A 72089-nucleotide genomic window follows, 5' to 3' on the forward strand; every position below is an offset into this window, starting at 1 on the left:
AACAAGTAGTTCATGAATACAATATATACTGATCCATGTCACCCCTTCTTTATGATGATTAAAAATAACTCCCAAATGGAAAAGGATCATGGTACTTTCTGAGGAGTATGACAAGGAAAAAGAAAAGAAATTCTAACTCAATGATCTCTAAATGTGCTTTGACACTTAGTATGGGATTGGCCAAGCACATACAGAAAAATGAATTTAAAAAGGTGGGGGGGGGGTCCCAGATGTCAAGCAACACCAATGTATCCTAATTTCTTCAAAAATCTTCCACAAGAAAGACATAACCACACATACCCTGGAACAGCATTACCTCTGGAACAGCAGTGAGAGAAAATAAGAGTACACAAGAAAATAGCTCTTTGAGTTTTTCTCTTCTTTCAACCAATGGCTTCAACTTTCCCAGAAAGATGAAATCTTAGTTGCCATGAATTTCCTTAGTCAACCAATAGTGTCCACCATCTTCCCCAAATGAAGCAGAATCACTGGATGAAGGTTTCTCCTCACGCCCCGTCCATGCCCTGTTTTCTCTGTGTTCACACTTGCCCTGTGTTCTCTTTGCTTTAGTTGTACCAGGGAGGGTTCATCCGAATATGCCCGAAGCACAGGTGATGCTTCTGGACCTCGGTCTCCCCCTCCATTGCTCTCCTTCTCCTGTCAATCTTGTTCATTTCACATGTGAGCATCAAGCATTTTGACCCTACTCACCCTCTTTCACTTCCTCATACTCATTTTTGTTAAAGTGAATACTAATTGTTAGAAGGGGCCTCACCCCAATATCTCTGAGTCACATGCTGTACTTTAATATATATTATATAATACAGAAAATAAATAACATATAAAGATACCAATGTATAATATATATATATATTAAAGTATATATCCTTTGGTTCTCTTTTCAGAACTATTCTCTTATTTTAAAAAGTGTTTTCTTTACTTGAGTACTTTTGGCTTTATCCTTTTCCAAGAATGCTTTTTCAGGGGAATTTATGACATAATAGTCCCCTAATGAATACATTCTTTCACTGAGATTACCATGAACTACTACTGTTTGTGATTTGCTGAATATGTCTAGCATCTCTGGATGCTAGACCATATGAGAGAAAATATGTGACCTTTTGCCCTTTGAACATGGCTGCCTTTACCCAAAATGATAGTCCATGGATCCTTCCATTTCTTTACAGATGAAAAAAAATCATCCTTGGTTGTAATTGAATAAAATTTCATTTTATGTTGTACACATACACATATATCACATGTCACATCATATATCACATTTTTCTTACTGTGCTCACCTGGGCTGTTTTCATAGCTTGGCTAAGAGCTGTTGATAAACAGTGAACACAGGTGTGTGGGGCCTTTACTGTATCCTGGCTTCCTATCGTTTGGATAAATGACCTATGTTTCATCAACTGTAAAAGCTACAGAACTGTTCTCACCTAAAAAATACACTTTTCTCCACTTGACTATTTCTGGCTTTATCTTTTTCCATCTGCTTTTTCAGGGAAAATTCACAACATACTTCTTTATGTTCCCTCAGTCAATACATTCTTTCACTAGGTTTACTATGAGTTACTACTGTCTGTGATTTACTGAACATGTCCTTTCATTTTATGCTCTTCCAAAACAAATTATTTGAAAGTATATTTTTTAATTTTTTGCATATCTATGTTATCTTTAAGTAATTATACAATGGAGTTGCCACTCACCAAAGCACTTTATGAATATAGTATGTCTTGATCAATGCCCCTCCTTTCAACACTCTCACCCACCTTTCTCAACCCACCCCTTCCCTCACTTTTCTTAAATTTTAGGTTATGTATTGAATTTTTGCCACCTAACAAAGCAGTTTGTACATACAACATGACCTAGGTCATCCTTCAACATTGTTAACCCCCTTGAGCCCTTCCCTTCCCTTATTTTCTCAATTTTATGGTATTTATAATGATTCTTGCCTGCATTCTCCCCGCTTCCCCTCTTTATTTTCCTACCCTTTTCCCTACCCTCCCTTCTTGCCAGTACCCATTTCCTGGTACTTATTTTGTTAGGCTTTGAATTAGTCTTTCTAGAGAATTCTACTATTTGAGTCTCTATATATTCAAGTCTATATATAATAATACATATAAATAAAATATATAATAATGAAAATGCAGGTTTTCAACATGATTAAAGACATTTCACCAACTAGTCCAGTAAAAGGTAAGAGATGATGACATCATCAGAATCAGGAAGGCAATATCATCTGCTCGTTAAGAAACCTTGTACAAAGATTCAGAAGGTAAAAAGGAAGTTGAACTCAGAGCCTTACACTTACTAAGCTGGGGCTGTACCATTTGAGCTACATCTCTAGTCCTTTTTTCTGGCTAATTTTAGAAACTTCTGTTTTTCAGTCAGCCTACAATGTTCCAGATTCAGCATCTTCTCTAGGAATCTTAACTTCATCTCATTCAGATTTACATAGCTGCAGTGGCTAGTGACTACTCCTGGACATCGATATTCTGAACATTTTCTATTCCCCTACCCTTGTTACCCAATGTGTACTTTGTCTATGTTCTTCTAAGTGGTACCAAGTATTTCAGTGAATGACTGCACCCCTCAAAATTTGTGCCTTTTTAAGGCCTATTTAGAAATAGAATCACTGATGGTATAATTATATATATATATAAAACATTATTTTATATTATATATAATTATGTGACTATACGTGTGTGTGTATATATATTCTCATTTATCTAGAGGGCTGGAGATTGATACCAGGACTTGAACTATACAAGTATTCTATCCTGGCACCTAAAGATGTAATTTATTAAGACAGGCTGTACTAGAGTAGACTGAGCCCTCATTCTGATATAAGCTGTGTCATAAGAAGAGGAACCAAACAGAGAAAATGCCCTATGGTAACAAACACTAAAATTGAATTGATGCATCTACAAGCCAAGGAGCACCTAGGATTGTGTGGCATACTCTTACCTAAGAAACATACATAAGGTATATTCTCCCCTGGAGTTTTTAGAGAGACTGTGGACAATGCCTTGATTTCGGACCTCCAGCCCCCAGAGCTAAGAAAGAATACATTTCTGTTGTTTTAAGTTGCCCCAGGCATGGTAGTTTGTTAAGGCAGTCCTAGGAAATTAATACAGGTCCTTAGGTTGGTTTCACCAATGGTATTTTAATAAGGATTTTATAGTCTTAAATTTATTCTTGCAATTAATAATGGTGAAAAGTAAACTTTACCCATAGTAGAGTAACTTACAGTAAAGTCATTTAAGAAGAGTAAAGAATAGATGGACTTCAAATTTTTTCCCATCTAAATTTCCTTCTTAGACAAATTTTACCCCAGAAGCCTGCTTGGTAAATTCTGAGACCTGTTTCTAAGTCAAAGATATGACCTACGTCTTAGAAGTACATAAGCTTGTATGAGGGAGGAGGTAACAAACAGTACAAGAAATGTATCCAATGCCTAACGTATGAAACTGTAACCTCTCTGTACATCAGTTTGATAATAAAAATTTGAAAAAAAAAAAGAAGTACATAGCTTTGCTTCTGTCTGAAGTCCATAATGGCTCTAAATCTGTTATGATCACATAAAGGAAATCAATCATTATTCATCCTGAGAAAAGGCATGACAAGTTAAGATGTCCCCTTCCTAAGATGGAACATTTCTAGCATAGCACCTTCCACCTACAAATACCTAAAGTTTATGGAAATCCATGTATACATATATTGTGGGTAGTACATGTACAGAGACAAGCATTCTTGAACTTATGAATGTGAATAGGAATGAACAGACAATTAATTGTGTGCTGTGACACTGTGGTTTGGTCAGTGATGAGCCACACACACAATGGTGATTCCATAACTCTATCACCTATGACATAGCAATGGTCTTAGTTCATTTAAGTATACTCTATGACATTCAAACACAATGAGTCTATCACCTAAGCACACTGTTCTAAGTTCATGTCCTTGTATCTCTATATCGTATGAGTCCATTATGGAAGTGACATCTATTTTCCCCAAGTGACTGAGACTTCTTTTCAGAGAGGCTGGAACCCCAGCAACGGCTTTCTCCAGGTGAGCTGCAGTGTGCACCCTGAGAGCAAAAGTGGCATAATAAAAGCTTCACTGAGTGGGACATTTCTAGTGACAGAAAAGCCCTTATTAAACAGTAATTGATGGGATCCAAGAAAGGTTGAAGAGAATGCCACTGAATCTCCGCGGGTTTTGTGGCATTCCCATAAATTTCTCTGATGACATTGATCCCAGGCCTAGGGTGAGCATTTGCAGAGGCTGCATGGCTAGGCTTCAGTGGATTCCTGTTCCTTTCCAGAAGGCTATCTATCACCTATAAATTGTTATTGATAAATGTTGGAGTGAGTTCTGGTGTGTTTAGCGCTTCTGTGGCCTGAAAATACCCATGTGCGGCACAGACTGGGAAAGGACTGTTGTACTGAGGAGTTTGTTCACACCTACTGGCAGCTTGATGAGCAGGAGATCATTTTAACCCCACCGAAGAGGAGAGGCCATTCGCTCAGCTGGCTTTCCCTCTACTGTCACTGTCATGATCAGAGCAAGGGCTCTGTGGATTGGCTGCTTTGGAGAAGATTGGTGTGGGAGGACACCAGAACCCAGTCTCCTTGTTCTTATCAGAGTCCCATTGTTGATCTGATTCTGCCCAGAAAATGAGATATTTTTTCAAAATAACTGCACTGGCTCTCTTTCTCTTTTCTCCTTCTTCTTTTCTCTCTTCTTCCGTTCTTCTTCCTGGTCCATCTTGTGCAGGCCAGCAGTTTGCTCTCCCCCCAATAAACTTTTTTCTGTCTGAATCATGTGGTGGTTTCCTTGTGGCCAACCTTACAGCTGGTGCAGAAGACCTGGGAGGACACAGAGTTGCTGGACCCCCTCCTCCCTCTTCCCTTTCTAAGGGTTAATTTGTTCCCTTAACTGCCCTTCCTCAGATCAAACTGCTGGGAGCTGGAGGAAGCCTACCTTGGATTTCTCACCTTTATCATTGCTAGCTGCACATCTAGCACACTGTCTTTTCCCTACATCTACCTGACTGTGGATGGAGTCACAGTTATTCTCTCTTGAGGCAATTCTAAGGTTACCTGACTCTACAAGCCAAAGGAAAAAGCTGGTAGTTTTAACAGCCCCTGACTTGTAAGATTTCTTTCCCATTTTACCCAAGGATACAAATACATGTTTACTACCAAAGAAGAGTTGCTGCTTTCTGCCTTCTTCCTAGACCAGACAACAACTCTGCCTTCTACCCCTAATGTTGATGCCCCTGGCCAGTAGGAAGTAGCCAAAGAGGATCATCACCCATTTATAACTATCGAAAGCCTGGAATGTTAGGTCTGCTGGGGACAACAGCCCCCTCCCCGCTTCTTCACCTGCCTGAAACCAGTGATCACCTGACTGTCAGTCACCTGACTGTGAGTCAGCAAAGGACCCCAGACTTTGAGGTCACTTCCTCATCCACTAAGATCATACCCTGTACCACCCTGGTCATGCCTTCCTCAGACAGTGAGAGGTTCCCCAGGCTCTGAGATCACTTCCACATCTGCTGTGGTCCTGCCTCCCACCTTTCCCTATGTAATCTGGCTCAACTCCTGTCCCCACTTCTTTTTCTCTTCTTCCTTCCCCTCTGTCTCCCGCATGCCTCCATCTTGTGTCAGCCAGCAGTTTGTTCTCCCCCAATAAACTCTTTACTGCCTGAAAAAAAAGAACTGTACTGTAGATTGAAAAATGTTTGCTGTGATAGTTAGGACTTTAAGGATTTGATGAAGGAAAATATAAACGAAAGAACATTGTATAGAAAATTCTATTTCTTAACTGTAACCCCTTTAGCAATAAAGTTAAATTTAAAAAAAGAAAATTCTATTTCATAAAAGATCCTGATTTTTTTTTATTCAGAAGACATCTACTGGCCCTGTATAAAGTCAGGACAAGCTTTCATGTATTGTATGTGACTAAATTGCAAAAAACTCCTTTAAGGCATATTTTATTTGAATGGGTCCTACAGTTTGAACTAGGGACCTTGTGCATGAAAGGCAGATGCTTTTGCATTGAACCATCCCTTTGGTCTTGTATGGACCAGTTTTGAGATAAGGTCTCATTTCCTGCCTGGGTGTGTGTCTGCTTGTGATCTGCCTGTGTTGTCAGTATAACAGATGAAAGCCACTTTATCCAGTTATCCGCTGAGATGGGATTTCATAAACTTCTCTTCCCAGCACTTGCCTTAAACCTTGATCCTCCCAATCTCAGTCTCTCAAGTAACTAGAATTGTAATCAGAAGACACAGGCACCAGCGTAATGCATATTCTGAAACGATGATTGCACAGTTCGAAGAAGAACTTGTTATTCCCAGATTTCAGGGTCCCCAAAGACCACCAAGGAGCTGAAAGCCAATGTAATCACTCGAGAGTCTTTATTTCAGCTCAAGCCTGGACTCAGGATCATCACCGAAGCAGCGGGTCTGAATCGAGAGCCCCAACCCTCCATTCAGCAGGGTTATTATAGGATTTGGGGGAACATTCATCACACAGCAAATCATGTCACACCCCAGGAAAATCATAAAACAGCATAGCAATTCGCAGCAAATCATTTCATATCACAGGAAAGTTATAACATAATTCTTAAGAATGATTGGCCTAATCAATGGCGGGAACAGGCCTGGTGAAGGTGATTGGCTAGCTTATGGGGTTCGAAATGATTGGCTTAGACAAATGATCTGGGTCGTGAGGGTGTCGACCGAGTCATCCTTAACTTGAGAGGACATCTGGAACTTCAGGTATTTCCTGTTACTTCCTGATTACTGGTCTTTATGAGAGTTTCACTGCCCAAAGGGGTTATTGACGCTTCTCCTGGAATCTCTGCACTTCTGTACTTTGTCACAGGGGCAGTTTATGGTCTTAAGCACAGATCTGCTGGGAGTGGGCCTTATTTCTCAGAAGTGGCTACTCTCATTTATGAGGGACACAACACATTAACCATGTTCAGGAACCCAAAACACACTGGCCACACTTCAATACATTTCCTTTGTGTCACAATGGCTAAAGCATTCTAACTTTAACTTGACCTCTGGTCAAATGAAGTCTCTCTGGCTACCTTCATTATTTTAGACTGCATTTTGTTCAGGCTCTTCACATTGACATGTTCTACAGTTATTCCAGGAAGCTTCAGGGCCCATTCAGGCCCAAGCTACAATATGGAGGGGCAATGGATGCTCAGGTTCTTCAAACTGACATGCAGGTGGAAGTCAGTGTCTACCAAGGGAGGAAGAAAATCAGCACAGATAAGAGGCAAGTATTTGGCATAATTGCACTAAATATTTCCTTTCCTTGGTTAGCTTAGTCTACCTACTGCGTCTTCAAATGTGAATCAAGCATCTGGACCATTATTATATGGACATATATTCTATTTTCTATCAAATACACCTTTTGTTTCTCAAAGCCACATATGGGGAATAGTTTTTTAAAGTGGGTAAATTCAGAAACTCCTTATTTCCTTTAATTCAATTTGCCAAAGTATCAGTTTTCTCTAAAACATTTTAACTTCTGCTATTGAAAATTTAAATCAGGCAAGATGCCAGTGGCTCACTCCTATAATCCTAGCTACTCGGGAGGCTGAGATCTAAGGATCAAGCTTCAAAGGCAGCCCAGGGAAAAAAGTCTGTGAGATTCTTATCTCCAATTAACCACCAAAAAGCCAGAAATGGAGCTGTGATTCAAGTGGTGGGATGCCAGCCTTGAGTGTAAAAGGGATAGTGTCCAGGCCCTGAGTTAAAACTCCAGAACTGGCACACACACACACACACACACACAGAGAGAGAGAGAGAGAGAGAGAGAGAGAGAGAGAGAGAGAGAGAGAGAATCTGAATCAAGGATTACAAAATGATGGAACTGTGTCATATAGTCATAGCTCTACCTCTGGTTCTCTGTTTTAATGTTGAGAATGAAATATGGTGTATGGCACTCTATTTCAACGTATATCGAAGGATATTTGCTTATACACTTAGCACTAGCTTTACTATTGAATAAAACCTTACATATGGTACAATATCTAACAATGGAAGGAAAGACTTGGTAAGAAAATACTTGCTAAGAAAAATGCTTGTAGTCACTCATTTTGTTTCTTAAAAAATGTAATTTGTTTTGAATTTGGAATTTGACTTTCATAACATCTTACTATATCACATAATATTCGTTTACTTTTAGCTTAGCTTGGCATTCAAAAAGTAATAGAGTATCTGAGATTGTCCTAATAAGCCTCTCATTTATTAAGATTAATGGAAAGACATGCACAGCTTTACAATTACTTATTACACCTAAATTTATAGTTGTAACAAATCTGAAGGCAGAATAATCACAAGTCAAGCACCACAATTTAAGAGCATAGAGAATAATGCATTCATGGTTGATTATACAAGAGGAGGTTCAGATCAAGAATCTCATCCTTACAGATACCTGGATTCAAACCCCTATTCTGCCACCTAGTGCCTGCGTAAGCTAAAGCTTCAGTTTTCTACTCCATAAAATGGGAATAATAACCTGCCTCCAGGAACATTGAAGGAATCAAATAAAATACCTCACTTGATATGCATATAGTAGCATACATCATATCGTAAATACTTAGTATTTGATGCCTGTAAAGTTTTGATGCTATTCATGATTTTAAAACATAACGTATGAAGAGTATCTCTGAGCACACAGATTGGAAACAACTTCAAGGACAGATAGGAGACAAAACATCTTGCCCTCATTAGAGAAAGACACAGAGAAAGGAGAAACTTCTGCTCATCGACACCCTTTGATTTTAGGGGAAAGCTAAGCATTTTCAAAACCCCAACATTTTCCTTACAATTGCCAAAATAAACTATGCCCTTTGCCATAACATTACCACTTGAGCCATGTCATGACTTGTTGCTGGTTATTCAGAGATAAGGCTCTCCCAGATTTGTCCTCCCAGGCTAACTCTGAACTGTGATTCTCAGATTTCACCCTCCTGAGTCGCTAGGATTATCTTTCTTAAATCTTAATAGACAAAAATGTAGCTTGACTGTCTATCCCTAAAAAAGTACATTAACTTTGGAGGATGCTGAAAAACATAGTTAGGGAAGAAATAGCTTGGTTAAAAATGTTGGCTCGAAATCAAATAGGAGTTACCTTTCCAAGAACAGTCACCTTCTAGCTTGCATCTGAAGTAAGCTTACACCTTCCCACACTGTTCCTGTGAAGGTTACCAGTTACTCACTGCCCCCTGTGTCACCGGGGCTTCACTCGTGGACTCAACCAACCGCAGATAGAAAATACTTGAAGAACTGCATCTCTGCTGAACAGTTACAGCCTTTGCTCTTGCCGTTATCCTCTAAACAATGCTGAGTGACAACTATTCATGTTTCTCAATAATCTAAAGATGGTTTATGATCCTCCACAGATGGAGAATGTGCATATAGCATAGGCTATAATGCAAATAATGTCACTTTACATGAGGGACTTGAGCACAAACTGATTCTGATATCTGAGGAGTTTTCCAAAACCAACCCATCATAGATCTGGAGTGGTAAGTGTACCTCCTAAGGTCAGTCAGTGATTCACCTCAATTCTCTGTAGCATTAATTGTACACTGTTTCTCTAACACCACTAATCATTCTGCTTTCTCCAGCTTTAGTAATTGCTATGTCACCACTAGGGCTGTTTCCTCTTGGTTTTGTCTCTGTCTACTCCATCCCTTTTCATTTATATCTATACCCTGAGGAAACTCAAATAGGAAATTATCTCTCTTGATTTCTAAATTCCTTGGACTTCTGTATGCGACATGATGACATTATCTGAGAGAAGAATTTAGGATGAGTTTATTTTTAATGTATAGCTATAAAATATTCCTGAAGAATCAATAATCATTGTCCCAACTAACTTTCAGCTATACATGAGGCAAATCTCTCAGCTAAAAATGCCTTAGCTGAAGAGAAAGATTCAAGTTGAAGGTTTTAAATTTTTGAAAATTAAATTTGAAAACTAAAACTTGAAATACTACAAAAAGAACAATATTGTCAGACACTCGTGGCTCATGCCTGTAACCTAGATACTCAGAAGGCTGAGGTCTGAAGATCAATGTTTGAAGTCAGCCCAGGAAGGAAAATCCATGAGACTCTTGTCTTCAATTAACCAGAAAAGGCCAGAAGTAGGATTTTAGTTCAACTGGTATTTTGTTAGCTTTGAGCAAAAAGCTTGGAGACAATACTTAGGCCCTGAATTCAAGCTTCAGAACTGGTACAAAAAATATTGTCAAAGATCAGTCCTTGGGTAGTAGAAATTACTAGACGTCTAGCAGGTAAAGATAATAACTAGAGGGCTGGGAATATGGCCTAGTGGCAAGAGTGCATGCCTCATATACATGAAGCCCTGGGTTCAATTTCCCAGCACCACATATATAGAAAAGGCCAGAGGTGGCGCTGTGGCTCAAGTAACAGAGCAAAGCCTTGAGCAAAAAGAAGCCCAGAAAAGTGCTCAGGCCCTGAGTCCAAGCCTCAGGACTGGCCAAAAAAAAAAAAAGAAAGATAATAGCTAGAAAAGGATATGTTGGGAAATTTCTGAGTGAAGTTCTCCCTACCTTTTATAAGTACAGGTGTTTGTCATAAAAGACAAGATATAAAGTAGGCAAAATTTAAGACAGGAAAAAATAGCTCTGAAAGGATCAAAATCCATTTGCTTAAATGGTAACTTCTACTCTCTTTATCCCCCTCTTTATGTCTTTAGTTGCTAGTAATCTTAGTTTGAAAATCAAGACTACTTCATCTTGTTTGTTCATAAGTAGTACATTATTAAGGCCTTGTGTGCCAGGGCAGAGATGTTCAATACAAGAGGACCTCAGATTAGGTCCAAAGGAAAGTCTGCACCATGAGAATCCTCTTATATGGCTCTAAGCTAAGAAAGGCCCATTTCACTAACAGCCACACTGTGCCTAAAATTCTTCTTCTGGTTCATAAATCTGCTAAAGCCATCATGGGTCCTGAGTTTGGGTTTTACCAAGAAGTCTATTACTCTGCATCTTAATTGTAACAAATTCAAAAGGAAACTTATTTATTGCTTCCCATTGCTAATTCCCACCTTGAAATCTGTGTTTCATGTTTCTGGTAATAATGTTAAGTGGTCTTTCTGAATTTGTTTCTCCATTTGTAAAATTGCAATGTCAATCATTGACCCAACTACTGCCCAGGATTTATCGTATGCAACTTGAGCCTTGATCTACCCTCTTTTAACCATATCAGTGTTTTAAAAGCAACAATGTATTTTAAGTACATGTTGGAGTTTTCAAGGTCCTTAAAGATATTCATGCTCCAACTGTCCATGGACTTTTAGCATTTTGAAGCATTGAGTGTCTTGTTATGTTTATTTCCTTTGTACACATTCTGTCACATTGGTTTTGTCTCCAACTGTCATAAATTCTTACAATTGAAAAACATGTATTTTATTTTCAAGTATAATTGTTAGCTTGATTGATCTTAATAAATCAGTGTTGGTAGGCTCTACCTGCCTTCTTTTGAAATCCTTAATTATAAAGTTTAATTATGTTATAAGTTTCATTATAAAGCTTAATCATAAAGTTTTAATGACACAGCGCATCTTCTCTGCATCACCACATATCCCTTGTTCACCCAAAATAAACAAAAGTTCATATCTCTATGTTTATGCCTTTGTGAATCACATAGCTCTTGTTCTCTAATAAAGTTTTAAGAGAGTTAGCTAGAATCATTTCCTGGCCTCTAAAGGAGGGAAGATCGTCTTAAAGTGTTAAATACTAGAGAATATTGTTTGTGTCTGGATTATGATTAGTCTGTGTCACATACATCACGTGAAACATACAAATAAAGAAAGGCAGCTCCCTTGCATGAGCAAATGATATAATCTGATATATTATTTTTAAAAACACAGCAAGTAGAGGAAGTTCCTTTGTCCCTTCAGAACCTTTAAACCTACACTATGCTCAGGGTATTCAGACATACAGACAGTATTGATTTCCAGAATTTCTCTATGGAATGCCAAAAATAATAAACAAAAAATAAATCAAAAGCAACAGGCTCCTTCCATTATGTATTAAATATCCTCTCCATGAAGTTAGGACAAATAGAGATGTATATAGAGAGCAATGGAAACATAAATCTCATGTCGTGGTAATCGATTTCTGCCTTGTTCCTTTATTTCTAGTAAATAATGATCTCCAGATATTTCATGGTGGCACTATAGCAAAAGTCAGAGCACAGAGCCCTGGGAGTGTTTTGCCTTGACAGAGCCAACTGTGCAGCCTCCTCTCCCAAACCATTGCACTCATTCCTTTCTTGTTGTGGAGTGAAAACGATATTTAATAGAATCAGGACATTTACAAAAGCTATTTGCTTCAAGAGCCTTCTTTGCAGTCATGTTTATGATCGGTAAAACAGCTTATATTGTTCTGCATCAAAACAAAATGATTTCTCTAGCAAATGTGGTCTTTCCTTGCTTATTACTATTAGGTAACTAAAAATGAAAATTAAACATTAATACTCATACTAGAAAAACAATGGAAAGTCTTAAGGATAAGCTATACTGGATTATATTTGCTGACAATCCTCAGTTTATGAGATTAAAAGAGAAAGAATCTGACTTGCTTAGATATGTGAATTTAATAAGCAAAGTCCACCACTGCAATTCCACACTGACCTCCATGTTTATTCTCACTGCTCATTTCTCGGGAAAGTTCATCAGATGATTCACGATCAAGTCAAATCATTAGATTTTAGAGCACATAGAAAGATGTCAATATATTTACAAGATAAACAATTGAGATTGAATTCTGAGTCTGGCAGCTAATTATCTATATGCCTTGAAAAAAAATTATGTAACCTTTCTCTCTAATGAGTTAGCATGGAGGTAGATATGAAAAGCAATGAATAACTGTCAATCATCTATTTAAAGCATGTGAGTTTTATGTCTTATTTTGCAACAAAGATGTTTTCTGGTATTTGGGGGAAAGGATGCCAAGAGAGACTGAAGAAAAGAAGCATGAAACAATAGTTAAGAACCAATCTAAAGGAAAGTACAAAACTAAGTGCAATGTGAGCCTCTTTTTTCCTTCATGGATATTTTTAGTAGTACTGTTGGTTGTTTTGTTGTTATTGCTGTTGTTGTTGCCGTTGTTCCCAAAGGTCTCTCATGATGAAACATCTATGTCTTCAGTGACAGAGCCACCAAAACTCACACACATCACAAAATTCGGGTACCCCAGTGAAACATTCTAAGCAGGATTCATGCTTCAAAGTAAGCCCCTTTTTATAAAGATCTATGTTTCTCTTACACCGAAATGTAGGGACTGGGTTTCTGTCGGCCTCTGTAGGTATATGTCAAAAATAAAATAAATGCTGACTGAGTCTCATAGAGAAATCAATTGTGTCAACGACAGATTATCTGGGTCAGTGGGTTGCATGTAATAGAAGTAGTGACAGGTGCCTAGGATGATGACTCTTGTAGTCACCAACCAAGCCAATCAAAATCACAGTATTGAAAAGAAACTGACACCCTCCAATCAAACACTAGAGAAGAAACTACACTTTATGCGACAGAATCAATCTGTGATACCATTAGGGGAGAATCTTTCACATTCCTCCTTCCTTGTAAAATGTCACCCATCACTTTGGGTAACTAAACTATATGCTATAAATACCCTATGGCCTTAACAATGTATCAATACAACCTGACAATTCTTAGAATGTAGACTTCTTTTTTATAAGACCTCAGTAAACATGTTCCACACCCCATTTGGACATCCCCATCCCTTTGAAAGAGGTGTCTTAGTGACAATTCCATTTGCTTTTTGAAGAATGTGTAAACCCAGCAAAGTCAGTGGGGACTGGTGTGCATTCTTCATGCAGCTTTTACATTAAGAAGATGTGAGCTCTATTGGATTAGTATCATAGAGGCAAGAACAGGAAGAACGAAAAATGACATGTTAGCTAATCATTACTTTGACAATAATTGTCACGAACAGAATTTCTTTATAGATTTTGGATATAGCCTCTGAAGCAAAAAAAAAAAAAAAGAAGAAGAAGAAGGTTCAGATGCTGTGTCGGCTTGAGCTAAAAGGATTTAAAAAAATTTAATCTTTAAGAGACACTCCTGAGATACAGGCTAAAAGAGTTTATAAAGGTCATAAAAAAATTAACTTATCTTGCTGACTGAAGCTTTTTTAATGCACTCTAAGTTACAAAGAAATCGCATCTGGAGCCTTTAGGCCAATGGTCTACTATATTTTTCTCTCATTAGTAAAGACAGCAAAAATCTGCATTTGGATTTTTACCACTATAATCATCTCTGATTCATTAGTCTTTGTGATTGAATAGGCGGAAAGCATAGAGCCAGGGGTGTGGGAATATTCTGTACTGCTCTCCTGGCTGACACTGCAGTCCAGGAGGCTAAGGGAGAGCTCCAGGAGCTCCTGCTACTGGGGCTTCAAGGGGCCAAGGAAGACTCAAACTGAGTTCTGTAAGATTCATTGGGAAGAAAAACATATATAGATTTTTAGAGGCAAGGATGGTTACTCAGGCAAAGCAAAATTCAGACTTGTCTTAGTATGTAGCATCAGAAGCAAAATAGGGAAGGGTTCTACAGACATCACAGAGATGCGCTAAAGCTTACTCTAGGAGAGTGAGCACTAGAAAAAAATGAGTCATTAATAAATGTGAGCAAGCAACAAACCCTCATAGCCTCACCAAATTGTAAGGCCCTATAAAATGATATTTTATTATGATAAAATTCCAAACAAATCACAGGCATTGTTAGGAACGTGTTGACCATCATGTGCTTAGAAGACAGGCAATTTCAAGCAATAGTTCTGAAAGACAATATTCCTACAAACTATCAAGAAAGTAACTTGTAAATTTTGACCGAGGACCTTCCAAAGGAGGAGCACTGTCTCTGATTTGGAGATTTTATTACTAGAAATTACTCTGAAAACACTAAGAACTGAGTGAAGACATCTATACACAAGGTGTTTGTAAAAGTGAGCATGGTCAAAACAATTTAAGTGTTCATCAGAAAAGAATTCAGAAGATGAAGTGTAGTTAAATCAAACACTAAGAACTGGGCATGGTAGGACATGCCTGCAGTCTCAACAATTGGGAGGTTGAGACAGGAGCCTCATGAGTTCAAGGCCATGCAGACAACATAGGGAGATGCCATCTCCAAGAAGCCAAAAATACTATTCAGAATTATGACTGATTCTCTAGTACATTTTGAAGTTGGTACATACATAAATTTCATCTGGTATTGTTACTAGGTGTACTGAATCACCAAGAATAGTGCCATCTCAGATGGGGTAAAACCTTGAAGGTAATTAAAGATACACAAAAATGACTGTCATGAATGAGGATTATGAAACATTTTACTTTTTCATGTTATTATATATTGCCTTCTTTTTTCCTTTATAACTACATACAAAATAAAAGTTACTTCCACTTTGGGAAAACAACAACCTGGTCTCAAACATTCCTGTCATGAAAATCCAATAGCGTGATTGGCTAGCATATTTAAAACATGGAGACCATTGGGAACATGGTTATAAACATATTTGTGTCTTCCTCCAAGTGAATCCAGATGCCACAAAAGATTTTCTAAACTCAGGGAACATGTCTTATCCTTTGGGTCTTTCGCATCAACAATGCCAGCATGTGGCAGATGCTTGATACATTATTTGGAATAAATGGATAATAAACATTTGATAAACAATCATTTCAAGACTGTCAAACTTTTAAAAAGACTCTGCCAAAATAAAATGAAATTCAATTTTTAAAAAAATCTATCTACATTAATTACATTTAGGAAGAGATTATAGCACTACAGATGACAGAACAGGAACAAGAGTAACACTGCCTGAATTTATATTACCCAACCTTCTTCCTCTCTTTTAAAACAGAAATGAGCACAGTATCTGCCCCAGTTGTTGCAAGTTAAAAGCAAAAGACAGAATCCATGTAGAATGTTTCACATATACTTAGGTCGCAGTAATTATTCTTTTGTCTGAGACCAGAACTTGAACTTGGTCTTAGAGAATTGCACTCATTGGCTGGCCCCTCTACCATCTGAGCCACGCCTCCAACCCCATGGTAGATTTTTTAATAAAAGTGGTTATCAGTGGTTTTACTGAGATTGCTTTCCTTAGTGGTGATGTTCAATTAACTCATTCAATTAATACATGGGCATCAGTAGAGGGAATAAGTCAACTAAATTGGTTGCTTGAAATTCTGCGTGTGTGTGTACGCGTATGCACGCATGCATGTGCCTGTGTGCTTGGCTTTTACTTGGCTTCTGTCTAAGCCTGGCATTCTACCACTTGAGCCAGAGCTCTCTTTCTGGCTTTTTTCTGGCTTATTGGAAAGAAGAGTATCACCAACTTTTCTGCCAGGGACTGGCTTCAAACTTTGATCTTCCAATCTCAGCCTCCTGAGTCGTTAGAATTATAGGCATGAGCCACTCAGTGTATGCTGTCATTCTTTAAGGCTCTCAAGATGAAAAAAATGAATTGCTGTCACCTGGCCCATCATGAGCACTGACAGGTCGAGAGCCAATGAACCTGGGGGAGGCCTCCTGTTATCTATGTGCTTATGAGACTGGTTAGCCCAGCTTTTACTTACTGGTTTCTCCTTATACCAAAGTCATTATGGCTGAAGTTTGATTGGACTGCCTCCCTTAACCTGAATTATTTTTCAAATTAAAAACCCTCCAATAAGCCAACCTTAACAGGGAGGTCAGATGGAGTGCGTCTCTGAAGTCAATTGCATTCCTCCTATTTGTATTCAGAACTAGATCTTCTAACAATAGCTGGACATCAGAAAGTCATTTTTATTAATGAGATAATCAGCATCATTTTCTTAGCAACACTTTTTGGTTAAAGATCTTGATCAGGTTTTTTTTCTCACTTTGGCTACATTTTTGTGATTGGAGAAGAGGTCCATAGCCTCCTCCTTACTTCTTATATCTAGTTCCACACAAGGGTCACTCTCTCCTTCCTAATCTACCCTTTCTAATCATGATGATGACAGGTAAGAATTGACACCATGCACAACAGAAGGTCATCAAACACATGTCAAATACTTTAATCAGGCTTAAATAGCTCAAGACTCACAGCTGTTGATTGCAGGTCAGAGGCAAATTTCTGGAGATGGCAAGCAGAGATGTAAGGACATTGATTTAGTATGGCTTGCCCAAGTGACATCACCTAACTTGATCAAATGGCTGCTGAGTTTTATCTGATACTCTGATACTTTTATAGTAACAATACTTTGGATCAAATAACCTGGGCAGAGACACTAAGATTAATAACCATGTTCATAAAGTTTTGTTGGCTTAATTTACAAATGCAAAAATCTGGCAAATTCATTCTTATAACTGACAGAAATCTTAGGAAACAATAGGTTTGTACCATTGTTTAATGATAAGTATATTCTGCATTTGTCACATCCATGTTTCTTCTTTCCCTGATTTTTAAGAACAGGGGAAAGATTTTTAAAATGGAGTCTTCATTCCTCCTGTAGCTGCTGTCTCCCTAGGATCTCCCAAAGCAGATTCATACTCTTGAAAGCTGATAATTGTCAATTTCTACACAAAGGGACCCTAAGGGTCACTATAGGGTCACACGTGTGTGTGTGTGTGTGTGTGTGTGTGTGTGTGTGTGTGTGCCTGTTCATGGGCTTGAACTCAGTCAGGGCCTAGGCACAGTCCGTTAGCTTTTTTTGCTCAAGGCTAGTGCTCTACCACTAGAGCCACACCCTCCACTTCTGGCTTTTTTTGAGTAGTTCATCAGAGCTAAGTCTCAAGGACTTTCCCGCCTTTGCTGGATTCAAACTGTGATCCTCAGATCTCAGCCTCATGAGGACCTAGCATTACAGGTGTGGGACACTTCTTACAGGTTTAGGGTCACTTTTTGTTGCTCATTATAGTAAGTTCCAAACTCAGAAGACAGTGATAAAGGCACATTCCACATTGCCTGGAAGGTTTTCAAAACTACAGGGGTCCCTGATGCTCTAATGCACAAAGCAAATTCTTTAGGTCTGCTTCAAGCTTGCCACAGTGGGAAGACATTTATTTCCAAAGCAAGAAACCAGTGGCAACACTCAATCGTGGGAACTTCACATTTATTATGCTAAATGATGGATGCACACTTAATCACTTGGCCTGGGAGAGGCACAGGGATGTTCAGGATTTCTCAGTATAGATATTGACAGGCTGGCTTAGAGATCTGCCTGCTTGGTGTTTCAGTCAATTAGAAAGCACCTTATCCATGAAGTGGACTGACTGTACTTTCAAAATAAACTTGGATTGGACTAGAGGCTCTTCTGTTCCAATACGAATCTTTAAATCATGATCAACCAAGTCAATGTATGTGAAATTAGCCATTTACTCTATTTAGGACTTACTAACTTCTGGCTCTCTGTAATGATTTCTAAAAACAGAAGGTGGCATAATCAGAATAATAAAGCCCATGAACTTCAATGGTGATTTTATAACGACCACAAACATTTAGAAATATTTGTTTCTCCTCTTTCTCCCAGTTCCAAATAAGTCACACAACTGAACTCAAATTACCATGTGAAATAAGGATCTATGGATAGCAAATGTCTTTAAGTTTCTTTTCGAGCTCAACTAAAAGATATTAAGCAACTGCTTTCCATTCTGTTTTATAATAGCAGCAATCTTTTTAAAATAAAAGAAGAATTATCCAGGCGCTTGTGGCTCACATCTGTATTTCTAGCTACATAAGAGGCTGACATATTAGAATGATGGTTCAAAGCCAGCCCAGACAGGAGAGTCCATGTGACTCTCTCATCTCCCATTAACTACCAGAAGACTGGAAGTAGAGCTATAGCTCAAAGAGATACAGTGCTGGCCTTGAGCAAAGGTGCTCAGAGACAGAACCCAGGCCCTGAGTTTAAGTCCTATGACCAACAAAAAAAGAAAGGAAAAAGACTAAAGTTTTTTGTGGGTTCTTGTTTTTATGTTTTGTTTCAGCGATGCTGGTTTTGAATGTAGGGATTTACATTTGTTCAGCAGATTCTTACCATTCGAGCCACACTCTAGCCCTTTTTGCTCTGGTTATTTTTGAGACAGGATCTCACTTTTGGCCCAACTCAGCCTGGACTAAGATCTTCCAATTTTAATTTCCAGCAATAGCTTAGATGATAGGTGTATGTCACCATGCCTGGATTTTTCTGATGAGATAAGGTCTTGTAACATTTTTCTTGGACTGGCCCAAGACTCATGATCCCACAGGTCTCTGCCTCCCAAGTGGCTAAGAGCCACCCACCTGGCCTAGAAACATTTTTGAACATCTCTTTTTTTTCCCCCCGAATCAGTTGCCAAGTCTGTGGATTCTCCTTGCATAATGTTCCCATTGCTATTCTTCTACTTATTATGGTTGTTGCTTTTTCCTCTAGAGCTAACTAGTCTCCTTTGTATCAGTCCCTAGTTCATACTCTATTTTAAATACTATAAACATATTACTATTCCAAAAGAAACAACCCTGTAGATTAAAACAGGTCATTTCCTTGTTCCCCAACACTTAATAATTCTACATTGCTTAATTTTCATGATCTACATTTCCTGATCCAGTATTCAGTCGCATCCCCCATCCCATACTCCTTTCAAACTCATCTCTCTCCCCTTGCTTTCTTTCATTCATTGAGCATGTAGACTTAGTCCCTATTCATCATTCACAATTTGTGTGAAATTTCCATGCCCAAGTGTTTTCCTGAGCCATTATCCTGGTCTCCACTTGACTTGGATCCCTCCTGCCCCCTTTGTTTCTTCTGACTTCTCCCAATTAGAAACAATGTGTCCTTCTAACTCCTCATTCCTTAGGACATTTTCATCTTGTACAATAATGATTTCTATTTCATATACCTTAAATTTTTTAACAATTCCTTGCAAGCAGAATCTAAGTCTGATTTCTAATTCCTAGCATGGTGCTTGATATACTAGGTCCCTCGAATCCCTAATTACAGACACATTCCATTCACAAAGGAATGAATGAACCCTAATTTACTAGCCTGAAAACATCATCCATTTATTTTCTCAGACACTTATTTTTACCTACTCAGATCTTGACGCATTCCAAATTCTAACAGATGTTCGTGGACAGCTGGGAGAAATTACACTACAGATACCAAATCATCAACCCAGCTCTAGGATCACATCTTCACCTGGTTATGTGTGTTGGACAGCTGTGCCTTCTTCGAAATGCACTTGGCTTCAGAAACCATCTCTGTTTGTAATACTTCCACAGCCTTCCAGAATAAACACGACAGGCCTTGATGTGGGATAGAATATGGACATGATCTATTTATGTTCTGAAAGGATTTATGGCAGACTGTTTTTACATTTGTAAAAAAGATTTCTTATCTCAAGGCCTCAATTTCAGATCTCAGTGGTTTTAGTCTTAGTTTAGAAAAATGTTCAGCTACTCTGTGAATAAGGAAAGTATATAATTTAACATATGCTAGAGGCCAGCAACAAGACCAAATGAATACCTACTTGGCCTCACTTTTCTTGAATTACATGTGTGTTTTGTATCCAAATGTGTATTAACTTTGATGATGGAGTTGTTTTTTAAACTCGCCTGCTGTGAAATAGTTCTTAGCCCTTCTCTTGGGACTATGGCCAGGGTAGAATGTGAGTCAATATTCACATTACCTAATCTCCTGCGCTGTATTTTATTCCATGCCCTTTGTTTTGGGGTTTTTTCTTCTTCTTCTTTCCACTTGATTGCCACATGCACTTCTTCCTCTACTCTACACTGAATGGGGCTACATGGGGAAGAAAATAAATATGCCTATTGTTGTCACTAGAAGATACCAGTTTATAAATAGTACTGGTTTGACTGAGCACTGGTTTTCTGAAACACAGGAAGGTCAAGAAAAACATTTTCTTTTGAAATGAAACAAGGTGGTTAAAACAAGAGTTTTAATAACCAGCTTGACACAGAGCAGTGTAATACCAGCATGAATTACACTTGGTACCAGACTTTATTGGAAGTCCTAGATTGCTTTGTTTCTGTGGCTGACATAATATTGGGTTTATATTTGTCTGCAACGGAGCTGCTTGCTATAGTCCATGCAAATCAAAGGCTTGATTTATGCACCATCCGACTGGAGGGTGTAACATTAAATTTAATTTTGTGAGGAGAGCGTGAGGTGCTTCGGTGGCTGGGCCTGACATTGTGAACTAGGTAGAAGGGTGCACAGGAATTCATTACTGTTTCCAATATGCGAAATGCAACATTTGAATGAAACATTTGTCTCTTGTCAAAAAGGCGTCATGTCTGTTCTTGGTAAAATATTTCCACCCCCACCTCTCAGGACACATACACAGGCACACATTTCTGGCCTTCATCACAGATCTTGATGAAAGATGAGCGACGGAAACCATTAAGGAAACAAAAGGACATCAAAACATATGCTGCTTTGAAATTAACAAGTATCAATAATATTCAATATAATTGTCTTCACCTTGACTGTTGGTGATTGACGCAGAAAGTTGGTGTTGTGGTGCTAATTGGCTGTATGGTAAATCTATGCTCTTTTCATCTTTAGCTAGATGCTGTTGGCCAATGTTCTTGCTCATTACTTGCTGGCTTATTTCTTATCCGCCATTGCCACTATGAAACAGTTGATAGTATTCTATTTCCTAACCTCAATGTCAAATCCTTGGGCTCAACAGAAATTATGCTATTAATTCTCCCAGGAGACTCATAGTCAGCCAGCAGCAATGTTCACTAGAAGTGTTCACACTCTTCCATAAACAACTTGTTTCTCTCTTGCTCGGGGAATACTTCTGCACCCTGTTAAGGCCTTTAGTAATAGTTCTTCCCTCGCCTCCTGGAGTTCTCTGCATGTTCTAAATCCTTCAAGGTGCACCTGGGCCCACTTTTCATTCTCTACTTCACCACTAGCAAAACCTGCTTCTCTGTGAAACCCTTCCAGCAAGAGATTTTCCCTAATGGTAAACAAACAACTGTATTAAGATATACTTAGCCGATCTTTCTCACCAGCTTCAGTGTATCTTATTTAATTTTGACTTATTCACAGCATCTGGCACAAAATCAGGCACATGGTAGGTTCTCAATAAATGTTTTCACAATGAAATTGGATTAAATGATCACCTAAATAATAGTAGAAGGGAATATACATAAATATCATCTCCCTTTTTCCACATTTTTTGAGGGGGATGCCAGGGTTTGAACTTAGGATCTTACGCTCACTTGGCTTGTTTGCTTGGCCAGTACTATCCCATTTGAGTTTCATCTTGCTTGCTTGACTGTCATTCTACTTTTTGAGTCATGCCTCCAGTCTTACTTTTTGCTCATTATTCTAGCAATGAAATCTAGCAGACTTTTCTGCCTATGCTAGCCTCAAAGCATGATCCTCCAGATCTCAATACTTAACTAATTTTTCTTTTGTCAAAAAAATGGATTACTTAAATTTTAGAAAAGTAGGATAAGCCAAACGAGAAACCTAACTTCTGTCTTTAGCTTTGAGATCTAGAGAAGCACAAGTTAGCTGTTACTGCAAAAAATGACTTTAAGTCTTACATTTGTCTTTGTTCCAGACTATGCTGTAAATACAGATGTCGTCTTAAGCATATTTTAATTTTCCAAGGTCATGAACATTTACACAAAAATAGGAATTTTTTTTTGCCATTTTTCCGAAGAATCTTTTTTTTTCTTCTTATAGATGGGACACCTGACACATTCTGTTCATGCACATGGCTGGAAACCAGGATACCATTTTTAGTACTTAAATATTTAAATAATATAAGTATTTTAGACTGAAAAGGATTAGAGGCTATACTATCCCAGCTGACCAACATTAGTTTGAAATGACATCAGCCTGTGTATGAATGTTAGATACAATGCCTATCAGAATTCTACTGAAACGTGTCTATTTACATCTTATGTAGCCTGCTTCTCTGACATCTGGAGGCTAAAGTTTTTATTTTGGACTAGAAGTGGATGTGAATACATGCTAGCTTCCAATCCTGCCTCTGCTCAACAAAAATGAGTGAGAGAGGACAAAGCCCTTGACCTAAAAAACACCAACAAGAAGCAATAAAATCAACATTACAATCTGTGTGGCCCCTGGCCAAAAGTGATGAGATGGTTCTGGAATGGTGAGCATGTCTGTGGACTGAAGAAACCAGGTCAAAAGGGAAAGATTTCTTAAAGTGTTATCACTTCAAATACTCATTCCAAACAAAATAACCTATTAATTAAAATATTCCACTGTCTCATCATTATATTCTCTTCCTGGGAACTCTCTCACTCTCTCTCTCTCTCTCTCTCTCTCTCTCTCTCTCTCTCTCTCTCTCTCTCTCATACACACACACATGCACAAATTTGAACCTTATTTACACTCCTAAAAGTTATTAAAAAGGTTATCTTGTTAATCAGTGGCTCACACCTGTAATCCTAGCTACTCACGAGTCAGATCTGAGGACTGCAGTTCAAAGCCAATCCAGACCAAAAAAAGAAATTTTTTTTTTATTCCCATCTCCACTTCACGAGCAAAAAACCAAAACAGGAGGTATAGCTCAAGTGATAGAGTACCAGCCTTGAACAAAAAGGCCAGGAGAGAGTGAAAGACTCTGAGGTTAAGCTTCATTATTCACACACACACACACACACACACACACACACACACAGAGACAGAGGCAGTCCCAGTTCAAACAAAATCCATCAAAGAAGGGAAATATATATATATATATATGTTCTGCAACTTCTCTGAATCAGCTACTAAAACATAAAAATTAGAAGTTTACCATCAACTCTTCCTTGGAGTCAACCAAGGCAAGCCTTCCCTCATGTTATGCTGGGGAGGGCTGGGGACAATATTCTTTGTAAAGTAGATCCTCTTCCATATCTGTAGGTTCTGAATCTGGGGATTCAACCAACCATAAACTGAAAATATTTTCTTTAAAAATTGTGTTTGGGTCTGAGGATGAAGCTTAGTGATAGCACAGTTACCAGGCATGAAGGAGGCTCTGGGTTCAATCCCTGCACTATAAAAAAAAAAGTTATTTCTGTACAAGCTTTATCATTATTGCTTAAATGGTACCACATAACAACTACTACCTTGAGTTTATGTTGTATAAGTAATCCAGAGATGATCTAAAGTATGTGGGAGAATATGAGTAGGCTATCTACAAATACTAAAACACTTTATAAAAGAGACTTGAGTCAAGCATGGTAGCATGCACCTGTAATCAGGCACTTGGGAAGCTGAGATAAGGCCATTCCAGACAAAATTAAGAAGACTCTGTCTCAGAAACAAAATAAAGACAAAAGAGCTAGGGCATAGCTCAAATGGTAGAATTAGCAGTCTCTACTATGGAACTTGGGTTCGAACCTCAGTACTGCAAAAATGAATGAATGAATACTAGACTTGAACATTGAAGTATTTTTTTCCTATCTGTGGGGTGCTTGGAATCTGTCCTTCAGGATGACTGTGCTAAAAAGTGAAGGTGTCCAGGATAAAAAATTAAAAGAAGGAAAAATAGACTGGACAAAAAAAAATGAGCGGGTACAGTGAAGGACCTGTCTTGATGAATAAGTGAAAGAAAGATAAAAGTACAAGCCACATAGATTCAGGAAGTTGTTAGAAGCTAAGTAAGGGAGGCCTGCTCTTGGGAACTACCAATAGTTTTGTCCACTTGCCTTCACCTGGCTCTACCATAGCTGAGTTGGGTTTGTCAGGTATGATCATGTCTTATATTATTTTTAAAAGGGACATAATCATGCTTTAAGTTGACAAAGCTTAGTTTGAACAGACTTTAATAGGTCTTCTAAGTGTTTTTCATGTCCCAGCAAGTCCCCAAAGGCCCACACATGAAGCTGTGCTGTTCTTCTGCCCTTCACCATCCACCAGCTCTGAGAGCATCTCCTCTGCAATGAGAGGGCTCCCCCTGGTCCAACAGCAGTGCGCAGCTGCAGACCCAAAGCCAGCTCTCAGCCTCCCTCCGTTCCACCCACAAAATAACTGGAGAGATTATTGCTCTTACAAAAGGCAATGATCAATAAGGTATATTCATTATGATTGATAATTCGTTGTGTAAATTGTATGTATTAGTCACTTATAATAATATAATTCTATCTTATTGGTAATTTATAATAAAATAAATTATATTTATCATATAAACATGATTGTACTTATATAATAGTTATTTTTTCCACTTCGAGGAAAATTAAAATGAGGATGAGATAATTAATTAGCGCAAAAGACATTTATTAAGAGAAGAAGGGAGGGAGAGCCCAATGGATATTATACAAAATTAAGAAAAGTGAGGAAAGGGGTGGATTGAGAGAGATGAATGAAAATGTTGAAAGGGGTGACATTGATCAAGATGCATTATTTTCATAAACTGCTTTGTTCCATGAAAACTCCTTTGTATAACTACTTATCAATAATTTTGAAAAGCATACTTATTGAGTACCTCCAAATCAGGCATTGAAAATTAAGATATTTTGACACACAATCAGGCAGTCAAAGAAGTATTCATAATAGAGCTGTCTAAATTCAAAGTCCATGTTACAAAAATGATTCTTAAAAAGTATCTGGAATATGTAAAGAATATTAGAGCTTACTTATTCCCAAACCTCCAATCTAAAAAGGAAGGAATCCATAAAAAAAAAATTCTAAGGATTAGGAGAAACACTTGGGCTCCTTGGCACAGGTCGAAACTTTGTTAATAAAGAACCAGAAACACAATAAATCAAAGAAAAGTTAGGCAAATAGGTTTGCATGAAACTGCAGAGTTTTTGCATGGCAGAGAACATAGCTTGAAAGATAAATAGAACTTGGGAAAAGATCTTCACCAGCCATTCAACAGACAAGGGCCTCATATCTAAAATATAAGTAGAACTCAAAAAATTAAGTTCCCCAAAACAAATCCTTAAAGAAACAACTGCCCCTCAATAGATAGGCTAAAGACTTAAAGAAAGACTTCTCTGAAGAGGAAATGAGAATGGCCAAGAGACTCGAAGAAGTGCTCAGCATCACTGGCCATAAAAGAAATGCAAATCAAAACAACACTGAGATTTCACCTCACCCCACTAAGAATGTCCATTATCAAGAAAACTAATGGGCTGGGGATATGGCCTAGTGGCAAGAGTGCCTGCCTCGGATACACGAGGCCCTAGGTTCGATTCCCCAGCACCACATATACAGAAAACCGCCAGAAGCGGTGCTGTGGCTCAAGCGGCAGAGTGCTAGCCTTGAGCGGGAAGAAGCCAGGGACAGTGCTCAGGCCCTGAGTCCAAGGCCCAGGACTGGCAAAAAAAAGAAAAAGAAAACTAATAACAACAGATGCTAGTGGGGATGTGGCCAAAAGGGAACCCTACTACAGTCTTGGTGGGAGTGTAAACTTGTTCAACTACTCTGGAAAGCCATGAAGAGGTTCCCCTAAACATAGAGCACTCCTACAACCCAGCAGCCCTATTTTTAGGCATTTACCCAAAGCATTACAAGCAAGACCACACTAAAGCTACTAGCACAACTATGTCCATCACAGCACAATTCACTATCACTAAAATATGGAACCAACCCAGATGCCCCTCAGTAAATGAATGGATCAATAAAATGTGTTGGGCTGGGAATATGGCCTAGTGGCAAGAGTGCTTGCCTCCTACACATGAAGCTCTCAGTTCCATTCCCCAGCACCACATATATGGAAAACGGCCAGAAGGGGCGCTGTGGCTCAGGTGGCAGAGTGCTAGCCTTGAGTGGGAAGAAGCCAGGGATAGCGCTCAGGCCCTGAGTCCAAGGCCCAGGAATGGCCAAAAAAAATAATAATAAAATAATAATAATAATAAATAAAATGTGGTACATATACACAATGGAATTCTATGCTTCTATCAAAAAGAATGGCATCGCCCCATTCATAAGGAAATGGAAAGACTTGGAAAAAAAATCATAGTAAGTGAAGTGATCCAGACCCAATGAAACATAGACTCTGTGGTTTCCCTCATTGGTAATAATTAGTACTTGTTTAGTACTAATTAGCAGAAGACCACAATAGCTGAATAGCTATGTGCATATGAACACATAAGATGATGCTAAGTGAAATGAACTCCAGGTTATAGAAATAAGTGGTTTATCATTGTTGTTGCTGTTTTCAACATACCATGTGAAATTATGCCTTTTTTTTGTCTTTCTTTCCCATGGTTACTGATTTTGGCACCCTGGATAATATATATATATATATATATACATATATATATGTATATATATATATGTATATATATATATATGTTTATCAGAACTAGGGAAGAGAAGGGGAGCATCAGAATGGAGACAAAAGATAAAAGGGGAACCAATGCAACAGCAATACTTAGAAGACAATATGCAGTGAACCAACTACAACTTGGGGAGAAGAGGACTGGGGAGGGGGAAAGTGGGAGAAAAATGAGGGAGGAGATACTAAGTTTGGTAAGAAATGAATTCACTGCCTTACATATGAAACTGTAACCCCTCTGTACATCACTTTGACAATTAATTAATTAATTAATTAATTAAAAAATTCTTTGCATCATTAATAACAAAGATGAGGGCACTGGCAGGTTGTTGATCATGTTCCCAAAAGAAATAGCTAGCATATGAGATGACCAGGCAGAATGTTAATTGAACTTTACAGTCTCTTCACCTTGGATGGCACAAATATGGAGCTATAAACTGAACTCAATCATTCTCTGCCCTAGAAGAAGCAATGAAGGTAGTGGAGAAGAGGACACAGGAAAGGACTGAGGCATGAAGGACACATAGGGACCATTCTGGATGAATTTCTTTCTGAGTGCATGAGGGAGATGACCGATGGGCATAACTCTATGTTTTATTGTGATTGTTTCAATGTTGTGTTTGGGGGGTGAGAAGTGGTGGCATTTTTAGCAAACTCAAGTAAACAAATCTGCTGCTGCCAAATATCATCTCACACATATATGATATAAGGCCTGGGGGAAACTTAAGTTATATTAAAAATAATCAGTCTTTGGCTGAATAAATGCTAATGTTTCAGTAGTACTTTATTATTTCCAAAACATTGCCTCAGGTTATCCCTTTCAAGTACAAATTATGGCTTACCAAAAAAAAAATCACCAATAATTTTCTACTCAGAAAATGAAGATGCAAAAATTCTATTCTGCCTACTTCCTTTGCTTCTTTTTCTGTGCACAATCCACCCTCATTAACTCATCCTATTAAGTTTGACAGAATCAATCATTCCATGTTAAACTGGTTTCTATTGAGGCAGGGTTGTGGGTATGGGAGAGAAAATGTATGCCCTCCCCCTTTTCATATTCAGAATGGATATGGTAGTCAGCTCAAAGAAATGAGTCACATTTCCATAGAAAGACTCAGGATTACCAGTGCCTTGATGAAAGTTAAATTCCCTTTCCCAAGCATAATTGCCATATAAGACTTTTTCCTCCTCCCTTATCCCCAGCTCTTCATTATTATGCATGGAGCACTTAGCATACTGCAAAGAAGAAATGCATAGTCAATTTCTGAAGTTTCAAGTTTGTTAAAATGCACATAACAGTACATATTTTAAGAATCCTAGATTCTTTTCTGTCCCTCATATGCATAAAGGAACTGGGCTTGAAATTAAAGATAAGAAAGGAAAAGCGCAGAAAATTGCTCTGATTCTCCCTTTGACAGGATGGAGCTGCAGAAAAATTTCAATGAAATAAAATTATATTTTTTTTCACACAGTAAGAACACTAAATGACCACCTCAACAGATTTGGTCACTGACACTGGAGGACTTAGCATCTCAGCACCACAGCACCAACTAGGTTCCTATGAATATTAATGAAAAGTAACTACACTAAAGGGCAAATAGTTCTAAATTTCAACCTCCTTACTCTTTATGCTTTCTTTCCAAAATGCTCCCTTGAATTCCTTCTGAACAGTGAGAGTAAATGCCTCAGTCTTTGTATTCTGCACTTGGAGTCATACTTGCCAATCTGCATATTGAAGTATATAGAACTGGAAGTTGTCTAACTGAACAACTGGACAACAGTTGTCTGAACAACTAGAAGTTGTTCAGTGGCCAAAAATGGCCACTGAAGATGGCATCTCAAAGCCGGTGTCCATCACTAATCTGTCCCAAGGATGGAAACATAAGTGTAGGGATTTATTCATGAAAGAGATTTGCAGTAGACACTCAAGGGTGAGCACCGTGCTGTTCTGCATGGGCTCTGGTACTGAATTAGGTTTTTGTTTCTATAATAACCACCTGAAATAATCAGCTAATAAAGAGGAATAGATGTCTTTTGGGATCACAATATTTTTAGACTTCAGTCCATGATTGGTTTGGCCCTTTTTCTTTTGGATCTATCACAGGACAATACATCATGGCAGGAATACATGGTACAACTGGTTCACCTCATGGCCAGGACACAAAAGAGAGAGGCAGAACAAATTGGGATACCACAAACTCCTTGCATGCATAAGCCTGGGCACTGGGTATTTTTGCTCAAGGCTAGTGCTCTTGAACCACTTCAACCACAGCTCCACTTCTGGTGGGGTTTTTTCTTTGTTTGGTTTTGGTTGTTAATTGGAGATAAGAGTTTCACCAACTCTCTTGTCTGGGATGGCTTTGAACTATAATCCTCAAATCTCTGCTTCCTGAGTAACTAAGATTATTGGAATAAGCCATGGGTGTCTGGCTAATGCATGAACTTTGCTAGGCTATTTCAGACCCATGCTATAGCAATCCATTATCTAGTAATACTTCTATTAAAAAATATTTAGCAATAAACGTTTGCTAAACTTACTAGCATTGTTCTCTCTTCTCCTTTCCTCTCCCTCCCTCACTATCTTCTTCCCTTCCTTTTTCTCACTTTTTTCTTCTCTCTTCTGCCAATGGTCTTAAAGATGTAACAAGATTTGAAGCAAAATGTTGTCAGAACTTTCCAGCAGATGGTGATAGAAGAAAGGCATTAATGAATGGGGCTTAGGATTCTTCACACTAGTTAAAGGGATGCTAGTATCTTGTGTTCCTTTGCCAGTTTGGCTGTTTTCCCAGCAGTCTTTAGTGAGGATGAATTCTTAACAGCATTTATTTTTCTTCATCTTGGCAAATCTGTCAAAGAAAATTCCAAAAGAGAAAGCAAACTTAAACTAATTCTCTTACTAGAAACCAACAAACCCACAAGACTCTATTATGTAAATAACTATTTCCCAACTCCCAAAGTCCAAAGATATGTTTCTGGAGAGTGTCTGTCTATACTGCAAAAGCCAACAATGAGTGCTTTTTCCTCTTGATAAGTATTCACAGGAGTGATCATCTAAATAATAACATGATCGAAATGTAGGTCTATGTCCTGCTTTCTAGAAGATCTTAAACAGCTAAGTGTGGTGGCAAGTGCCTGTAATCCCAGCTACCCAGTTGGCAGAGGCAGAAAGATCATGAGTTCAAGACTAATGTGGACAAAATCAGTAATATTATCTCAAAAGTAAAAGGGCAGGAGGGGGAGGGGTGACTTAAGTCATAGAGTGGTTTACCTAGCATATGTGAGGTCTTGAGTTGAAACTGCAGTACCTGGGGCTGGGAATGTGGCCTAGTGGTAGAGTGCTTGCCTCGTATGCATGAAGCCCTGGGTTTGATTCTTCAGCACCACATAAACAGGAAAAACCAGACATGGTGCTGTGGCTCAAAAGGTAGAGTGCTATCCTTGAGCAAAAAGAAGCCAAGAACAGTGCTCAGGCCCTGAGTTCAAGGCCCAGGACAAGAAGGAAAGAAAGGAAAGAAAGGAAGAAAGGAAGAAAGAAAGAAAGAAAGAAAGAAAGAAAGAAAGAAAGAAAGAAAGAAAGAAAGAAAGAAAGAAAGAAAGAAAGAAAGGAAGGAAGGAAGGAAGGAAGGAAGGAAGGAAGGAAGGAAGGAAGGAAGGAAGGAAGGAAGGAAGGAAAGAACGAAAGAAGGAAAGAAGGAAGGAAGGGAGCAGGTTTGCAGCTAAATATCCTACATGGCTCAGGACAGCCACCACAACAAAGGTTCTTCAGCCACCACAACAAAGGTTCTTCAGACCCAAAATAACAATAGAGCCAAAAACAGAGGATCTGTAAACATGATTCAACTTTGAAATTGTACAAAGGAACCAAGTACCTACTTCTTTATGAAAGTTACTATGCATGAAAACCTATATATTCAGAGTACTACTTCTCAAAACAAATGGGCTGGAGAAGAGGTAGAAGACCTACATAGCCTATAAGAACTCTTAACTCTCAGCCCAATCCTGATGGGATGCCTAAGCACTTGGCTCAAAGGGAATTGAAATAGTTGTGAAGAGAAGAATGTCTAGCAGAGATTTTTTTTTTTCTAATTACGTGCTTTTTACAGCAACTGGTTCATGAATATGAAGACACGGAAAGTAGCTGTAGCCTAGAACAACTGTAACCAGAACCTCATAGGCCACATTCAAAGGCTGCTAAATGATGATGTGTCCAGGTGACATGAATCTTCAAATAGAGACAAATAGGGAAAACTCCACAGCCACAAGATGTGGGTGGTACCCCATTAGTGCAAGTAGTCTATGGGCTGAGAAGGAGAAACCACAAAATGGACAAAAGATACTCCTGGAAATAATTACAGGCCAATTTAAGAATAGCAGAGGACATTTAGAGTTTACACAATTTAATAAACATAGATTCAAAAGGAAAGACATTAACTGGAGCAGTTCAGTCACCGTATACACCTGAATGTGACCCACCAGGTATCTAATCTGAGCAAAGTGTCATGCTGGGGAGAAACCTTTTAAAAAGAGAGTTTAAGATAAGCAGAAGACAAAATAAAAACAAGGACTAAGAAATAAAATTCTCCAGATATAAGTGAATATGGGGGGAAATGTTAAGAAATCCCAGAAATCAGGAAGTCTACCACTGTAAAAATTGAGCAAACAAGTATGCTGGGCATGTTGGGCTCTCCGGCAAGCCCAGGAAAGAAGCTGAGGCAAGAGGACCTTGACTTAAAAGCAGCTAGAAAGGAAGGGAAGAGAGAAACATCTATAAAGAAAGGAAAGAAACATATAGAAAGAAAGAAAATGAGAGAGAGAAGGAGAAGGAAGGAAGGAAGGAAGGAAGGAAGGAAGGAAGGAAGGGAGGGAGGGAGGGAGGGAGGGAGGGAGGGAGGGAGGGAGGGAGGGAGGGAGGGAGGGAGGGAGGGAGGGAGGGAGGGAGGGAGGGAGGGAGGGAGGGAGGGAGGGAGGGAGGAGGGAAGGTCAAAACTATGTCTATTGGGCTGGGGATATAGCCTAGTGGCAAGAGTGCCTGCCTCGGATACACGAGGCCCTAGGTTCGATTCCCCAGCACCACATATACAGAAAACGTCCAGAAGCGGCGCTGTGGCTCAAGTGGCAGAGTGCTAGCCTTGAGCGGGAAGAAGCCAGGGACAGTGCTCAGGCCCTGAGTCCAAGGCCCAGGACTGGCCAAAAAAAAAAAAAACTATGTCTATTCAAGAACAGCTCATCATGGGGTAGAGAGGTCAAAGTAAGTCAATATCAAACCACAGTATATAGGATGCATACTTGAGTAATGATAATTCAAGAATGCAAGTATTATAAAGTATAAATAAGACATAGTTTTGGATTGTGAGATATTATAATTAGGACACAGGATTTAAAGAGATTTTTGAGTGACTGAGAGAGTAGAATTTCTTGACATCAGTAGTAGTTATCAGAGTGATTGCCTTAAAATAATTTTATTATTTATGCATATATTTGGGATTTTTTCCTCTTTTTTTGGTAGTACTGGGATTTGAACTTAGCTTGCTTGCTGTTTATTGCAGTTCTTCACATAAACAGTCAATAAATACATTTTGGGGGAAAGGGAGACAGAGGAAATAATTGGTTAATGTGACTAAGTGAAGCCAAATCTCATGGTAGTATTTCTATAAACGAAGACCAGAGCAGATATGCCTCACTTCCAAACAAATGGTGTCAGAGCTAGGAAAGCTTACAGTATAAATTCAGTCTGCGGCTAAAGATCTAAGAAACTGTGGGTAAAGAGTAAGAGGCAATTAATTGCTCCATAACATGCATGAGCAGTTAAAAAAAAAAAGGTGTGTCTTAGCTCCAAGAAAAAGTAGATGAATATGTGAATAGATAAATCGATGAGTAGATGATGGACAGACAAACAAATGGACAGATGGAGGGATGAGTGGGTGGATGAATGGGTTAATGGATGGATATGCAAAATAACAGGAGCACACAGAAGTTCTGAAGCCATTTTAGGCTCTAACACTAGATGATTCTCTTTTAATGTTAGTTGATTAGCAAACTGATTCAGGACAAAAGATTTTATGTCCTTCTGCCACCCCTGAAGAACTAGGGTACTTTCTCCTTTGGTCAGCACAACTGGTAATGCTGCCTTTTGGTCACATATTTAGTCTGACTGATTTGTGTTTGTTTATGGCTAATTTGTTCCCTATAGCTTCCTTCTCTTTAAGGATGTGGGTGTTTCCTAAGGATAAAGAGTAAAGGTGTAACAAGAAACTCAAGCCTGGACACAGTGCAAAGAAACATTATTAGTTTTCATGATGGGAAGAAATGAAGTTTAGGAGGAAAATAGATGCAAAGTATTGGAGATGGGGTTGCTGTATACTCCATGCATTTCCTGCAGCATTCAGTCATAGCTGCTTCCTATCCTTTTACCCAAATGCAGTGATGCATGCACGTTCTTTCATGAGAAACTTTACTAGTTTTGTGTAACCATCTTCATCTGAAGGACTTGTAATTAGTGCCTGTAGAAGCTTACTGGATGTTTAGAAATAATTATACCATTTAGACCAGAAAACCATGAAACATTTAGATTTGGACAAAGGCCATGTTTCCTTCCACAGGGAAAAAGACTATCCTTCTGCCACATAGAAACCCATTTTAAAATTCCCTTTCTACTGAGTTATAGTATATCACATGACTCTTTCCTTCTTTATAACATTTCAATCTTTTCCTTGATTTTCTTGTCTTTTCTTGGTACCTGTTTAAAAATCTCCTTGCATTGGCCTCCCAAGCCTATTGGAGTAATATCATGTAGCAAATGACCAGACATAATGACTTTCCAAGGTCCTTGTACCTCCTTATTAACATTCAGTTAGCATAAGTCCTGACTTTATTATTGACTACATTGAATACACAAGACACTGACCTCTGCCATCTGCAACTAAATCTCTTCCAGCAGATCTATCTGAATGGTTTCATCTACAGAGGAAGCTAGAGGAAACAAAGCTGCAGCCACTTATCTTTTCTGTCCCTCGAAATTTGAACACACTTATATCTGCAGTCCAAAAACATAATAATAAAGAAGGAAAGAAAAACCCTTTGCATTAATTACTATAAAATCTGGAGTGAGAATTGGAATAAATCCAAGATAAAATATTCAAAATAGAGATCCCAGATTCATCTTAAACTAAGGTAAGACCACTAAGTAAGTAAAACTTAGAAATAGTTGGTCATCTCTAAGAAAAATGACCGTGTATACAATTTATTTCTGATTTTTTAAGTCAGCTAGTAGGACCCAAGGAATGCTTTGATATGCATTGATAACTTTACCCTGTGTGAATATTGGAGGAAAAAAATCTGTCAATTCAAATGTATATTTCTACCTAGTCACATACACACACACACACACACACACACACACACACACACACACACACACACTAGTATATACAAGAAGACTGACAGTACTTCCTTAGCAAAATATATGATGGTAAATTGTGTGCTCTGCAGCTTTTGGTGAGTCCTGAAAATAGAGGCCAGGAGATATTCCACTGAATTGGATTCCAAAGATCTACACTTGAGTCTGGCTCTGCCACAAACTATGGAGAAGGAAGGGGCTGAAACTCCCTAATCTCAATTTCCTTATCTGATGGATGAAAGATTGTAAATGATCTCATGCCGACATAAGCCATACGTAGAATTTATTACCATCCCTTTCCTTCCTTGCCTTTCTTAAATTGGATTATGCCTCTCTGGCATTATGGCAGCATATATCTTTGTTACCAGAGGCAAAATGATTTGGTCACATGTCAATTTTCAGAGATGGCAGAAAGTAAAACCATGCCAATATAGGCTGTCGAAAGTAACAGGTTTTCTCCAGGCCTACTTACTGGGGTTTTTAATGGGGAGCTCGGTGGGAAGAAGGGTACAGGCAGGAGAGATGAACAGGAAGCCTCATCAAGAAAGACTCTTTGTGTGTTCATTATTCAGAGGGTTTAGAAAGATGGGCTTCTCTGCCCCTCTGAAAGACTTCCTTTTTTTGCAAAAGAAAACAAATATATTTGGAGTAACATAATTTATCAAATTGTGCCTTTAACACATCCTTTGTCTTCGCTCTTAATTGTACATATGCATGCAGGTAACATTACCATTTACAGGCTAAAAAAAAAACTAAGTTTCCGAAAATTTTAAAAACGCTTAAAAATTATATTTTAACTCTGAACTGGAACCTTAAACCAGATTTTGAGATTCAAAATTCATAAACTATTGTTATTATTAATGTATTTTTTTGCCAGTCCACGGGCTTGAACTCAGGGCCTCTGCACTGTCCCCCGTTTCTTTTTGCTCAAGGCTAGCACTCTACCACTTGAACCATACTTGAACCATAGCACCCCTTCTGGCTTTTTCTATATATGTGGTGCTGAGGAATCAAACCCAGGGCTTCATGTATGTGGGCCAAGCACTCTACCACTAGGCCATATTCCCAGCCCTATTAACTTCAGTTCACCTTGCATGTTTCAGTTTCAAAAAGAAATCTTAGCTCCTTCCTCAATTCATGTGAGAGAAAAAACATAAGGTTAACTTCAGATAGAGCTTTTTTTTTTTTTTTTTGGCTGCTGTGCTCCAGTACTCTATGAGAACTAATGAGAGGCAAATAAAAGTTAAATTAGGAGAAAAATAAGAAACTTGGCTATAATCATGTACATAAGAGATCATAAATCATGTTAATTCTTCATTATGAAAAATTATCATCAACTGTTTCCTTAAAACTTAAAAAAGCAACATTTTAAAAATGTGTTCCTCATAATCATGTGCCTACTCTAGGAGAACAAATTCAACAGCTATACACAGACATTATGTTGTAAATTAACTGTACAACGGGGGGAGGGAAGGGTTGGGGGAAGAAAGGTGGGAGAAAAATGAGGGAAGAGGTAAAAACTTCAACAAGAAATGTAGACACTACCTTACGTATGTAACTTCAACCCCTCTGTACATCATCTTCACAATAAACTTAAATTTAAAAAATAAATAATGTGCCTACTTTTTACAAAATTGAAAACAGGCAAAACCTTAGAAAACATTATGTCTTCACACAAGATAACCACTGTTCTCTTGTTCATCTTCTCTGCCTTTGCTTTCTGTTGATGTAAAAACATAGGAACATATCTGTCTCTCTGTATACATAATTTGACAAGTTTTTCTTTTATTTTTGTTCTTAAGTGGTTTGTGTATGTGTGTATGTGCATGTGTGTGTGTGAGAGAGAGAGAGAGAGAGAGAGAGAGGAGGGGAGAGAGAAAGAGAGAGAGGGGGGGGCGGGGAGCTCACATGTCCAGTACTGGAGCTTGAATTTAGGATCTGGGTGCTGCCCCTTAGCTTTTTCACTCAAAGTTGGCACTTTACCCCTTGGACCATGCCTCCACTTCTGACTTTTGCTGATGAATTAGAGATAAGAGTCTCATGAATTTTCCTCTCCAGGCTGTTTCAACCTGGTACCCAGCAACAAGTTATTTTTAAATCACCCATTTAAAATCAGCATGTTTCTATATTCAAGTGACTTTCTATATTATTAAGTATTTGACCAGATTGCTGCACATGTTTAACATTTAACAGTTTTTGTGGCATCCCTGCATATGGATATATGAGTATGTTGAAGTTCAGTAGCTTCCACTGTGGTTACATTTCATTACATTGTTTTTAATTTGGGGTATTGAATGCTTCAGTTATACCTTATAAATGTACTTTGCCACTTTGATAACCAAGGCCTGAGAAGGCCGCTTGGGAGACTTCTAATGCCAGTACTGCTTAATAAATAGATCTGCAGTGCTAACCACCTCTTTATAAATTGCTGTCCAATGTCCCTGCAAGAAGCTGAAACCAAATAACCCTTACTAGCAATCACGAGAATTCACTAATCCCTCCCAACACTGATTTTGACCATTTAACTCACTCATTACTACATGATCTATGAAGAATAATCATTGTGGTTTTCTCCTGTGTTTCTTTAACACTTGATGGAATTTTTTCACATCATCATTAGGTGGATATCTATGTCTTCTTTCAAGAAAACAATATGCAATAGTGACCTATTGTGCTAAGTCCCCATTGAAGGATTTTTTTCTATGCAGTTCTTTATCATAATCATCTAAAAAAGTTCTAAGAATTCAGTACTTAAAAGAAGAGGAAGGTTCTAATACCAGTATACCCGGTATTAGAACTAGGAAATTGGAGGGGAATACCAAAATCGAGAGACACAGGGTAAAAAAGACAAACAACTACAAAAGCAATACTTGCAAAACTGTTTGGTGTAAATGAACTGAACAACTGAACAATTCATGGGGGGAGAGGGAAAGGGGGAGTGGGGAGGGGGGCATGAGGGACGAGGTAACAAACAGTACAAGAAATGTATCCAATGCCTAATGTATAAAACTGTAACCTCTCTGTAATTCAGTTTGATAATTAAAAAATATATAAAAAATTCTTAAAAAAGAAGAGGAAGGATGAGGCTGGTGTGCCATTCGGGCCCTTGGCAATCTGAGCGAGAGTATTGCAAGCTCAGGGGCTGCCTGAGCTGCACAGGAAAACGGTTCTGTTGGAGAGGGGGAAGAAAGGAAAGGAAGGAAGAGAAGAGAAAAGGAATGACCTAGATCCCTGCCTGCCCTAAATTTCATTATTCATTTATCCATTGAAACTTGTCATATTTCATTTATAATTTTATATATTTTTCCAAACAATATTTTGTCGATCGTCTGCATGATCCCCAACACATTACATCTGTGAGTCATCTCAAGAAGGATCAAGCATATAAATAATGTATTTATTCACAAGTCAATTTGTTCACCAAAGAAAGTCCATTATTGTCATCAGAATCTTAAAGACCACAATGTATTTGTGAGGAAAAGGGAAGTTCTTTGGGTTTTCATTTTACAACTATGAAAAATCCTCAGCCAGGTGCCAGCGGCTCACGCCTGTGATCCCAGCTAACAGCATAGCTCACGTAATAGAACACAAACCAAACAACAAGTGAAGCCAGCACCAGGGCCTGAGTTCAAACTCTGCTGGAAAAAAAATGGAAAGGAGAAAAAGAAAAAGAAAGGGGAAGAAAAGGAAGGACAGGGAGAGAGAAAGGGAAAGGAAGGAAGGAAGGAAGGAAGGAAGGAAGGAAGGAAGGGGGCCATATTAGAGAAATCAAGATGAGTTTGGCATGCAAACTGAAATAAATCAGAGATGTCGAATTTCATTGTAGGATTTTATAATGCCCATTGCCAAACAATAAATGCCATGAAATTCAGAGTGAATCTTAAAATTAGACCTCATATGGAAGAACTAGACTAATATTTGAAAGTTTGCAAAACAAATAGGGTGGGTAACAATTCTATACCTCAGTAGATGAATGGATCAAGAAAATGTGTTTTATATATACAACAAAAGTCTATGCTTCCACCAGAAAGAATGACATTGCCCTATTCTTAGGGAAATGGAAAGACTTGGAAAAGTCCTATTAATTGAAGTAAGCCAGACCCAAAGAAACAGAGGCTCCATGGTTTCTCTCATTTGTAATAATTAATATATGTCTAGGATAGGCCTAGCAGAGGATCACAATAGCTCAATAGCTGTGTGCATATGAACACGTAAGATGATGCTTATCAAAATGAACTCCAAGATATGGAAACAAAAGTTTCTTTGTTTCCTGTTTTGTTTTGTATTTTTTGTTTTTTTTAATGTACTATGTGAAGTTATTTCTTTTCTCCTGCTTCCCTTGGCTTTGGCTTATCCCCTGTTGGCACTGTTTTTTATTATGGTACCCTGTTTCTTATATATACGTTTATCTGACTTGGGGAAGGAAAGGGGAATAACAAAATGATGAGAAAAAGGACAAAAGGTATACCAATGTAACAGCAATATTCACAAGACACTGTGTTGGAAATGAACTTTACAGCTGTGGGGGAGGGGCGTAGGGGGCAGGGAGATAAAGTGGGAGAAAATGAGGGTGGGGGTAACAATGTTCCATAAGAAATGTACTCTTGCCTTACTTACATAACTGTAACCCCTCTTTATATCACCCTTGCAGCACAATAAAAAAAATTAAAAATACAGATAGAAATCAAGAAATTAGAGAGAGAGAGAGAGAGAGAGAGAGAGAGAGAGAGAGAATAGAGAAAGCTCAAGGGTAGAAAATGCATGATCCAGAGCCATGCACTAGACCACCACAGCTGCTGGGGAGAATATAAACATATTCATATTAGTTTGATTGTTGGCCTATTCATGTAGGTTTGTATACTGCAGCTACCATTCCTGTGTATAGTTGCATTGGAAAAGCTACTTAACTTACTACCTACATCACAGTTCACCTACCTGGAAAATAAAGTAATTGTATTTACCATGAAGGGCTGCTGTTACAATTTAATGAAATTGACTACACATTTAATCTAGTATCTCTTGTATCACAGAATCTTTGAAATTATCCATCTCATCACCTAGAATAAAATACATCAGAAAATATAGGTTGAGACAAAGTTTTGGAGAACACAAAGTTAAGAGTATTTTAAAAGTCACCTGGATATCTTGCACTACAATGAACTGAGTAGTTTCTCCTCAAATTTTTAAGTGGATGATAGTGACTCACACCTGAAATTCTAGCTTCGCCTGAGATCAAAACCATACTGGGCAGAAAAGTCCATAAGACTCAATTAACCAGCAAAAAGCTAGACAAAAGGCATAGCCCAAGTGGTAGAGTGCAATCTGTGAGCAAGAAATCCAGGCAAGTAAGGTACTAGTATTGATAAAGAAACTCTTAAATTTAAATCTTAACCTAAACTGAGCTATTCTCCATAGATGGGGCCTTTGAAGGTTCTTAGGTGATAAGGCTGGAACACCTAGCTCAATGTGCCTGAGACAGGAGAAAACTTGTCTTTTTCCTCTTTCTGCATAAGATACAATCAATGTGATACCAGAAGGGGAAAATCAATCTGCACTTTGGATTCTAGGTTCTGTTTCCAGATTAACTGCTTTCATCACGAAACTAAACCACCAGAACACCAGACCATGTTCTGACCATAATAAGAGATTCTTGGTTTATGTCCTTGACTTAGGTTGAGGCATATTATAAACATTTGGGAAAGCACTGTTACAATCAATGTAAGGATCTTTTTGAGAACAATGTTTATGTGATCTTCTGAAAGATTTATATAAGAAATTTCCTTTAGATGAATTTACCAGGAAAGGTTTTGTCTTTTCAGAAGAGTGTACATTTTCAACTTCTGAAACAATGAGAACATTTCATGTAGGCCCAGTGCTCTTCTGATTCTCATTTTCCTTGTTATTTCCATCGTATTTGCTGTGCATGTCCCCTTTCTGCTCCTACCTCCTTCATTTTCTGTACTTATTCTCGAGAAATTCAGAAGAGAACATCCTTCCGTAACTGAGATAGAAAATTGAGGATAAGGATAAGAGATAGAGAAGGGCTAGGAGAATGTAAGAGGAAAAACACATTTTATTTTTAATTTTCTATTATTTTAAATAGTTCTATAAAGTCAGTGCCATATAACAAAGCACCCATGTCACTCCTACATTCCTCCCACCTCCAGCAGGCCCTTCCCTTCCTTTCTTTCATTTTTTGGTGTTTATAATGACTTCTTGAAAGCATCTCCACACACGTACCTTCTTCCTTTTATTCATTCACCCTTCTCCCCTTGCCCCTCCCCACTTGTAATGTATGCATTTCCGGGTGTTGATTTTGTTGGGTTATGATTTACTTTGGCCCAAGACTGGGACTCAAACTTGATACCTCAGGCTTTCGTACATTGGTTAGTGCTCTACCAATTGAACCAGGCCTCCTTCTGGGGAAAAAATATTCTAAAACGAAAAGAAAAACAAAGAAAGGAAGGAGGGAAGGAGGGAAGGAGGGAGGGAGGGAGGGAGGGAGATAAAGAGGAAGAAAAGGAAGGAAGGAAGGAAGGAAGGAAGGAAGGAAGGAAGGAAGGAAGGAGAAGGAAAGAAAGTCACTAAGAGAAAGCAATGTGTGAAGGGAAAGCAGAGCTAAATACAAGTTAGAATCTTATTTTACAAGTGCAAATCACAGTTGACATACCAGCTACATAAATGCTTACTTATTTGATGCTGCCTATTTAGAAGATGATAAAAAAAAAATTTAAAGCACAAAGTGATTTAGAAGTTTCCCAGATCAAGCCCTGCTAAAGATTCTTAACAGGAGACACAGAATGTATTCTCCCAGACTTCTAATTCAGTGGCTGCCCTCCTTGTTGCTTATGAGACAATAAGAAAACACATGGAAGAAACAGTCTTCCCAAGGCCTGTCTTACACGATCCTTGGTGTCAAGGGAGCAGAAAAACACCTATGCTTTCTTCACTCTGCGTAGTGTGATATTAGTCCCAGTCTGGTTGTCAGAAGTTTAAGTCAATGATTTAGCACTCCGAGACTGTGACACCACTAGAACATAAGAGAGGGCAGGGACAATCTGTCAGGACAGGAAGTTTCCAGGGAAAATCCCGAGGATACGACAGGGCAAAACAGGGCAAAGAAAAGCCCAGATTATTTTTAAGTATCTTTTATAATAAACTAGAGGCCCAACTTTGTTAATGTAAATAGACATTTTAGTAGGAGAGATAAGTAGAATTTAATTTTTAAATCAACTGAATTCCTCAAACTAATGACCACCAATTTCAATTTAAGTATTTTTCTCTAAGAAAATTATGCTGGGCATGACAAAAGCAAGACAAGGAATAGCAAGTTTCAGGTGTCACACACACTACCGCGGAACACAAAATGGAGAAATCACATGTCACTAAGGATTCAAAAACCAGGTACACTTCCCCGTATGCTTCTCACAGCCAGCATAATGTAGCACCAAGAAAAGTCCCCTGTCCTCTGAGCTCACCTACAGAGGAAAAGGACAGAGTGGTTACCCCCATTTCTTCAGCATGCTGGATGCTCTCTCCACCGGAACTCTGAAGGAATGTGGAGCCAATTTGCTTGAGAGCATCTAAGAACAAAGAGACACAGCTCTCCACCCGGGTGCAAATCTCAGTAGATTGCCCAAAGTTCACAACAAGCATACCTCAACTCTGGCTGCACTGACTCATGAAGAGCTTTATCTTCTGAAACTGGTCTCTAATATGTAGATACCAGCACTTTCATGTCTGCAAGAATCCACATGAATCAGGGAACTCTGACAACATCAAAAGAACGAGAGAGGAGGCCACAGTTGGTGACATCACTTGTAATCCCAGCTACTCAAGAGGCAGAAGTAGTCTAAAAACACACAGGCAAAAGTATAAAACTTTATCTGAAAAAAAGCAAAAACAGCTACAAGTGAAAGAACTGCAACTTTGGGAATTAGAAAATAATGTTCACAGATTACATAGCCAATGAAAAGTTAATATCCAAAATAAATGAAGAACTCGACTCAGTTGGTAGCAAAACCATGCATAACATAATTAAAAGAGGACAAAAGATGCCGGTCAATATTTCTCCAAAGAAGCTAATAGGTAGATGAAAATGTGTCTAATAAGTGCACATCAAAACCTCAATGATATATCACCAGTTAGAAAATGCTTGTCAGGATGGTTATTTTTGAAAAGCAAAAATAACAAGTGCCGATAAAAGATTTGGAAAATGAATGCTCATAAACAATGCCAATGTGTGTGTAATTAGTACAACCATATGGAAAACAGAATGGAAGCTCCTAGAAAATTAAAAGCAGAGCTACCATGCAGTCAAGAAATCCCACTTCCAGCTACATATTCAAATGATTTGTAATAAGCATCTCAAAGAGACATATGTACTCTTATGATCCTTACAGCGTTATTTACAATAACCTCATGCCCATTAATAGGATATATATATATATATAATATATACATATATAATGGAATGTTATTCAGCCCTAAAAAAGAATAAAATTCTGCTACTTATAACAATATGGACTAACCTGGTAAATATTAGGTTAAATGAAATTATCTACACATGAGGACATATACACATACTACTATTTACATGCAGAATTAAGAGTAACCTCAGAAGCAGAGAGTAGAAAAGTAGTTGATGTAGGGAGGGGTCCCACCCCTCCAGGCAGAAATATTGGTTCAAAGGCATAAAGTTTCTATTAGGCAAGATGTATAGCTCTTTTTTTAGAATCCTCTATATAGCAGAGTGGCTATATTTAATGATATTGGGTTGTATGTGTAAAATTTGTCTAAGGTGATAGATCGTATGTTACGTTGTATGAACAAAATGACAGTAATAATAACAAATACTTTGGACAGAAAGAAACATGAAGATGATAGGCATAATCATGACACAGATTGTGCTTCTATTTCTACATTGCATACTTATTTTCAGACTCATCAAGTTGCATTAAAAATGTATACCCTTTTGCATACGAAACATACCTCAATTTTTAAAGTAGCTTAAGTGAATAAAGGGAATTCATTATTGTTTGGAAAATTCTATGTGACATGAGACATCATTATATAGCATTGTGTTCCGTTTCATGCTAAAGCAAAGGAAAATCAGGTATGGTTCTCATGGAATTTCCAATCTAGTTGACTCAGGAAATTTAATATTGAGAACAAATGAACTCTGAAAGTGAGTCATCAAAAATTTCCCTATTTATACAGCAAGTAGAAGCTATCTTTAGAAATTAAGGCAGTGGTCATAGCTCACTGATTGGCTGGAACTGTCACCCTGGGCAGTAGTAGTTCTCTCTTTCCAGTAGTACCAATGTCACAGTAAGACACTCTTCCCCTTTATCCAATGCTAATGAGTAAAAACATTAATACAAACTTTACATGTTTATGGAAATGATGAGCAAAATATGACTTACTTCTGAAGTATACCTAAAAAGCAAATGCTAGCTGGGCACCAGGGGTTCACATTTGTAACCCTAGGTACACAGGAGGCTGAGATCTGAGGACTGTGGTTCAAAGCCATCCCCAGCAGGAGTCTGTGAGACTCTTCCCTCCAGTAGACCACTCAGAAAAAGCCGGAAGTGGTGCCATGGCACAAGTGGTGGAGCCCCAGCCTTGAGCAAAAGGAGCTCAGGGGTAGTGCCCAGGCTGAGTTCAAGCCCCAGGAACAGAAAAAATAAATAAATACTAGACTCTGTATATTTTAAATAGCAGCTTAGGTAAAGGAAATGGAAATAGTCAGCCGGGCCGTGGCAGATAACACTGAAGTGAGATGAGGAAATGCTATCAGCCCACATTGCTCACAATGCTCCCCATTGATTGACAGCTGACACTGCCAGTGGCTACTCACCTTATGTGAGACAAAACTTTCCTCCAGGACTACGCAAGAAAAATCAGACCTGTGCAGAAAACACTTGTGGATGAAGTAAATGCCACTTGGAGAGTTGGAGCACTCACAATTATTACACTGACAAGCCCAGAGGACTTCCCACTCTGGGGTCTGGGCCCCAACTGACAGAAGTGCAACCCTTCCATTGAGCAGATATGTACCCCAACACTTATGGCTTCCCAAAAATTACTGCAGGCTTTTCCTTACTAGGTTAAACTAGAGCTAGGTCTCATACTGGCAGGTTTTCCTCATCAAGAACTCTTAAATAAATACCACAAGTTCTAGGTCTATCGTGAGTTATTTTAGTCTCTACTGAGGTTACTTGAAAAAATAGTCCAAGTCAAAAGTTATCAGTAGAAAATTATAAAGTTGAACCACGCTGGAGAGAGAAGCTCAGGAAAATTAGTAGATTCAACAGCTGGTTGCATATGAATGAAAAATCAGTTGCCATTGCTATAAATAATTAAATCCAAAAATCAAATTCCTCTCAATTGTTAATCAATAAAGCATACAAAGAGAACAAATAAATGAATAGGAATTTAGAACAAAAAATAAGAAAAATGATTTTAATTTTAATGTGTTTTGTGTGTATATATGTGCATCATGCATGCACACGTGTGTGTGTGTGTGTGTGTGTGTGTGACATTGGGTTTTCCACTCAAGATTGGCCCTCTAATACTTGAGCTACACCTCCATTCTGGTTTTATGTTGGTTAATTGGAGATAAAAGTTAAGAGAACAATTCTCACCAGTCTGGCTTTGAACCAATATCCTCAGATCTCAGCTTCTTGAGTAGTTAGGATTATAGGCTGAATTTTAATCTGAATTTTAAATTGTTAGTGTGTGCACCTTAAATTTGGGAGTAAAAAAGTGTTAACTCTACTATAAAAATTTCTATCACATATTACTCGTTCTGGGTCGATGATATATCTTAGTAAATGATATGAGGAACCCAGGTTTCATGACCTTTGGAAAAACTGAGGAATTAGCAATTTACTTCAGGAACTTGAAAGATGGAATAACGTGCAACTCCAAGTGCAAGGAACATTCATCAGTACTTTCTCCTAAAGTTTCTTTAGAATGCAATTATTACTCTTGAAAGCAATAAGTGCAAATGCACAGAATTCTTGAGAAAGATCTAAATTACAGGTTTTATGTCCTTCTACAGGTTTTATATCACATTATATTTTAACTTTTGTAATATTTCGCATCTTTTCCCAACCTGTGATCCTTGCTCTTTCTCTGCCTTCTTTCCCACTCAAGAATTTATGTTGGAGGAGACCAAAAAGAAAAAAAAATGGAGAAGAAAATTAAAAATCCTTTACAAATCTCTATTAACTGTCTTCGAGAGGGAACTTGTATTTCATTGACTGTAGTTTATGCAAATAGGATCAGAAGAATTACCATATTGGAAAGAGCTGACATTTGTCCTGATATATTGAATCGTTAGCATGACAGAATCACTTAAGCTGGATTCACTAACATCAGGTTTCCTCTCATTATTGACCCCTACAGAGTAGGTTCTGACAAGTGGAACTGCTGCAAAGTTCATTAATAATGAGGAATAAATCAATTGTTCGGGAAATACTGAAAACAGATGACACTGAACTCATACATTTTGCAAGTTCAGCACAAACCCATCTCCACCAAGGACATAGAATCTGTGTCCTTTTTGGACCTGCCCCTAGAACTTGCTTGTATCTCCCCCTCCTCAGGCACCCCACGAGTGTCTGACTGCTGAATCCCCTGGGGGTCAGAATGGAACACTGAGTGGAAGAGGGGGAAAAGGAACTTGAGGTCTAACCAAAAATTACCATAGAAGCTTTGGCGTAACTGGGCACCTAAATAGAGCTGTTTACAGTGATGGGACAGTTCTAAATCTTGATCGTGGTGGTAGTTGCATGATCTTTGTTTAAACTTCATAGAACTCTTCAAAGTCAATTCAGTGGGTTTTTCGTTTGTTTATTTTGTGGTGCTGAGGACTAAACTCAAGGTCTTGCACTTGCCAGGCAGTGTTCTTCTACTGAGATAAATTCCCAACCCACAATTTTAAATTAATTTTCTTTAGTGTATTTGAATAATTGTACAAAGGGGTTTCAATTCAACAGGTCGATTTATGTGTACAGTGCATCTTGATCAATGTCTTTCTGTTATTCCATTCTTTCTGTTCCTTCTTCCTCATCTCTCTCAACCCAATCCATCCCCTCAAGTTACCTGGTTCTATTTGCATACATGTAAGTCTATTTTATTATGTGTTCTTCTGTATTTTTTGACTTTTGCCAAACAAAAATAAATTAAATTAAAAAAAAGAGTCAACCCTAATGTAGACTATGGACTTTGGGTTGTTAATAGTGTCATTTGTTTGCTGTTGTTGAACAATTGTAATAAATGTGCCATCAGGCAGAGTGTAGAAGCTGATAGTGGGGTAGACTCCAGGTAGACTTTAGTTTACTGTGAACCTAAAACTGTCCGCAAAATAACAATAAAGTTTACATGTACAAATATAAAGAGTGATGGTCATGATTCGTGAGCTTTTCTCATATTAGTGGTTAGTAAATCCAACCTACTATTTATGTCACCATAGGCCCTCATTAATAACAGCTTCTATTATGGAAGTTAAAGGGTATTTTTAGAAATTGCAAAGAGCCACAATGCTACCCTGTATGGTTTGGGGATTTTTTTCTTTTGCAAGGCCAGCAATGCTTCTAGGATATGAAGAACTCTTTTATGGTAATGCATGGGACTACTCATTGAAACATGTCTTTTCAATAGACTCTTTGCTTTTTTTTTTTTTTTTTGGCCAGTCCTGGGCCTTGGACTCAGGGCCTGAGCACTGTCCCTGGCTTCTTCCCGCTCAAGGCTAGCACTCTGCCACTTGAGCCACAGCGCCGCTTCTGGCCGTTTTCTGTATATGTGGTGCTGGGGAATCGAACCTAGGGCCTCGTGTATCCGAGGCAGGCACTCTTGCCACTAGGCTATATCCCCAGCCCAGACTCTTTGCTTTTGTTGTTAGCATTCCCTTACCATTTTTTAGGTGGTAATCATTTCAGTCATTTTGTTTTAGTTTAATATAGATAAATAAATCTACACTCCAAAAGACATATACATGTCTGTATTATCCAATGATCAGCTTATGCTCATCTATGCCGTTGGAGACAGAAATAACATGGATCAAGAAAATCCCCAGAGACACCAAAAAATAAGCTGATTTTAACCAATAAATTCTACTTCTCATCCACCAAACCTTAAATTGAAGCTTCTTTCCTTGATTGATTTTTTTCCCCTCTTCAGGAGTGCCTAATAGCAATGCTAATGAGTAGTGTAATAACCAAAAGGAAAGTAGAGAAAAGAAAAAATGAAATCAACAAAACTGACTAATCCAAGAGTTAGGAAGGTGCCTCCAGTCTTTGAAGAATGAATTCGCCCATTTCTTAAATATGACTTGTCTTATTTCTTTATTCCTTTATTTATTTCCTTTCCCTGACTATATGTTTTTATGGAAGCAGAAATGAAAACAGTGGGAAGTGTCCAACATTATAGACAAGATTTCTTGAGAGAAAAAAATGAACATGCAAATATTTCCATTAAACTACCTGTAGAGAAAGGTCAGGGACAGTACCTGCATAAATTCTAAATTTCCTTCATGTGTGAGAGAGAGGATCTCTACTGCTATTATTTTAGTTTTCAGTATATTATCTGCAAGTGTTTCCTACATGTCCAAGCTTCCTTCAGACAAAGGATGGAGTGTGGCCTTCCTTGAACCCTCAAAAGCTGAGTTTTCCCCATCCTTCACATCTCTTCAAATGAATTTCTCCAGACAAAAGTTCTTTTCCTTCGTTTTTACATCCTGTTTCTTTCCTGTCTATCCCTTACTGTAGTATATAATTGTCATTTATTGGCTCCTTTAAAAAATACTTTAGCCCTTGTCTGACTTGAATAGATACTCTGTAAGGGTGCTGACTGCTAATACTTTCATCGAGAACTTGGTCCATAGTAGAATAATAATTAGCTGAGCTAATAAATTGTAATGTGAGGATTTCACGTATGTCCAGCTATTCATTCATTATTGTTTCTCAGAATAGGAAATTAAAAATCATCTGATTTTCTTTGTCCTGATCTAAAAGCAAAGTGATGAATGACCAACATATCAACATATGAATGATCAACATATATTGTATTCATTAACTGCTTTGTTAAATGGCAACTCCTTTGTATAACTACTTAAAGAAAAAAAATTAAATGTATTTAAAAATTCAATAGATAAAAACTAAACAAAACCAAAGTGATATAAATAGCAACAATTATGGTATAAAAATCTACATAAAGAATATTTTATAAATTTCTGTTTAAGTATAAACATTATCTATATGGAAAAAAATGACTAGCACCTTTTTTATTATGAAAATCGAATACTTTTAAATTTCTACTTAAAATAAAACATCTCGGAGGTACCCTTCATATGCTGGATGCAATATCAAAGCATTTATATGATCTGGTATAAGCCCAGAAATCACACTGACATTCTTCCTGTTCCATTTATTTATTTGTTGAACAAATATTTCTTTTACTCTGAAATTATATATGGGGACAAGACCAAGTACTGAGGCTATAGGGCACACAAGATACAGAGACTAAAACAAATGTACATATGTATAACTCTTGTAAGCAATATAAGAAGTGTTTCATCATTGACTATCTCTTTAGACCACCAAGCAGTTTTATCAGAACTTTTTTTTTTTTTTTTTTGGCCAGTCCTGGGCCTTGGACTCAGGGCCTGAGCACTGTCTCTGGCTTCTTTTTGCTCAAGGCTAGCACTCTGCCACTTGAGCTACAGCGCCACTTCTGGCCATTTTCTGTATATGTGGTGCTGGGGAATTGAACCCAGAGCCTCATGTATACGAGGCAGGCACTCTTGCCACTAGTTATCAGAACTTTTATTAAGCCAATAAAATAATAAATTCAAATTCTGGAAAAAATTCTTCAACTCAGCTATCACAGCCTATGCGTGAGGGTGTTCGTGGTGATGACAGGAAGGTGTTCATCACTTGCTGAGTAAATACACAAAATAGGATGGCTATACCTCAAGGAGTATTTGTAGATATTTACAAGTGGAGATACAGCACCACGGCTCTCTCCTGAACATGATAAAGAAAACCTAAAAACAACATGAAATTTGTATCACACAATAAACTTCATGTAAATAATGACAGCACATATACAGACTAACAGATCAAATAAGCAAAATATATACACTTACAGCCCTACAGCTGGGCACTGGTGGCCCACACCTGTCATCTGAGCTACTCAGAAGGCTGAGATCTGAGGATTGAGGCTCGGAGTCAACCTAGGCAGACAAATCAACAGACCTTACCTCCAGTTAACTAGCAAAAAGTTTCAAGTGTAGTTGTGGCTCAAATGGTAGAGTGCTAGTCTTGAGCAAAAAGCCAAGTAAGACCATGAAGTCCTGAGTTCAAGTTCCACTACTAGCATAAAACAAAACAAAACAAATGTTTATATGTGTGTATGTATGTATAGATAGATTAAATATGTAGAGATAGATATGATAGAGAAAAAGGAGAAATAGATAGATATAGATCTTTATCTGTGGATATATCTACATCTAAACCTATATAATGAATTCAATGGTTGTCCTTGGTAGCTCATAGGTAGCAGAGTAAGGGTTTGAATCAAGGCAGGTCTACTTCTTTGCATCACACCATGAAGTACCATACAAATTGTAGTGTATGTGAATTACACCTCTGGGATACATGTGTTAGCAATAAGGCAAGATCGACTGGACTCCAAATCCAGTACTCTTCCCATTGAAAAAGTTAGAATCAAGTAAGTCTTGATAGTATAATCAAACACAGTGACAAATGACTTTGCAAGTCTTTGCCATAAATCTGCTTTTCAATTCCATTAGGTCTTGAATACTTAGTACTCTGATTACTCTCTAACTCGGGAAAATGCTATCAGTCTTCTCTGCTTTGCTCCACACCTGTGGTCTTGGAATTACAAATTCCATCAGGCCGCCACAATGGAATGAAATTTATTAAGTATTTAGGAAAACAACTCTGTCAGATATTTCAAAGTGCTGGAAAAAAACCTCTTCATTCTTAATAGAATAATCAAAGCATAGCTCTTAAATGCTTTTCTCAGATAGCATGTAATCAATGTTAGTAGGCACTTTTATAACCTTATCATGCATTCATTTAAGAATGATTCAGGGTCTACTCTATGTGCCAAATATTGTTTGAATGTATTTTATTTGGATAACTTTAAGTTTAATCAGAAAATTCTATAATTATGCAACCACAATGTATTTGAGGTGACTTCTACCATCTAATTATATTCTTTTCAGTGGTTCATCTTTCTTTGCTCTATTGATTACTTTTGTTAGCTTCATTCCAACAGATTGCTAATACCTGTTGGAGATAGTAAACACTGCCCTCTGGGGACCAGCTACTTCTCAGCAAAATCAAGAGGCAGTAACAACAAGACTCACTGGAGGCTCAGTCCTACATTGGGTTCACAGCCAAGGTAGAGGGTATGTGAGAGAATCCTTCTGAAGTGCTGTAAGCCAGCTGGTGGCTCATGACAGTAATTCTGACTGAGACCTGGAGGAACGAAGTTTGAAGCCAGACAAGTCAGTGAAGCTTGTGAAGCAGAAAACCAGGCTAGAGATATTGTTCAAGTGGTAGAGTGCTAAGGCCCTTCCCTTATAGGCATTAACACACTTAAGCCTCTCATTACTATCCTGATTTTACTTACAAAGAACAGAGGCACACATACGTTAAATAGTGAGGCTGAGGTTAAGTCCCTTGTAGTGTGGACTCAGAGTGAGTCCTTGAACATTACATATTTACCCACTACTGGCAAATATCCAGAAGAATAAAGCATGCTGGTTATCATCTCAATAATCTAAATACCAAATCCAACCAAGTTAATAATGTACCTATAAAAGAACAACAATTTAAAGCTATATTATAGGACAGCCAAGTTTAATCATCCTGGACACAATTACGGTTTGGGGTAAGAGTCTATTCATCTATTATCTCTAGAAGCTTTTTCATTACCTGCTTCTGTCACTGGGCACCTGCCTCACACTGACAGCCACTGCCTCCTCTGACCTTCAGACCTCTTCTATTACTGCACTTCTAGAACTATAGTTTTCCTATTGTGCATTTGTCTCTCCCACTAGAGTCTATCTTATAAGAGTTTGGGGACTTTGTCTTATTTAGCTCTCCATTCCTAGTGACTTGAACAATTTAAGGCATAGAGTTGGTCCTGGAGTAATGCAATTGATATGAATCAGTGAGTGATGCTTCCTCTGAGGGATTCTAGGTCATTGACATAGGTGAGCCTAACTCATATTCACATTCATAGCAAAAGGATTGTAAATATAGTAGGAGCAGAAGGATGTGATATAGGGACAGGCAAAATACAGGAATGGCTCCACTCCAATGTTCATAGTTCCCTGTATCCATTCCTGGTGTGTTTATTTTTGTTTGTTCGGTTGGTTGGATTGTTGTGGTTTTGTTTTTATAATGCAATTTAACATCTCCCTCATTATGTATCTCGGCTGATCCTGTGGCTTGCTTTGGAAGGCAGAATGCATATTTGGACCAGGAGGCATGAGGAGGGAGAGTCATAAATAGCTTTAGAAATTGACCCCTTTCCATCAACCTTCCATGGCTGGGTATTTGTTCCCCAGCCACATAGAGAATCTGGCAGGCAGAAGTGAACAGGGAAAGAAAGTGTGTTCAGGAAACTGGAAATACTTTGAGTGACTGAGACACTTGGTCCCAGATGAAGCAGAGAGAGAAACTAACTCCTCACAATGGTATACCATGGTTTGCACCCTTGTCTGTTATTACTTCCAGACACCTTACATTGCTCATTATCCCCAACAGACCTTGGCAAAACTCCACTTTTAAATAGAATTTCCTACTCTGCCTTCTTCATCTGCCTAATCTAGAGGTCTCAGCCTACTGGCTATGAGCTATGTATAGCTTGTAATCATGTTTTTTTGGTTCGTAGGTTTCATTTTAAAATTCTTTCTCAAGATTTAAAATATTGGGTAGTTGATAAGGAAATAAAAGCCTAACTTCTGATTCCTTTGAGGAGAAAAACAGGACTACCTAGCTATTATTTCTGAAAACAAGAAATAGCTAAAAATCTCTTATTATTCCGGACAGGATGAGGGCTTGAACTCAAGGCTTCATGCTTCCTCAGCTTGCTTAAAGATCATGCTCTCTTTGTCAGTCCCTCTTTTATTGTCTCTAGTTCATCTACCAGGAATGGCAGGAAGGACACACTAACATGGGTGGGATTCTCTAGAATAATATAGGCTCTAGAAGCAGTCAAAATGAGGGGAATATTTTTTATATGCAGTTTTTTTTATTTTATTATCACACTGAATTACAGGGAGGTTACAGCTTCATACGTTAGGCATTGGATACATTTCTTGTACTGTTTGTTACCTGGTCCCTCGTTCCACATGAGGGGTATATTGTTGAAAATGAAGTAAATGTGAAGAGGAAACTAACATGTACTGTTTATAGCAAATATACTATATGTGATTATACTTCTCATAACAATTTATGATGTAAGTGTACTTCATACAACTTGGTCTATATTAAGACATTGACACTTCAAAGATCTATTTGTCAAAGTCACAGCCCATAAGTATTGGACCCAGACACTAGAATTTGGATTCCAGTATCCAGAATCCATGCTCAGTCTACCACTCCACACCACACTAGAACAGCAGATTGAAAAAGGAAACCTTCATCTGTTACAAACAGAATATGAATGGTAATCAACTACCAACTGACAAGAATTCAGAGTCCAAGAGAATTGATGTTAAACGTGAAACATCATTGGTCCTACTATAATTGAAAATAGCTAAAATTCTGGAGAATCCCCCCACCCCCAAAAAAGTCTTCACACGTGGACGCTGTCAGTCTATTTTCTTTTCATGAAACATGAGATTCAATGGTCAACTTTCATAAAATTCTTCAAGTCTACTGACTTCTAACAATGATGACTGTTGACCTGTATTAACACCCAGTATGTCTCAAGCAACATTCCAAGCATATCACCTAGGTTATCACACTTGTTTTCATGACATTTTTGAAAATTCGATGTCTTCTTTTCCTGCACAATGCAAGGGAAAAAAGAAAGGGCAAAAAATGTTTTAAAAACTTAGCTAAAGTTACAGAGTTAGGAGGTAAAATGATGGTGTTAACATTAAAATGCAGGCTCTTTTAGTTTAGAGGATGCCACCTTCATCTCTATTCCATTCCAATGATGAAATTTTCATTAAACCACTAAGGGGTGGAGGTACTGGCCTCCACCTACAGAGATATATGCCACATTTATCTTCCTGAGAAACCAAGTTAAACTTGGGTAAATATATTATTAATGTCTTGACAAGGTAGTTGAGTCCCAATCATTACTTCTCTACATGTAAATGAGTATGGAATTTCCAAACAAGGAATGATAAGAACTTCCCTGAGGAAGGGAAATTTACTCTCAGAAGCCATGTATCAAAGCAGGGAAGCCACTTAGGAAGGCTGATCCATTCAATGTTTACACTTATTGCTTTGTCTTAGTTCAACCCAGGATAGACTAGCCCTGGTCAAATAAGGGGCCACATTTGCACTGGTAGGAACTTGGAATGATGGGATTGCTACCTTGGAATTTGATCAAGCACTATAGTCTCCTCCCACAGAATACATGTGTTTCCCAGCCTTTTCTGTTCTTCAAACAGAAGACTATTGACTTCGATATGAAGTCAACTAGAGGTTCAATTTGGCTAAGGCTGAGAAGCGTAAGGCTGGGTGAGTGCGGACATCAAAGGGGATTAAAATTACTACAGAATGCCATCAGTGATATCAGATGACAGGGATGAAGGGATGATTACAATTGACAGATAGGCAGAATCCCAACTCAGATCTGTGATTAAAAGAAAGTGATATAAAGGAAATGCTTGAATAAGAACTCCTGAGTGACGAGATTATCAAATGTGTTTGTCTTGATTTTGCTACTTGATGTCTGAAGATTATGCAAGAGAGCTTTGACTTTATTCTTGAACATCTGCACAAAATGATTCAATAGTTCCTGCAAGGCAGACTACATTTACAAGATAATCCCTCAAAGACTCATGACCCCTCTACCTGGAGGTCACAGTTAGAGGGTGCTAACTAGAAACAAAATTGGCTGGCCCTTTGACCAAATACTTTCCAGTCTCCAGAGTTTCTGTTATCTCTAAGATACCCAGTCTGTGACATTTTGGGGTTTCGGGTTTTGGTTTTTTTGCCAGTCCTGGGGCTTGGACTCAGGGCCTGAGCACTGTCCCTGGCTTCTTTGCTCAAGGCTAGCACTCTGCCACTTGAGCCACAGTGCCACTTCCGGCTTTTTCTATATATGTGGTGCTGAGGAATCGAACCCAGGGCTTCATGCATGCTAGGCAAGCCCTCTACCGCTAGGCAAGCCCTCTACCACTAGGCCACTTTCCCAACCCTGATATTTTGTTTTAGTAGTCTTGTTAACAGCATCCACTATGACCTTGATATCGGTGAGGAAAGATAATGGATTGAGTGTGTCCTATTGCTGATTTATACCACAAAGGCTTCAAATATTAGGACTGAATAAACACACTTGATACATATATCAGTCAGAATAGGCTAAGCAGAGCTGCTATAACATAAAATGTCAACATAATGCAACATAAATGTCAGTGATTAACACAGTAAACAAATTTTGGTAGTCATTCAAAGTTTGCAGCACATTTTCAGCTCTCCTGAATCTTGCAGCTAAACTATCAATGAGTTTGTTCTTCAATGTCCCTATGACTAAGGAAAATTAGTAGGCGAGCCTTGGGAGATGTCTAACAAACCACCCATGGCATTGGTGCACATCAATGACACCCACCCACCATGAGTCAGAATTCAGTCATAAGATCCAGCTTAGCTAAAACACATAGTTACTGTGTATGTAACAGATAACACTGCACCACGACAAAAGCAGCTAAGAAACGGATTGGGAACTTCAGCTATGATATAGCATCAGACAAATCAAATAGACTTGATACTGACCTGAGTAGTATGCAAAGTGCTCCTCCCTCTACTTTAGCCTAAAGAGAAGACAGGTAAAAATCAAATTCAATCAGTTAAGGAAAAGTTAGAGCTACAGACTGGCTAAAAGACAATACAAAGTAGATATGTCTAACCTTAGACTCCTAATCCTCCTTCCTAATACTTTAGCATGTGGTGGTAAAGTCAAGGTGCCAGCAGAAAACAAAATCCAGCACAGATAATGGATTTTAATAAAGAAATTACTTTCAAAGATTTGGGAAGAATTCAGGGAGCCAGCAATGATAATAAGACACCAAGACACCAAGAATGTGTCTGCACATATAGTTCACCTTAAATAGCAAGAAGACGTGGGTTCCTAGAGCCTGGTAAACATGGGGAAAACATGGAGGAAGAGCAGATCAACACAGAGGTAAGTCCTGGGGGCTGGGGTGTAGCCACAGCCGGAAAACCTTCCCAAGACATAGATGGAGCAGAAAATAAATTCCCAGACCTCTTTCTCTTCCAGCCTTCCAGTCTCCTGCCATCTCCCCTGGTCTAAACCAAACAGAAGCTAGCTAACAAGAAAGCCAGGGTAGAGCTGTCTATAATCATTAGCTTCCAGAGACAATAGACCAAGGAAAATAGGAGGTGGGTGCAGAAAAGAGAAAAACAAAGCAATTCATAAGACATAAATTAGACACATGGAAAGAAACAGTTTGGGGAGAAAAGAGTAGATTTATCACTTCCAGTATCAATGAGCAGTAGCCTTTTTACCATAGCACTTGGCCCAGATTCTAGATTGACTAAAAATAATTAAATTAAATTAATCTAAAACTAACATACTTCTATACAAAAGTCTCTGGACTTAAAAGGAGAGCCACACAGAAATGGTATTTTTCTTTTTCTTTTTTCTTTTGCCAGTCCTGAGGCTTGAACTCAGGGCCTGAGCACTGTCCCTGGCTTCTTTTTACTCAAGGCCAGCACTCTGCTACTTGAGCCACAGCGCCCCTTCTGGCCTTTTCTGGGTATGTAGTGCTGAGGAATCGAACCCAGGGCTTCATGCATGCGAGGCAAGCACTCTACTGCTAAGCCACATTCCCAGCCCAGGGGTAGGATTTTTCGTAAGCCATTTGTTTATCTATCAAATCAGCAAATATTTTTGAACATCTATTATGTACAACACATGTTTCTAAACTTTGATGATGAACAGAGGAAGTCCTCTCCTGTGTTCTATAATCTGTGTGAAAGGCTAAAGTAGGATAAGTGGTAGCATCAGTAAGACGGTGATAATAGGTTTGGCAAGCACCACGTCATAAAGACTTTGGAGGTCACTGGGAGGGGTGGGAGGAAGTTATTGGTGAGCCATTGGGAGCCTGAGGCATGACTTCTCACTGATCCATTTAGGATTCATGACACTCATCCTTCTGGGCACCTGTGTGAAGGACGAACCCATCAGAAGCATATGTGGAAACAGAGCACCAGTCAGGAGACGATCTTAGAACCCGCGTAAAAAGACCACTGACTAGACAGTGGTCACCGTTATAGAAATAGAATTATACAACATTAAGGCACATTTCAAGGCAGATTTGATCAGTTATGCCTTGAAAAGACTACACTCAGCCTTCAGCCAAGCGTACTCTTATATAAAATGTGTAAATCTTACCTATATTGGCTAACTGAAGTCATGGATGGTCTCTAGTGTCAGCTATGTGCTTTTGTGAATTCACTGGATGTGTTAGTTTCCTAGGGTGCTATGGAAAAAAACTCCTAAAATTTAGTAGCTTAAAACAAGAAAACAAACAATAAAAAGCAGTCATGAAAAACATAGTGGAAAAATATAGTAAGGAGAAGGAGGGGCAGGTGTGAAAGCCCTGAGAAAATGGCCTTCTAGAAGTGTTTGCAGAGAAGAGAGGCAGAGAAAACCAGAGATAATTGGTGGAAGAAGCAGGGATGCCGAGGAAGACTGGAGCTGGGTCGTGCCATGGCCAATGAGCCAGGCAAGGAGAACAGCTTTTATTCTAAGTATAGCCCTAAGTCCCAAGAAGGCTTGACGTAGAGGAGTGACAGGATCCACTGATCATTTTAAAGATTGCTCTGGCCCCTCATCAGGAACAAGCTCTAAAGGAAAGCGATTCAAATCAGTTTCAATGTTGGTGCTTTCATCTAAAAGAGATGTTGGCATTCAGACTAAGGTGGTGGTGATAGAGAGAGAAGTCAATTGATCTGAGCACATATTCTTGATGGACTTAGATGTGATTAGTATGGAAAAGAGAGGAATCGTAAATTACTCTCTCTCTCTCTCTCTCTCTCTCACACACACACACACACACACACACACACAACTTGATTAGGTGTGCAGTTGTTTGACATCAAGGACCCGAACCTGAGATTTAGAGCAACAGACCTTAGCTATCATATCTGAGCACTCTCACCATCTGCATTCTATCAACTATGGTTCTAAGTCTATTGTTCTCCTGACTGCCTTCTTCCCTCCGACTCCTCACAATCCTCAATCCTCATTCCTCCAACTGTACACACACACACACACACACACACACACACACACACACACACCTGCACAATATCTGTCTGGCCTCACTTCTTACACATCTCCTCCAGTAGTTCACAATTCCTCCTTTTAAATTAGAATATTAGCTCTAAAAAGACCGCAGAGATTGCTCCCTCTGGCCTGCCTCATTTTATGAATGGAAAACTGAGGGAGCAAGAGAGAAATCTTCCTGCTCAAGGTCTCCCAGCCACCATGGCAATCCCAGGAGCAAGGCCAAAAAACTTCTTTGATTCTCGATCAAAATCTTTTTTCTCTTAAACCAGGCTGACTTAAAATTCCCTTCCCCCTCCAGTCTCTCTTCTTCAGCTGCAACTTTGTGATGAAGCCGTTGGTTCTCTCATATGTTTCCTCAGTACCTACTTCGCCTCTGAAGATAAGGTCAGAAACGGTGTCATCATTTGGCATTACATGCAGTGCTGACTATATTACATAGGCCTATTCAATACACTTAGGGGTTGGCTGATTAATTATGCTGTAGTCCTGCATTTGCATACCTAACCTCTCATATTTCTAAGTCTGCAATCTGAATCTACCCAGCAATCAGGTACATCCGGTTCTTGTCTACTCTAAAAAAATAATATAAAATATTGCTCATTCTGTATCTTTATTATTATCAATGTTGTTACTGTATCTGTTCAGCCTATCATAAAGGAAATTGCAGTCTCTGTATTCTTTGATTTCTATTACTATTTCTGCACACACAGGGCTGGCCTAGGAATGGAGATTCTCTCTACATGTTACTAAATCCTGGACATCTCATTAGGAATCAATGACCTAATCCTTTTAATCAGGCTCCCAAGAAGACTTCCTCATTATACTCTCCCTCAGGAAGAGGGAGAGATGTAGGTGGGAGGGGAGTGAAGAAGTCTACTAAGTTCTCTGTAAATACATTTGGGGCTTAATAGCAAGAGAATGTTGTTTATGCCAAAAGGCCTTTGCTTTAAGGAACACAACCAGGATCTTACCCCCTCTCCACCAAGTGACATTGTTAACATAAAAATCTTGTGTGTTTTTTCTCTGCTCTCATGTGACATTATACTGCCTTTTGCTGTCTTTTCTCTTGAGCACACTTGACCAGCTCAGCAAATGCTGCCCCTGGGCTCCCATGTGAAACCAGAGAAAAGAAGTTCCGTTCCCAAACCTGTCTCACTTCAGCTTGGTTTGCCATTCTCATTCCAGATGTCCGAAATAAGACATTCGTCCACCTCTAGTCTGTTTCTTTTGTTGTTTCAAATTTCCCGGAGCCTCCTGGTCTCTAAATATTTGGCAACAAATATAATTTAGACACCTTCTTCACCTTACCCATATTTTCATAATTAAACACCTAGATTCATAAGACTACATAGGTTAGGGGTTAGGAGATCTGACTTAGCTGAGCCTAACTGAGCAAAGTTTTATTTTATGTGTGTGTGTATGATATTGGGCAAAACATTTAACTTCTCCAAGCCTCAGTTTCTTCATTCATCATTGAAAGGTTTAAAATTATCTCCACACAGGACTGTTAAACAGAACTAAAGTATTTAACACATTAGGAACCTTTCAGTGACTGCTCAATATTTACTGGCGGCTCTTAGGATTATAAGTGCTATTGTCATAGTAGTGCTAGACAGAATCAAAACAAGAGCGAGAGTCTACAGTAAGTTTCTAATTCAGAAGAGGAAACAAAAGGAACTCTGGGAAACTGGTAGAATAGGCGCTCTGCCCCTCCCCTCTAGGGGTGGGGTGACCAGTTGACTAGGGCAGACCAGCAACCAGGTTTATTGAAGACATTAAACATTTCGAGTATGTTATCTGTGAACTTTATCTTGCCAACAAAAATAAGCAGAGGTTCTTATAAAGAGTTTAAATCTGGCTCCTAAGCAGCATTTTGAACAGCGCATACAGATAGACAGTAATATTTACGGTCAATTTACCAGAATCAGGTATCAGATGACCTCTGACACCAGCCAGCACTTACAAAAGAGCTAATTAGCTGTAAAAATGAGGTGACAAGTCAATTGTATCAACACAAAGGACAAATTTGTCATGTGGGATTTTGCTGGTAGTAAGGCCTGCCACTACAGCTTCTGGGTGGCAACTTTGCCTACAAAAGCAGCTAACATAAGAGAAGAAGGATGGGAGCCAAGTGCAAAGGAAACCCAGAAGCCCTCACTGCCCAGTTAAGAAGTGACCCGCACAGCAACCTCATGACCCAGAGACACTAGGCTTCCTAGCCTAGTAGATGAGAGGAAGCTTACATATACCACAGCGTTTGCTATTCAATAGCCACTAGAAACACAAACTGTGGGTACTAATAAAAATATTGTTACCTGAGTGCTGGTGGCTCATACCCATAATCCTAGCTACTCCAGAGCTTGAGATCTGAAAATCATTGTTCTAAGCTAGCCTGGGCAAGAAATTCCATGAGATTCTAATCTCTAATTAACCACTAAAAAGCCAGAAATGGAAATGTAGTGAATAATTCAGGGATAGCACCAAGATCCTGAGTTCAAGCCTCTAGACTGGCGCGCACATGCACACACAGACATGTTATTGACTATGATTTCCCTCTGCTTTGGCCAGCAGAACTCACTTTCGTTTTCTACAATGCACCTTTTTTTTTTTTTCTGATTCTTAAATTCACTGAAAATGTTTGGAGGGAAACACTTACAGCTCCTCTATTCCTAAACAGTGTTAATATTTTTATGTTTTGTTGTAGCTCTTGTTTCCATTACTGAAAAAATAGTTCGAATTAACTTGTATACATAATTTAAGATCTTTCTTAGTTTTATGACATATCTACAAAAGTATATTTTTCTATAATTAATCACTTGTCAGTAATATGATTAAGACTATTTTAAACATTTCCATCATATGGACATATTTAATTTATAGTATTCCTGTCCTTCCAAATTCAACTTTCAGAAAGCACTGTTTTTTTAATACCAAAATAACAATTTCCCCCAGGTGACAGCGTTGGATAATAATTTCTTACTTAATGCTAGCTTCGAATGCCCAAGGTTGCCTGTTTGTTCCTAAACCTGTTCTGTGTGTCATTTGTCACTAGAGCCAATACCTGTACTACTGGCTAGCTCCTAACCAGTGCTCCCTGTCATGGCACAGACCTTCCCTGAATGACCACTATGTCTCCTTTTGAAACATGATAATTATCAACCAGCCTTGGAAAGAGGAAGCCATGCAGGATGGAAAAGAGATGTTCTCTTACAGTTGCAATCAGATTGTCACAGCACACTAGACTTAAATGAAAGGTTACAGTTGAGGTGGGTGCAGTATAAACTGACTTAATAACTACCAGATGAGTTTTTCTAAAAAAATGTTCACATGGAAGAAGCTACCAACACAAATTCCTAGGCATCTGTAGCTCAGAAGTCCTGGCTTCTCCTTTTCACTTAACTTTAGAGGAAAAGTAATGCTTTCACTTCTACACTATTAAGATATTTCAGTCTCTCTCCCAGAAGACTGATTTAGATTCAAAGCACAGATTTATTTTTTCAGGGAAAAATCCCAATCAGAGGATGTGGCTAAGTCTCCATAACCCCAACAAGGTAATACAGAATACGTATACATTAGCCATCTTTTTTCCAAAGTCAGGATTAAATGTGGTGTAGCATCATGCCAAATAGCACTGTTCCAGGCAAAATAGTTCACATTGTTTCAGCAAAAAGATAATCTGCAAGTTCCTGCTGGTTTAGCCTACTGGTACAATCTCTTGGAACCAAATATTAAAATAAAATCCACATTTTGTCAAAAGCCACAAAAATTTTAAGCATATAGACTTTTAGTCAAGTATAAAACATTTCTGTTGATTCACAAACTCATTGTCTACTAAAGAACCAGATACACACAACTTATAAAGATGACCTTTTATATCTTACCTAAGCATCTGCATTCAAGATCATGGTGACATCCCTACAAGTAATTTTTTTTTTATCTCTTCTAATGTTCTTCCCATATTACCTCCTCAATATCAGGGAAACGCTGTTTAAGAAAACATTTCTTAATTTGTATGAGAAGTAAGTTCACCTATCATAAGCTATGCTTTCCCATTAGAAGATTCTTAGCTTTGCTCATTTTGGATATAGACAAGAGGGGAACAAGTTAAGGTAAAATCTCAGTTCCCAGGATCTGGCCTAGTCTTTATGTGCCTATGAAAACACTCTTGTCCTTTATCAGTACTATTTAAAACAATTCCTCTGGAAATGGGAGGAAATGCAGTCAAAAATTCAATACATATCCTACAAAATTAAGAAAAGTGAGGGATCGGGGAGTTGGGAGGGAAGGTTCAGAGTGTTCACAGGGTGACTTTGGTCAAGACATACTGTATTCAAAAATGCTTTGTTGAATGGCCACTCCTTTGTAGAACTACTTAAGGATAGCACTAATAAAATATTATGCTTCTCCTAGTAGTTCATCATTAGGATAGAAATCTAGATCACACATTATATCACTCCTCATTGTAATAGTCATCAAAGAAACAAGGCAAATTAGAAAGGCAAATGAAAATTCACTTGAAGCTCAGGAAGAAAGATTCTGGCACTGACTTTTTCTGAGCTCCCCATAGTAAGTTAACACTGAGTCCAATCATAGTACCAACTCTCTGGGGTGCAGTACAATTGTAACTTTCCCCACAGTAAAAAACCAGGCTGCTGAGATCAATAGATCTCCCCCCAAAGTCACTGTAGTTTGTGGCCAAGAGCTACTTGTAGGAAGCTGATAAGCCCAGAACATCACTTGACCTCGCATTAAACAATTATGATACAAGCAAAGCAACTAACCAAATAAACATTACCAGACAGTACTTCTGTTACCAGAAGGGAATTTACTTCAAATCAGTATTCACCATAGGTTTTCTTTAAATAACAGGTATCCAATGGACCAAAATGTCTGTTTATTGTCCTTTAAGTCCCCCAAGTTCACAGGCAGGAAATAAAAGGAGCTGACTAAAGATTAGTGGGAACTGAAGTTGAAGCATTTCTGAAATTATAATTATGAAAAAGTAATTACATTAAATTGACTCAGTGTTTTGGAAATGTGCCAAATGCTTAAAAATGAATAATGTGTTTTACCTTCTCCCTCAAAAGCTGTTAGCCAAAACGACAAAGAGTTTAACTGAAGATGTTACTTCTGTCAAAAACCCTGCTACCACATACTCACAAGGCTGAACTTGAAATCTACTCAATTACCTTGTTTTCAGTCTCATTTTCAACTAGGTAACCAGACTTAGGGAGCTATTTTCCATACTATTTTCATTTAAATCACAAAGCAATATGGCTATTGCTTAAAATTTAAGAAATGTATGAAAACATGAAGTGAACAAAAATTACACATAATACATAAACTTTAAAATAATCACTTTCAACATTTAAATGTTCTTTATGCATCTTACTACAAAATTGAAGCCACACTATTGATATTATTTTGAAATCTGATTTTGTTTTAACCAAATTTGCCTTGAACTTTCCCATGCATTAGTTATTTGAAATTATATATTTCAGAATATACACACATAAATAATTCCAAGAACCTTTTGTAGGACATGTTATTTTCAGGCTATTTTCAACATTTTATTAGAAATAATGAGTTGAAGAGATATAAATCTATTAGCATGTTTCTATTTCCTTGAAACATATTAAAAATCATGTTTATTTCAGTATTAACCTCTGCCGCATAGTCATCGACAACTGTCATTATTATTTTTGAAATTCTTTTCCAATTTAAATACAAAGTGATAAGCAAAAAGAAGGTAGCTTGATGATTTGCTTTAATTCCTTGGATTCTATCATGTTTTATGTAATTTTGTTGCTCCACTTGAATTTTGCATTTGTTTAAATTGTCTAGTATGTTGCATTTACAAGTAATTAGGATTTGGGCTCAGGATTTTCTTTGGTTCATTTTTGTTTGCTTTTCATACTATATGTTTTAGTACTATAGTTTGTTTTCTTTTAAAAAAAAATGCCAGGGAGTTGTGGCTCATGACTATAATCCTAGCTACTCCAGAGGCTGAGATCTGAGGATGCAGGTTCCAGGACAGTTTGGGTAGGAAAGTCTGTGACACCCTTATCTCCAATAAACCACCTAAAAACCAGAAGCAGAGTTTTGACTCAAAGTGGTAGAGCACTTGTCTCTAGCACAAAAGCACAGGGAATAGCATTTTTCTGAGCAGTGTATAGGAAAGCTGTGTATACTAAGTAAATATAGGTAGTCCTTAGATCTAAATAACACACAAAAACCAAGGAGAGATTCCACTATTATTTAAAAATACCAACAAACCTCAACTGAAGAATGTTAACTTGCAGCTTTTGTTCATCTGAAAATATTGTTTTTATTATTTCTTTCTTTGTCGGTTGGTTTTTGTTCGTTTGCTTTTCAGTTATGGAGCTTGAACTAGGGCCTGGGCACTGTCCCTGAGCTTTTCTGCTCAAGGTGAGTGGCTCTACGACTTTGAGCCACAGCGCCACTTCCAGTTTTCTGGTGATTAATTGGAGATAAGAGTCTCACAGACTTTCCTGCCCTGGATGACTGAACCGTAGTCCTCAGATCTCCACCTCCCGACTAGCTAGCATTACAGGTATGAGCCACCGACACTCAGCAATAAATTTGTAATAATAGCTCATTTAGACCTTGTCAAAGACCAAGACAAAAAATAAAATTAGGATATGATCCCTGTATTTCCAATTCTCTTAGCACTACTGTCCCACAGAAATGGAATCCTTAACATGGGGCGCTGCGTCTTTTGGACAAGTGTCCCCAGAAGTCAGAGGAGCTCGATTTTCCCCTTACTACCTCAGAAACTGAAGTCAAGGGTTAGGAGGAAGAAAGGGCCTAGTCACCAACTTCATTCCCTTTTCACAAGTTTTCCTCCAACTCTTTTTTTCTTTTTGAGGTTTTCTTTTTTTTTTCTTATTTATTGTCAAAGTGTTCCTCCAACTCTTCTTCATCTTGCTTTATACTCCTGCTTGCTACAAATAACACTAAATATAGACAGTAGAAATTAAGAATTAGGCTGGACCCCAGTGTCTCACAATGTGGTCCTAGCTACTCAAGAGTCTGAGAACTGGAGGATTAGGGATCAAAGCCAACTTTGGCAAAAAAAAAAAAAAAAAAAAAAAGGAAAAGAGAAAAGTTTGCTAGATTCTACCTCCAAAGTACCATCAAAAAAGCAAAGCTGGAGGTGTGGTTCAAGTGGTAGAACACCAGCCTAGCAAGTGCAAACCCCTATTAAGTTCAAACCTCAGAACTTCCAAAAACTAACCAGTAAAGTAAGAATTAACACTGTAAAATTAGAAAAAAGTAAGAAAAAACACTGATAATACACAAGTTTATACGAATGATTAAAAATAGCAAGTCAAAAATTTTCCCTAATAATTTATATGCTCATTGTATGATTTCATGTCAATTGTATGTTGTTGTCTTTTAAAAATGTTTAAATCATGGTTGAGTTTTGTCTTTTATTCACTGCAATCTTATACCTGCACATTACCTAAATCTTTTTTATTCCATATAAAATCTGCTTTAAGTAAAAAAGAGAAGAATTGAAACAAAAATAGTAGAAAATCAAAATAATCATTGAGTATGAAAAGCAGGGAAAAGTCATCTCCAACATGAGATAATTGCCTCTGGTTCCCATTGCAGCATCATGGGCAGATAGGGCCTTAATTGCCTCTTCGATGTGACTTCTAACAGTAGAAAATTCAATAGGTTGGCAGGTCTTTCTGAGGGTATTTTAAGCCAGTTTCCATCGCTTCTGCAGTGAAGGGGAAAGTTAGGCAGGAGTTTCTCCAAATGCAGGTGCATTCTTCTCCAAGAAGTCAGGCAGAAACAGGGCACGTTTGTTGTCTAAGCCCTTTTATCCCTCCAAAATTTGTTCTGAAGGTTTTATGGCAAGAAACCTTATGCTTTTCTCCTGCTGTTTAGGCTTTCAGATGATTTTGCTACACAGAAAAGAAGCCTCTGGCATTTTTCACATTGCAACCCACAGTTGCCTGGCTGCACTGTCAAAGCAGGTCCATCGGACCCTCTTGAATGGAGACACCAAGACCCACCACAGACTCGGACTGCTCTAATGAACTGAGAGCAGAGTCTGCTGGGCCCCAGTGGGCAGCTGGAAAGGATGTAAAATCCCACAGAGATGGAACCAGGCCGCTGCCATAAAAAACCAACTCTTCTTAGCAGGTGCTGTATGTCCTAGCATCTGCTGGCCACATAAAACAAAGTGTGTAATGGACAGTATGGAAATGTAGAAACACCATAAAGAGATATTTTGTTATTCTTTCTGGCATGGGTCATATCAAGGTTTGGAGCCCTCTTTTATATTACATAAACTTAGTTGCGATTTTTTTTTTGAAAAGCAATTAACAGAGTCCCATGAATTCTTTCCTAAATTCATTTTTAACACAATGCCTGGAACTTCCCCGTGTTTTAAGCAAGAAGGCCTCACAAACTTTTCACTGACCCGGGCAGCCCTGGAAGGAAAATAGAGTGGTGAAGGCCCAGGATTAATTCCTCATAAAGATGTCGCTGTGGCTGCAAAGGACCTGGGCTTCGAAGCCAGAACTATCAGAGCTCAACCTCCCAGCCAGGTATTTATTAGGCACACTGATTTTTCTGAAATTTAGTTTTCTTCCTTCATTAAACTGGAAATAGCCTACATCAAGGGTTCACAACTGTAATCTTAGCTACTCAGGAGGCTGATATCTGAGGATTGTGGTTCAAAGCCAGCCCAGGCAGGAAAATCCATGAAACTCCTATCTCTACTTAACCACCAAATATTCAGAAGTGGAGTTGCAGTTCAAGTGGTAGAGCACTAGCCTTGAGTGATAAAGCTAAGGGACTTATACCCTGAGTTCAAACCCTAATACCAGTTCCAAAAAAAAAAAAAAAAGTCTTCCTCAGGCAGATCAAAATAACATTAAACTTCACACAGAAAAGAACCCAAAACAGTGTGCCTTCGATCCTTCAATAAATTATAGCCTATTGCTATCATTTTTACTACTATTATTACTTGTGTGTCCCACAACAGATTTAAGGTAACCTATAAATATAAATAAAACATGACCAAATAGCCCAAGTCAGAAGCATTGTTTTTTAAACTCAGTGGTTCAATCAGATTAAAAATCTGTATTTCTTCCTCATAAAGTACTCATCAAATCCACAGAACCTAAAACCAAGGGCAACTTTGCAGAATTGAAAAGGACTCTTGGGAAGACTAAAAACTTCATCTTTATTTCACTTCAGGTGACAGACTCTTGCTCTTGCTCCCATGAAAATATCAGTTATTGGGAAACAGGCTCCTATAAACTTTAGTGTCAGGGTACAAGGACTGAGAAACAGAATAATATGGCCTCAGTTGGTTCTGAGCTAAGAAACATCCCATTCTCTGCTTGGCCGTTCTCCCTCCCATCGCCTACTGATTTTCATGCTTTGTGAGATGTACAACATCACCCTGTCATTTAATGAGACCTCAAAAAATAACATCCCATGATAAATTTCATCTTGGAAAAGATATGCCACATCACTTCCCATGGCAGACCTCTAGGGAGGTGAAGCATCTTGGCATGTAAATTTACGCAAGTCTACTTTTGAATATTAATTATGTATCGCACTACCTCCTCACATAATTATTTTTGCTATAAATTTAGAGTCATTACCCAGCAAGCTGTAGGATTTGCATTTTAAAGATCTGCTAGAGATGGGGGTTCAACCAATAAATAAACATAAACACCTTTGGCTTCCTATTGAGAGACCTCCCCCCTAAGTTTGGATGTTGAAAGTTAATGTTTATTTGCACAGACAAGGATTTACACAGATCCTTCCACAAAGAGGGAAAGAAAGTCTTACCTTCAATGTCAAGTTTTATTGAGTGGCTATGGCTTCCTAGAATCCTTTGTAGGAAAATATATACTGGATCAGTATTTAAGCTCAATAAGAATTCTGCAAGGAACAAAGAAGTAAAGCAGAATGACAGACATTTGTCCTTCCTGCTAGCCTCATGGGGCCCACATATTAGCAACTTAACAGAGGTTCTCAGGAAAATTCTAAATGCCCAAACCAAGCAATTGCAACAAACATTTAGATACCCTGCTGCAACACAGGTGAGTTGGCCCTGGGCCGGAAGAGTCCCTTGAAATTACTATAGGATCATAGGAAGTCACCCTGGGAATGAAGCAGAAGGGGAGATAAGGAAGTACAGTAAGAGGGGAAATGGTTAACATGTTTGTCAAATGCACTGTCTTTTACAGAGCAATGAATATTGCAGGATATGTCTTTGGCAACTGAAGCAAAGAAAAAAATGACAGATTTGCACAAATGAGAGTGTTCCAGATCCGAGTGTAATGTCATCATCTCAGAATAATCATTGAAGTGAAAAAGATTGCTTTAAAACTTCTTCTCTTATTCCAAATGTCTTCCTGAAGGAATAAGACAATAGGGCTAGGAATGTGGCCTGGTGGTAGAGTGATTGCCTAACACACATGAAGCGCTAGGTTCGAGTCCTCGGCACCATGTATATAGAAAAAAGCCAGAAGTGGCGCTGTGGCTCAAGTGGTAGAGTGCTAGCCTTGAGTAAAAAGAAGCCAGGGACAGTGCTCAGGCCCTGCATTCAAGCCCCAGGACTGCTAAATAAATAATTAAGACAATTGGGGAGCACACAAGTTTATATATTTTAAGATCTCATTATATACAAAATATTCAGTATAAAGTCATGCCTCATAGCTCATACCTGTAATCCTAACTACTCAGGAAGTTGAAATCTGAGGATCACAGTACAAAGTCAGCCCAGAAAGACAAATCTAAGAGACTCTTAGCTCCTATTAACCACCAGAAACTCAGGAGGAGTGTGGCTGAAATAGTAGAGCATCAATCTTAAGCAAAAAAGCCAAGCACAAAGGAGGATACTTCTAGGAGAGGAAGAGAAAGGCACAATGCCTAGGTGCATCTGACCATTCAAAATGATATTTATTGAAATGAGCGCCATGAAATGAAAACAAGAGTTTTTTATTTTCTTTTTTAAAAAACGAAAACAAGAAACCAACAAAGTGCAAGGCTGAGTTTGAGTCCCAGTCGTAGCACACACACACACACACACACACACACACACTCACAAACAAGACAAATTCAAAATAAGTAAGTCTATTCAGATATGAAATAAATTAGTAGTTGCTTAGGAACTGCTCATGACTGCATTTCCTTTTGGGGGTAATTAAAATGATTTAGAACCCATTATAAGTGATAAGTGACAGTCTCACAACTTTGTGGATGTTCTAAATGCTCCTGAATTGTGCAATTTAAAGTAATTGCATTTTTATTATAGACCAGTAGCCAGTGGCTCACACCTGTAATCCTAGCTACTCAAGAGGCTGAAATCTGAGGATCATGGTTCAAAGCCAGCCCAGGCAGGAAAGTCTGTGAGACTCTTATATCGAATTAACTACCAAAAAAGCCAGAAATGGAGCTGTGATTCAAGTAGTAGAGTAATAGCCATAAGCAAGCAGAGCTCAGGGACAGTGCCCAGGCCCCAAGTCCAGGACACAAACACACACACACTCCACACACACACACACACACACACACACACACACACACACGCTCACGCACACACACACTGGAATTATTTAGTTTTTTTAAGTGGGATAACGGCATGTGTCATGTAGGAGAATGACATTTTTTCTTCCTTTTTCGAAGTTGAATGCACAAGTCCTTAGAGGTAAAGTACAGTGGCATCTATAATGTGTTTTCCGGTACTTCAGCAAAAAATCATCCATTTCTACAGTAAGAAAAATTGAAAGGCACATGGCAAACAGGTTCATGACTGTTGAATCTGAGTGGTTAGGTGACTGTTGACTGTGCTGCCCCTATGATCTTTCAAAATGTTTGAAATATGGCAAATAAGTATCAGGAACACTTTTTATATTCAAGTAACCCTTCAAGAGTGATACTAATCACTTGCTTTCCTGTGAATGTTTGCTTTGTATGACTTAAAGTCTGAAAATTCTGTGTGGTTTAGGAGATCTGTAATGGGATCTTTCTTAAATGAGGTGCACAAGCTGTGATGATCTAGAGTGGCAACTCATACTTCAGTTCTAAAGACACACACAAAAAAAAACTGGAAATGGGAACAAAACAATTACAAAATTATTGGAAATGATTATGAAACTGCCAGGGAATTAACTTATATGTTACATTGAAGAGCTCCATTAGTGCTTAGAACAAATTCATTCTGTGAGTCATCATGCCTGGTTTTCACCTAGGGGATGGAGGACCAGAGAAACTACATATATTGCCCAACATCATATGATTAATAAGTGCTAGAACCCTAACTAAGGCCAAATTCCACTCTTGGCCTGTGTGTTGCATTTGTTGCTTGATGCAGAGGGGCAGAGTGAAAGACTTAAGCACCAACTGGCAGATGGCCTCACTCAGTCCCTAATAAACTAGATGACAAGAGAATAATTACTACCTATACGCACTCACTTTTTACCAAACACTTTACATGAGTAAACTTATTTGGTTTTCATGCTAGCCCTATGGAATTAGTATTAGTACCACATTTACTAATTGCATGAGGTAATTTAAAAATGAAACAATGAGATAGATAATTGGGAGCACAATGAGTTCAGAAGAAAAGATGCAAAATGGCAAGACAGTGCCATTAGCCTCTGAAGGACCTTATTTAGAGTCAGCCACATAAAGAGAGACTGAGCATTCCAATTAAAACAGCAGAGTGAAGGCCTAGAGGCAAGATCTAGGCCAGAGGCTGCATATCAAAATTCTTTTGAAAGACCAAATTAAAGCTTAACAAGATGAGTACTAGGAACTAGGTACTTGCAAAAGTGGGAGGGGGAAGCAAGAGGAGAAAGACAGAAGAATGAACATGGAAAATTAGTAGGCAAGAATACATTTTATATGCCACAGAACTGAGAAAAATAAGGGAAGGGGTGGGTGGAAGGGAGTGAAGATGTTGAAGGGATGACATAGATCTAGATGTATGGTATACAGAAATTGCTTTGCTAACTGGCCAAAAAGAAAAAATTCAGTATGTAACCTGAAAGTTAAGAAAAGTAAGGGAAAGGGTAAGAGGGGAGGGGTGGGTGAAAATGTTAAAAGGGGTGACATTCATCAAGAGGCACTATATTCATAAAGTGCTCTGTTGAATGGCAACTCCTTTGCACAATTACATAAAGAAAAAAATTAGAGATAGGTAGACAGATAGCCTGGGAGCCGAACAAATAGCACAAGTGAATGGAAATGGGAAGCAGCACCATTTGAAGGCGGTCATCCAGCCCATAGGAGGCAGTACCACACAAGTCCAGTCAACAGGAAGCCACCAGAGAATGAGTAAACCTGGGATCAAATAGGTCAAGTGATGGCCTCCAGTCATAGATAAATCCCAATCTACATTTTCTCCTCTTGTCTTTAAAGGTGTAGCTTTTCCTGGGCAAGCAGGAAGTAGGCAGCCAAAACTATATTAGAAAAATATTAGACATTACCAGAAACACTATGGCTGGGGTAAATAACAATATCATGAACACAGCCAAGAGCAGATCAATATGAGTATTCATGCACTCGAAGTCTTCTCATTGTGCATATTTTCCATAGTCCTTTTAAAACAACTGGAAAAAGCATAGGGACAGGGTGGTTATTTCTAAAGTTGCAAGTCCTCTCTCTATTCCAAATTGAACTGATAGTCTTTCTAGATTTCCTTAAATATAAGCATTCAGCAAAATGACAAGAAGGTCAAGACTGTCCTTGTTTTGTAGCCAGACTACTGCCACACTGTCCCACACACAGACTACTGTCCCACACTGGAGATTTTAAGGATAAAAGCTCTGAAT

Source organism: Perognathus longimembris, chromosome 16 (genome assembly GCF_023159225.1).
Source record: "Perognathus longimembris pacificus isolate PPM17 chromosome 16, ASM2315922v1, whole genome shotgun sequence".
In the NCBI taxonomy this organism is placed as follows: domain Eukaryota; kingdom Metazoa; phylum Chordata; class Mammalia; order Rodentia; family Heteromyidae; genus Perognathus; species Perognathus longimembris.